Genomic DNA, 71,508 nt, shown 5'->3' with positions numbered 1-71,508 from the left:
GATAATTGTCAAATTATTTATCGATAATTATCTATTATTAAATAGTCTTTTTCGAAGGTTTTCATTATTTTTAAAGGCTTATCATGTTATTTTCAAAAATTTTAAAACCTTCATAAAAACTTATTTATCAACAATTGTATATCTTTCGAAAATTCTCTTACAAAACCTTTTAGCACATTTATTGACAAATCTCGGAAGGTTGTTTTTACTAATTCATCTACATGTAGTATCCTGAATTACAAAGTATAAGAATAGAATAGAAAAAATAGACAATGACATGGATGGAAGTAAACTTATATGTCATAAAAGTACACCAAAAGACTATCAAAATTCTATAACAACAAACTACAATTGATCAACTAGAAACAAATTTTTTACGCATCTCGGCCATCATTTTTTGAAATCTATCCTCAAAACGATTTTCAAATTCGCTTATCTGATGCCTAAGTGATTCTACCTCAACCTCTCTTTGTTGTTCAAATTCTTTTCTTTGTCATTCAGATTCTTAAAGTCATTGTTCGAACTCATTAAGACGACACTCAAGATCACGTATAGTAGATGATGATCCAAACAACTCAGAAGGAGTAAGACCTACTCCATAACCACGAACACGTCCGTGTTTCTCCAATCCAAATACTCGTATGAAAATCTCATCCTCGTTCATGTCAAGTGTACCATCAATCACTTGAGAAGCATATGATTTAAGTTTCGACTACAAATACAAATTCACATATTATAATTCAAAACTAACACATATAAATTCAAATGTTTACAACAAACAAACACATGTCTTTGTTGGAACCATAATATTTGATAGATTGAAATCTATACAACAAATAAACACATGTCTTTGAAACCCATTTTCAGATTCACCAAACTCTAGGAATTCCATTTTCATTTCTTTCCTTTTATTGATCCAAATTGCATCGGAAATCTACTTGTTTAAAGGTATGTGCTCAATGGTTCACTGGTTATTGTTTCACACAAGTCATTGTTTGAGACATCCTTGAAACAAAGGAGACACAATCCATCATAAACCAATCACATGACATGGAACAAAACTTCAATCAAGGATGTATATCACCTAAATGAATTAATACACAACGATGAAATTATACAAAGACTTACACAAGTTTAAGACTTGTAACTCCAGTAAGTTCTCTCGAGATTGGTCCATTTAATCGGTTATCATTAAGCCGCCTGCAAAATAGAATAAGAGTTCAGACAAAAAATTGTGAAAAGAAATGGTCAAAGGAGAAAGCATTCATTCAGATTTTACTTCCATCAAGAAACAAAAAGATGATAGCCATTGGTTTCACAATCCTAACATGTCACACCCCGCCCCATCATTTAGTTCCTGCATCTATCACTTAACTCCAGCGGCCCATCGTGTAGCTTAATCTTTTAGTAAACGATTTCGCTCTTAACGATCTCGCGCATAGCCTATCGTTTAGCTACCGCGCCCATCGTTTGGCGCTGACGCCTTATTGTCTAACGCATTCGCCTATCGCTTAACGTCATCGCCCAGCGCCTGCGTCTATCGCCCAATGCCCATCGCTTAGTATTCCGCCTATCGTGTAGCGCGTCTGCTCATCGTTTAGCGCAGCACGGCTATCGTCTAGCACTATCATCCAACTTCTACGCTTATCGTCTAGCGCTTTCACTGATCGTGCAGTACTTTGCCTATCAATCATCCAGCGCTCGCCAACACGATCGCCTACCTCATCGTGTTGCGTCGTTCACTTACTAGACGATCGTCTACCTCATCGTGTAGCTCTGCTCATTTTTACACGATCGTCTGCCTAGCGTCTTGCGCTCAACATTTCTCTCTCTGCTCTTGCTCACGCATACCCAACGCATGAGCAACTCTTGGAACCACCTCTTGCCAATACTTCGACCAATCATGCGTCCAATCTTACAAACGCATAGTTGCCTTCACATCTTATGGTTGCCTTCTCACCTTAAAAACACATGCATCCAACATTACGTCTACTAAAATAAAAATCTCATAAACTAAACATGAGATTTCAAACGTCTAAGCATTTGTATTTGAGAATATAAACCTTTCATAAACTAGATGTGATTTAGACATGAATAAAACTAAGAATGGTTAATAATGTAAGAGCTGCTTGCGAACCTGAAAATGATGGAATGGCTCGGCGGAGCTGGAACAGAGTAAACGAAACGAAGCTTAGTAGCGAAATGAACAGCGTGAAGATGAAGAAGAAACACGAAATCAAAACAGAAAGATGAACGAAACGAAACGAAAACGAAATCAAAACAGCAAGATGAATGAAACGAAACGAAAATGAAATCAAAATAGTGTGAAGATGAACGAAACAAAAACAATGAAGCATAACTGTAAACATAAGATGAAGAAGAACCACGAAATCAAAACAACAAGATGAGCAAAACGAAACAAAAACGAAATCAAAACAGCGCGAAGATGAACGAAACGAAATAAGAAAAAACAATGAAGCAGAACTGTAAACACAAAATGAAGAAGAACCACGAAATCAAAACAGCAAGATGAAGTACGGATCTGAATGGCGACAAGCAAGATGAAGAAGAACCATGAAATAAAAACCCTAGAGGCTTTTTTTTTTGTTTTGTTTTCTTTTCTAAATTATTACAAATGCATATTTTTCTCAAAGGCTTCTACTAACCTTTGATAAAAGTAAGTATTTCCAAAGGTATTTTAACGTCATCGCCCAATGCCTGCGTCTATCGCCCAACGCCCATCACTTAGTATTTCGCCTATCGTGTAGCACGTCTACTTATCGTTTAGTGCAGCGTGGCTATCGTCTAGCTCTATCGTCCAACTTCTACGCTTATCGTCCAGCGCTTTCACTGATTGTGCAGTACTTTACCTATCATATAGTCCGATCGTCTAGTGCGTCACTCCTCATCTTTTAACGCCGCACGCATCTTCACGATCGTCTAATGCATCCGCCTATCGCTTTACGTCATCGTCCAGCGCCTGCGTCTATCGCCCAACGCCCATGGATTAGTATTTCGCCTATCGTGTAGCGCGTCTGCTCATCGTTTAGCGCAGCACAACTATCCTCTAGCGCTATCGTCCAGCTTCTACGCTTATCATCTAGCGATTTCACTAATCGTGCAATACTTTGCCTATCGTGTAGTCCGATTGTCTAGCGCGTCATTCCTCATCGTTTAACGTCATGCGCATCTTCACGGTCGTCTAACGCATCCGTCTATCGCTTAATGTCATCACCCAGCGTCTGCATCTATCGCCCAACACCCATCGCTTAGTATTCCACCTATCGTGTAGCATGTTTGCTCATCGTTTAGCGCAGCGCGTCTACTTATTACAAATGCATATTTTTCTCAAAGGTTTCTACTAACCTTTGATAAAAGTAAGTATTTCCAAAAGTATTTTAACGACCTTTGATAAATGTTAATATTTTTTTTTATTAAAATAAATCTCATCTTTAATAATTTTATTAAGAATAAATTTTTTCAAAGGTTTTCTGAAATCCTTTGATAAATTTGATAACATTGTTATATTTCTCAAAGTGTTTTTATTAACCTTCAATAAAAAGTACATATTTCTCAAAGGTTTTTCCAATACCTTCAATAAATGTATATCTTTCTCAAAGGTTTTTATTAACCTTCAATAAAAGATGCATATTTTTCAAAGGACTTATCAAAGCCTTCGATAAATGTATGTCTTTCTCAAAGGTTTTTATTACCTTTCGATGAAAACTACATATTTCTCAAAGGTTTTTTCAAAACCTTCAATAAATATATATCTTTTTCAAAGGTTTTTATTAACCTTTGATAAAAATCATATATTTCTCAAAGGTTTTTCCAATACCTTCAATAAATGTATATTTTTATTAACCTTCAATAAAAGGTGCACATTTTTCAAAAGACTTATCAAAGCCTCCGATAAATGTATGTCTTTCTCAAAGATTTTTATTATTTTTCGATAAAAACTACATATTTCTCAAAGGTTTTTTCAAAACCTCCAATAAATATATATTTTTTTCAACGGTTTTTATTAATCTTCAATAAAAAGTACATATTTCTCAAAGGTTTTTCTATTCAATAAATGTATATCTTTCTCAAAGATTTTTATTAACTTTCAATAAAAGGTGCATATTTTTCAAAGGACTTATCAAAGCCTCCGATAAATGTATGTCTTTCTCAAAGGTTTTTATTACCCTTTGATAAAAACTACATATTTCTCAAAGGTTTTTTCAAAACCTCCAATAAATATATATCTTTTTCAAAGGTTTTTATTAACCTTCAATAAAAAGTACATATTTCTCAAAGGTTTTTCCAATACCTTCAATAAATGTATATCTTTCTCAAAGGGTTTTTATATCCTCCGATAAAAGATTGTCGAAATAGCTCAATTTTCTTGTAGTGGGTGTTCTATACAAAAGGGTTTGTATAAGATCGAACTACGAAATGAATAGTCTCATTATATAACGCCCTTAATAATAGAGACTTACATTTCACCAAGATAACCATAGGTGACATGATCTAAAACCTTGAGTAAGTTATGAACGAGCCTATGAAGGCGATCCTTTTGATTTGCATGGGTGAGAATTGTCAGATCGCCAACTCAATATGCCTACCATTTTAGGGATTCGTCTGACTGGGGAGCTGGAAACACAGCTACACAAGATGGAATTCACTTATTCTCTAATGTCGGGGTAGATAGATGAATTGCTCCCTTAAGAGTTAATTCTGGAGCTTGAACATTATAGCGCTACACTCTCTCTTGGCCTAAGAAGGGTGTGGTCATAGTTGAACTATGATTTATTGTTCATTAGAGGGATCAGTGGTACTTAAGGAGTTAGATGTAACTACATTGGCAAAACGGTAATTTTAGTGCAAAGGGTCATTGTACTATTGACTGGTTATATCCAATGGACACAGAAATATATCGTTCAAAGGGTGCAGTTGTCCGTCTTTAGTAAAGACTGACAGTTAATGGAAGTTGATCAATATAATTAAAGGGGTTTAAATAATTGATCAAGTACCATTGGAACTTCAATCTATAGGTCCATAAGATCTCTTTGGTAGCTCAATTGGGATCATTGAGAATCAAATTAATTTTGGGTTAATTTGAATTGTTCAAATTAATTAAAGGAATTAATTATATATGATATAATTGATTTAAATTTTATTATATATGATATAATTAATATATTGTATTTGATACATTATAATATAAAGTTTATTTGAGAAAAAATAATTATTTGAATATGATTCAAATATTAATTATATGAATTGGATTCATATAATTAATTTTTTTATATAAATTTGATTTATATTAAATAATGTAATTACTGAGAGACAATAAATTATAGATTATTTTATATGTGATACTATATAATCTTTAGGTTATATATGTTATATTTTGATATAATATAAGATTAGTTATGTATATATTAATTGTTAATATATATTTTTTTATATAAATATATTTTTATTAAAATAGGCAAGGAGTTATGTAACTCCCTCTACAAATCTCTCTAATGATTTTTGACATGGGATGGGAATTGGAAGTTTCTACTTCTTCTTCTCTCAAAATGTGTTTTTTTTTTTTTTCACTCTCTCTTGGATCCCAAGTTTTTACAGTAAAAAATTTGCTTCTCAAAAGATTACTCTCTCCCATTCTTAGTTTCATTTTCGAATGTTAAAATCAGAATTTAAGGTGGATGCATTAGATTTGTATAATGGATGTGTTGGGGTTGATGCCCTAAATCTCATAAGATCCTATAGTTTGTAAATGATTTATACAAACTCATTGTTTTTTTAAAATAAAATATATAATATTTTATTACATTAACTACAAACCAATAAACTAACATCCAAGGTTAACTTGTAACTTAAACATGTATGTAGAGACATATGGGTGGGTCATGTTTAAGTGATAACCTAAATGGTCTGTAGTAGATGGATAAGACTGGGTACTTTATCCTTGTGACACTACGAGTATGGCTTGCTTTGTAGTAAAGTATTACAAATGATCTGATCCTGATCATTCATGTATAGACGTGTGAGTGAGGATATTCTATACAAAGAAGTTTGTATAGGACTGGACCATGAAATGTTTAGTCTCATTATATGACGTTGTTCATAATAGAGACTTACATTTCACTAGACAATAAGTAATATGACCTGAATCTTGAATGAGTTGTGAACTCCTGCCTATGAGGACAGTCCTTTGATTTGTATGGGTGAGGGTGGCCAGATCGCCAGCTCAATAAGCTTACCAGATTGGGGATTCGTCTGATTGAGGAATTGGGAATACAACTACACAAGAAGGAATTCACTCCTTCCCCGAGGTCAGGGTAAGTAGATAAATACTCCCTTAGGGCTGATTCTGGGGCTTGAACAATGTGGCGTCACACCCTCTTCTGACCTGAAAAGGGTTTAGTCATAGTTGGACTATGATCTATTGTTCATTAGAGGGATCAATGGAAATTAAGAAGTTAGATGTAACTATAGGGGCAAAACGATAATTTTGGCCCAGCTGTACTTATGAGCAATTTGTGAAGGGTCATCGTATTGTTTATTGGTTATATCCAATGGACACAGAAATATATATGTGGTGCGAAGAGTGCAGTTGTCGATCTTTAGTTGAGTGCTCGACAGTTAACAGACGGTGAATAATTTAATTAAAGAGTTTGATTAATTATTCATGTACCGTTGGAGCTTCAAACTACAGGTCCATAAGGTCCCCTTGGTAGCTTGATATGATTAAATGAGAATAAATTTTTGGATTAATTTGAATTATTCAAATTAATTGAGGGATTTAATTATATATGATATAATTAAGTTATTTTAATTATATATGATATAATTATTGTAATGTATTTGATACATTTTAGCATTTGAGAGAGGAAATAAATATTTGAATAAGATTTAAATATTAATTATATGAATTGGATTCATAATTGTTAAATTTAATATAAATATAATTTATATTAAATGTCATATGAGAGAGAAAACGAACTATAGGTTATATTGTATGGGATACAAAATTAAAACTATAAGTTATAAGTTATATTTGATATAACATGTAGTTTAATATATATACTATGATAAGTTAGTTATCATATATATATTATGATAAGTTAGTTATCATATATATATATAAATTAATTATCTTTTTTTATATATTAAAATTAATTTATTTGAATTAGAGAGGGAATTACAACTTCCTCCCTTCTTTTTTCTCTCCACCCACGTAAGTGGGTGGTTGGTGATTTTTGGCTTTTGAAAGGAGAGTGTCTTCTTCTTCACTAAGATAGACAGAAACGTTCTGAGAAAGAGTTGTTCTCCGAGATCAATCACAATTCCTCATCCTCCTCTCCCTCTCAATTCATTCCCTCATTCCAAAATAGTTAGAGCCAACCATTCCTGGGTTCTCTACCTGAGAATACCAAGGTCGCCATCGTGGTAGTGCCCATTTCTAGTTCGAGGGATTCTTGAAGATCTATCTACAAAGGTAAGGGTTTCTAAAACCTTATTTTTTAAAGCATGCTATAATTTATGTAAATGCATAATTTGTTCTTTCTTTTCTGTAAAAAAAAAAAAAAAAAAAAAAAAAAATCATTTTATGAAAAAAAGGAATTGGGACGATTCCGCTTCTGCTCAAGGTTCTCTTCAATGAGATCCTTCGAGATGTATGTTCTATGGTTTGCAATATGGATATTTCGAGATTGGCATATTAGATTGTTTACTGCTTTAAATTACTCTGTTTGTAAAGGCCCATTGTAATTTGTGGACATTTAATATTGAAATCAAGTTTGTGTTCATGTCCATGTTGATCAGGTTCTGGTTTCGACTTCAATTTGGAGGCTTTTGGAGCAAAATCGGATGAACACAGAATTAGGCAGTAGCATTCTGTCCTAGAGTGCAGCGGTGCCCTTGCGCAAAGTCGTGGCTCTTGGGGAAAAAACATGTAGAACGTCGCAACACTGCATGGTCTTCTACCGAGCACGCCTGTGCTTCAACAAATGGGACCAGAGTGCAGATAGTTGTCTGAGTGGGGAGCTGGGAACACAGCTACACAAGATGAAACTCACTCCTTCCTATCTTTAGGAGAAGTAGATAAATTTCTCCCTTAATAGTTAATTCTGGACTTTGAACATTGAGGCCTCAACCTCTCACTGGCCCGAGAGGTATTAGTTTATAGTTGGACTATAAACTATTTATTCATTAGAGGGATCAATGGTACTTAAGGAGTTAGATGTAACTACAGGGGGAAACTGGTAATTTGACTCAGTTGTGGTTATATGAGCGATTTGTGAAGGATTCACTCACTGTTGATTAGTTATATCTGTGGATATAGAAATATATCTACAGTGCAAAGAATGTAGCCATTGGTCTTTAGTGAAGTGTCCGATAGTTAATGAATATTGATTAATTTAACTAAAGAGTTTAATAAATTGATCTCATATCATTGAAGCTTCTAATCTATAGATCCATTAGGTCCTCTTGTTAGCTCACTAAAGAAAAAGATGAATGATTTGAATTGTTCAAATCAATTTATGGAATAACATATCAATGGGATTAATATGATATGGTTAATTATATATTTGATCTATAATTAAAAGAGAAATATTTGAATAGGATTCAAGTATTAAATTCTTATGAATTTGATTCATAAAGAATTAATTAATTAATTTTGAGAAGTGAAGACAAATAAACATATTATGTTTATTAATTAATTAGATATATATTAAATTGGATTTAATATGATTATTTAATTGATGGACTAATTAATTAAATAATGGTTATTTAGTTAAATTAGCCCAATGATAATTTTAGAAAGCTATGGAGAAAGTCTCCATATAAATTCATCATTTTGCCCAAATTAGGGCAAGAGAATTCATTTGGTGAAATGAAATTCTAGCCTCCAAAATTATTCTCCTCTCAAAATTTCTCTTCTCCATATTCTCTATTCTTCTTCCTCAACCAAGGTGTGAGAGACTACTCTTCTCCCCTTGGTTCCTAGAGAATAACAAGGTTTCACTTATGGTGGTGTCTATTGTTCGTTGGAGAATTATTTCAGAGAAGACGACGAGGAAATCGTGAAAAGTTCGGGAATCGACGAAGGTATGTGATATTCTTCTTCCACTTTTCTTTTTTACTCTTCAAATAACATGTTGGTTTATTGAATGTTTATCCCTGTTTGATTCTATTTTTGCGCTAATTTTGTTTCATTTAAACTGAAAGAATGAAATGCAAGGCGTTCACACGCTTCCGATCGAGATTCAATCCCTTCAATATGTTATATATGATATAACATATAATTTTATTAATATATAATAAGGTTGGTTATTATATATTTTATTTTTATTTAAAATTCAAAATTTTATTTATTAAATTTAATTTTGTTTTTTAATAATTAGGAAGGAAGTTATTTTGATAACTTTCCTCCATTAATCTCTCAACAAATAAAAAAGTGAAAGGGTTCATATTGAATAGATGATTGGAGATCATCTTCTTCCTCCTAGTTAATCTCTTAAAAAAAAAAAAAGTTCTCTGAGATTTTTCTTTGGTGTGAATTATCTCACAACTCTACTCCCTCTTTCCTGAAAATTAACCAAAGCGAGCCCACAACTCCGCTTTAGTTTTCGTCCTTGAAAATAACGAGGAAGCCCTATGGTGGTGTCCGATTTCTTTGTTCGTGATATCAAATGAAGAGTCCGTTTTGTTGGAGACATTGCAGTAGATCGGAGAGGAAGCAAGAAGACTTGTATCTACAAAGGCACATTCCATCAAATTTCTTTATGTTTTACTGTGCAATGCATGCTAGTAGTTTAATTGTTCGTCGTTTAGTTTTTTGTATGGTTATGTAGAATGAAATGGAGACACGATTGCTATTATTGCTTCCACTTTGATATTCAAAACCTTCAATTAGGATAGGTATACATTTTTTTTCAACTCTGAATTTTTGAAAGAATCGAGATTGTCCCCTTTATCTTACTAATTATATTGCTTTCCTTATCCATTGATTTCTTGCAGGTGGCAATGTACATAAAAAAGGTCTTATACCCCAAGAATGTAAGCTTAATGCATTGAGATACACTTCTTATTGACTTTGTTACAAAATTCTTGAGTTTGTTCAATATTCATTGAAGAAGAATAGTGGACATGTTGTGGGATGGCTCTGCTCAATCTGATAGGTTGAAACAAATGCTAAACATGGCACCTTGTGGATCCTTGTTTCTATTCAATGCTTATTTTATGTGGAGTCTCTACTTTTTTTACTTTTCTGCAGTAGAAATGAGGTTGAAGCCTTTTGTTTTAGTATACTTTTGCTCTTTTTACGTTGAGAAGAAGACAACTTGCTATTGCATAAAGACGGTTGATTATAAAAATCACGTGTGATGACAAGGTTCAAATAAGTAACAAACTATTAAGTTATGTTTAATATTGTAATGCAAAAGTGTCATAAATATGAAATTATGTGACAATAAAAATGTGTTGTGATAGAACATTTGTTGACATGACAATAAAGTGTCATATTTCAAATATTTTTTTAAAAGAAAAAAAATGTCATTTTATATTTATTTTTTTACATTTTATAACTGTCGTCAATACACATAACGTTCAAAAATAAGCAAATTTGGATTCAATTGATGACAATGATAATATGTCATAGTAAATTTGACGATGACAGTTTATGATAGTCAATAATTATTCATTGTTTATATTTACTTATTGTCATGAGAAGACCAATTATGATTTTTTAAAAAAAAAAACTGTTATTAATGTTCATACTTTTATAGGACAATATAATGACCGAAAATAACTGTCACGAATTTTAAATCTGATAACTTTTAAATGTCATGAAATCCTAATTTTGTTGTAGTGATTGAACGACTTATTAAATATAAAATTGAAAGTTCAGAAATATATGAGACACTTTAAAAAAAAAAACAAAGATTTAAAATTTTCAAAATTTCATAATAAATATTGTGAAGTCGGCCTATTAAAAGGTGCGTAATAAAAATCAATATATTACATTTTAAATGATAGTTTAAAGACTTTACCCTTCAAAAATTATTGTGAAGTAAAAAATGAAAATTTTTAATTATTAAATTTAAAATTTAAAATTTAAGAAAAAAGAAAAAAGAAAATAGTTATAAAAAATAATTTTTTATTTTATAATATTATAGGAACATTCTAACATCTTTCTAACGATTGTTTCGCTTAAGAAAGATTTATATTATTATATGATGAAAAGATTAATTTTTATTTTCTTTATCATTATTATTATTATTATGAGTTCGATGGATAAATGAAGTTCAAGAAAAAAAAATTAAAATTAGTTTATTCTCTTTAATTTTAGTTAGTGGAATTCATCGTGCTTAATTATTTCCCACTTTATTTTTTCGTTGAAAATCTTCTACTAATAACACTTTAAAATAATATTCCCCATTTTGCATTATACTTATTTAAAAAAAATTGTATTATTATTATTGTTTTTATATTAAGAATTGTTTTCAAATAAAAAAATGAAATTAACTTCTTTATAAATATAGCAATATGTTACTGTCTATTAGTGATAGACATCTATCAATATCTAATACATATCTATTACAGTCTATCTATCATTGATAGATAGTGATATTTTGCTATATTTAAAACTATTTTCAATAGTCTTACTATTTAAAATAATTATATTTATTTTAAATTATAAATATTCTTTTTATTGGACGATAAAATTAGGAATACTGTTAATATCTAGATGTCACTTGCTTTAACTTAGGCCTATTTTATTTGGCTTGTCGCATGTGTGGCCGCAGACTCAACCAAATTAGTCTTCCTCTGTTTATGGGCACACGTGTATTCATGTCATTTCATGATGTCATAAATTATTTGTCTTATAAATTATACAATTCATAGAATAAAATCGAGAAGACAAAATGTTTTTTTTTTAATTAAGAGAATCTAAATTTGTTTTTCACACGTCAGAGATAATGTTTTAACCTATAGAATAATAAGATGACTACAAATAAATAGTAAAGGAGATAGAACATAGATTGGTAACCCAAGTTCGGTGAAATATCTCTTATATCTAAAATATGGTGAGTTCAATGAAAAGAAATTTCACTAATGAAAAGTTCAACAATTACAACATAATACTTAAGAGATTCTCTATCGTGGCTCACAAAAAGTCAAATCTTTTAGTTTGAATTTAGACTCCCCTAAGTTTGAGGTTCTCTCGATACATCTACAAATGTCATTCACTTGGGCAAATGTTTGAGATCCCCTAGTTTACTTAGGCTCCTTCTAAGTATGAGCTCCTCACGACTTCTCTCAAACAATAACGAGAAAAACGACACAACTTAGGTCCCCTAAGTATAGACAAACATAAGAACACTACTACATGAAATAGTCCATACAAAAACCTTATAGCTTAGTGTGGATGACCATAGGCTAAAAGCTCTTATTACCATAGGTTTAACAATGTAGCTACACGCTCACGAAGAACAAAGCACCTTCACCAAAGATATTTTATCCATAATTACACCAACACGATATACGCAAAGTGGGTTAGCCCTAAACAAAAAGCAACAAAACACAATATATAGTAGCGCTTCGAAAATAATCTCAAAATAGAAAGAATCCTTTGTGAAAGCAATAAGGAATGTCACAAATCTATACTAAATAAGGAAAGATATTTTCAAACGAAAACAGCATAATATAGAACATCTTACCTGACACACGATAGGACAATTTGTGATAAAAAAAGATAGCCAAAAACTATAGTAACATTTTTTATAATCCAACAATATTTCAAAATATATTGATTGTATCCTAAAAAAAGTATAAAGGTTAGTCTATACTAATTATGAAAAACACAAATAATTTAAAATAATATTTTAATTATAAAGATGGAAAATATATAGTTTAATCATACAATTATTTGGATGGATAAAGAAACTCTTTAGATTTGAATACTATAAGTTGCCACTCCAATATAATTAAATTTGGTACGATTCTTAGAATAGTGAAACATATATTATTATAGCTATTAAATATATATTTTGTTTATACTTATTACGAGGTTGTATCATATTTAAATAAATAATTTTAAAATATATTAATTTTCATTTTTAAATTAGAGAACACATTTAAAATTATTTTGATCCAACTGTTCATTGTAAATCACGCATGAAGTCGCCTAATTAGACTCTAGGAGACTACTTGAATTTGCCAAAATAAGTTTAATTCTCTTTTGTCACATTACGTCAACAAAAAATATGTTATATTTTTTATGGTAAGCTGTGGAAGAAGAAACATATTTGTCCTTAATTTTCAAAGTACTAAAATTATTTTGAGAAAAAAAAAATTGAAGTATTTATCTGTCATTCAAAATAATTTTTGAAATGTATTTTTAACATTTTTTTTTTTTGTTAAAAGTGTTTAAATAAAAATGAGTTTTTTGAAATACATTTTTTTCTCGAGTAAATCCAAACGGCCTATACTATTTAATTTTGAGTTTAATTTCAACTTAATTCCTAGGTTTCAAAATATTACCATTTTACCTTTTGTTTGAGTTTTATTTCAATTTGGTCTTAGAGTTTCAAAACTAACACTTTTAATCCTGGTTTTTGAAATTAAAGCAAAATTCAAAGCTCAAAGATAAAATTGTAACATTTTGAAATTATTAAATTGAAACCAAAATCAAAATTTAATGACATAAGACCCTGTTTGGATTAACTTGAGAAAAAATATTTTTCAAAAAAGTCATTTTATTAAATTATTTTAATAACATTTGTTTAAAATTCACTTTGTCAAACATTTCAATGTTTTCTAAAATGACTTTTTTTATAAAAAAAAATAAACACTTGAAAATTTAAACCAAAAACCTTAAAAGCATAACATTTTAAAAAATAAGGATCAAAATTTAAAACTCAAAGTTCTAATTTTTAAAAACTAAGGATTAAATATAAATTAGATTCAAAACTTAGAAATTAAAAAAATAAAAAAAAATAAAAAAACAAAAAAAAGTATTTATTTTCTTTGATCCATATATTTATATATTGGAAAAAGAAGTCCTTTTAAATATAGACATGTGTGCTATATTTTGATATTCTCAAAATTTCCAAGGAAGAAGCTTCTTTCCTTGACTTGACCCTCACATATGAACGTCCAATGCCATCGTGCCACGTCATCCAAAGATTCTGCTATTGGATATTTCCAATTTTTCCAGCTAATAATGTTGCAAATGGTTGATGCTTCTGTTTCCACACAGTGAATAAGATATTTTTGTTCCTTTTTTCTTCACTAGTCCCCACCTCGCATAATTATTGTACACTTTGTTTGAGAGCGTGGAATGTAATAGGTCGTAATTCTAAGTCCACATTTAGATGGAGGGTTTTCGATCCGATTTGTAATTCTTATTACATTCTCTTTTCACAGTTTTCAATTCAACGATCTTTTTCACTGTTTTTTACGTTTCACAATCTCATTTCAATACTTGTTTTAACATTTCATTGTAATCCTTATCACATTCCAACCTCTTTAACAGACCATTTGGTTGAATCAATGTTTGCTTACTATAAATTGTTTTTGTCATCTTTGTGTATATATTTATGTTTTCGTCATGGTAAAGAAAGAATGAGAAGTGAACACGGTCGAGCATAGTTTAACTAACATGAACTTGTATTATCCATGAGGTTTAAGGTTCGATCCTTTCACATATTGTCAAAAAAAAGAGAGAGAATAGATAGATTTCCTTTTTCTTTTTTCTTTTTTTTTTTTTTTTGTTTTTTGTTTTTTGTTTGTGTCTAGGTCAAACACTCACTTGAGGAGTTCGAACACAGAGTTTTGATATCATGCTAAATCAATATTTTAACAATCCTACATGTATCTTTAATTACATGTGTTACTATAAATTTAAGATTCAAAATATTATTTTGGTCCTTATTACCTTATACATCGGATTTCATTTCATCTTAGTCTATGTACCGTCAAATATCCAACTTTATTCTTTATAATTCTAATTCATCTATCTTAAATTTAGTCCTTATACTTTTAATAAATCTTAAATTTTAGCTTTTTAAAGTTATTTTTCTTTAGAAAAAATCAAATTTGATTAAATAATAGCAATAATTTTCCTATCACATTATTGTGATTCCATTTCCATGATTTATAGATTTAAAATTTACCAAAGTATTAAAATTGAATAAAATATATTAATCTATTTTCCACTATGAATTAGAAAAAGGATAAATCTACTAATTAAATTTTGTTGGGGGAAGAAAATCATGAAAGTAAGAATAAGAAAGAGGGTTGGTATTGGCTTCTTGTGTGTCTAAAGAGGATTGTAAAGTACAATAAATGGTTCCATCTCATTGGAAGCTCCATGCTTTTTACAGATTCAACTTGCATTTGCCTCTGCCAAAAGACCTCAAAATTCAACTCTTTTTTTTTTCTTTTTTAATTATTAACATTCAATGTAACATGGATAATAATGAAATATCTTTTCTCCTTTTTTAAAAAAAAAATAATAATAATAATAGTGTGAATGCTTTTTCTTGTTTTTTCTATTTTTGCTAACTAGACCTGTGACTTAATTTACATCCATTTGTAAGCGCTTCCATCATTTTCTTAAATTTAAATATGTATAATGTGAAGCTGGTCCAACTCCTATATGCATATATATATATATATATTAGAGATTTCACACTAAGATCCTTAATTTATGCCCTATTCCTTTTATTAAGCTTACCAAATATCCCAATTGTGGAGAGGATAATCAATCATAGATCATATTTTATCTAATAAATCCATCATCCATTTCTAGTCATACAATTTAAACAAATTATTCAAGAAAATCATAACATTTTGTGTATATATATATATAGGAAGAAGAAAAGAAGCCGCCTTCAATTTTAAGGCTATTTTAGTGCATATTTGAGAGTGTTTTTGAAAATCTTAAAATCACTTTTTTGTTATCTTCAAAATCACTTGGAAACATGTTTTTTTATCTCAATTCTACATCCTTAAAAATATGTGTCAAAGTGATTTTGAAAATATCAAAAGTGATTTTAACCATGTCAGAATCACTTTCAAACATGTCTTTAGTATTCTTGTCGAGTGGGTTATGAACCTATTTTTTTTTATATTAAAAATGTTGAAATATTGTTTCTATATATAGTAATTAATTTAGTATAATTCAATTGACATAAATTTTGTACTATTGACTTTGAATTCTTTCACTTTTTTCTAATGTTTCCAAACTTTCTTCTTGTAGCTAAAACTTATTATATTTTTTTAAATAAAAACTAAAATGGTATAGATTATCCAACAAAACTTGCATTTTTCAAAACATAATTTTATAAGTCCAATGAAAATAATAGTTGGTTATCAACAACTACCTGTAATAATCTATGGATGGTTAAATAATTAATTCTATTTTCAATAAAAATATATAGTTGCATCCTAAGTTGCATTTATGTATGTTTATTTCATCCAATTATTCAATCATAATTTAACGCATGACAATTCTTTATCTAATCATAATTTATTGCATGGTCATTCTTCTTGCCTCTTTTTTATTTTTATTATTATTATTTTTTTTTTTGTGATAGAGTTGGATGCATAAAAATGAGTGATATTAGGGTGGCCAAACATAGCTCACTTTCCATTACCGAAAGGTCAAATTTAACCCCCCATCCCCCACTTCCATTGTTGACCGAAGAAGATGATTAAAGAAAGATTATCAAATAAAATAAATTTGATAAATTTGTTTTAAGTCTACAGTGCTATACATATACATAAGTTAGTATTTAAATTTAAAAAAATATTTAGGTACATCTCGAGGAGCACTTATCTTTGTACATCACACCAAATTTTTCTATCATAATATGACATGTGGTAAACTATTCTTATTTATTTTTTGGTGTAAGTGATGAGAGGAAAAAGCATAAAGATTGATGCATCTTATGATACAACTAAGTATTACTCTTTAAATTTACGAGATCTAGGTTTATTCATGAGAGTGTCCTATTTAAATATAGGATGCCATGTGGATGAAACAACAAAGAAACCTCGAGAGAAAATTATAATTCAAATTTGTAGTTTTTTAAAAGTTTGAATAAAGACTAAACTTGTATTTTAATCAAAAGTTAATAAGGCTTGTTTTTATTCATTACTACTCATTACTTTGTAATCTTAAAGCTCATATGTCATTCCCACTTTGAGCAAACGTTTGTGTGGAATATCGAAAACTCTATCACTTTGTCTCAAATTGTTCTTCAAGAAATTGTAAACATAATCAATCAAAACCCTCTTCCAAATATTGGATCCTTCCTTAGCAACAATTTCACTTTCTCCAACCAAATGAACCACACCATTTTCCCAAGCTTTATCAACTTCCTCAATGTTTTTCTCCAATTCCATTTCTCTAATCTTTTGTTTCTCTTCCTCAATTACACCATTCTCATGATCTCCCTCCTCCTGCATTTTGGTTGTAACCCTAACATCATCCCTTAAAAACTCTTTCATTCTCTCTACCAAAATCCTCTCGAACAACTGATCTGGCTCGTTGCGATCGTCTGTGTAACCATATCTCACAACGCAGCGAAAGATATTAAGCTCTCTTGGCTCAACTCTACGAAAGAGAAACCGCTCGTCTGATGGGACCTTGCTTATAGGCAACGACTTGATCGAGACAAAGACGAGGACGCGATGAAGGACGGGAATGTTGGCCATGTAAAGGTTGAAAATGGGAGGGATGCCTTGTACAAGCTCAGAGTAGAAAATGGCAAGGCCTTGAACTCTACAATGATTTGCATTTGATACAATGTCCTTTAGTTGATGAGAAGAGATCTTGTTATGAAGCTCATAATAGTATTTTCTTCTATAGACAGTGTTCCAAGTGTACATTATGGCCATAAGTGCAAAGGCAAAAGCAAGTGGAAGGTAACCTCCTTGATCAAATTTGTAAAGGACTGAACTCAAATAAAGAAGCTCCACTGAACCAATGACAAGAATGTAAATGATTATCAAAATCATGTGGGTTTTCCATATCATGATCATGATTAATACTAAGAATGAGGATGTGAGAGTCATCACAAACACAACAGCTATGCCTGCACAGAAGAAGAAGATATAATATAAAACTACTGTACATTAAGTATTGTCCTAAACTTTACATTAAGTATTATCTGAGTTAAATCACTACTAAACTCAAAAGCGTAAAGTGAGATAGAGGGAAAGTAAAATGTGTTACCATAAGCATTTCCAATCTGTTCAGTGTTCTTGAAGGCAAGAGTGACAGCCAAACAAGCAAGCATGAGAAGAAAGTTAACTTCAGGGATATAAACTTGGCCTTCATACTTGGAAGAAGTATGAACAATTTTAACTCTTGGGAAACACCCAAGTGAAAGGGATTGTTGAATGACAGAAAATGTTCCTGAAATCATAGCTTGGCTTGCAATAATGGCTGATAATACAGCCACCACAAACATTGGCCAGTATAAAGGTTCTGCATCAATCATCATCATCACACCAAATTAATTAGCTCTTCTAAGAATTATGCCTCTTCTAATTATGTAACAAATTTAAGATTACTTTTTTGTTAGACATATCATATTTTTCTTTTCCTGTCCTTTTTCTTTTGATTGTAATTATAGTTGCAAGATTTTTAAATTTAAATATTTTATTATCTGTTTGATCACGTTTATGTTTCTTGTTTTTCGTTTTTAAGAAATAAGATATACGATTTTTCATAAGTATTGGAAACAACAACAGCTAAACAAGTGTAAGGGTTTCTAATTTTTTCCAAAACATAATTAAAAGTATTGTTTTTATCAATTTTTTTACTTCTAAAAACGCGTAATAAATATCTAACCATGAATATTACATAATTTTAAAATGTTTTACTTTGGTTCATTTTTATCCCTGTACTTTTAAAATGCTCATTTTGGTTCTCTTACCTTTTAACTTTAATAAAGGGCTAAGAGCTCATGGGTTCGATACATAGTGGTCACCTATTTAAAATTTAATATCCTATAAGTTTGTTTTGGACACCTAAATATTGTGGAGTCAAACGGGTTGTCGTGTGAGTTTAGTCGAGGTGCGCCTAAGCTACAAAATGAACCAAATTTGAAAGCGTAGGAACACTATCGAAAGTATATGGATTAAATTCAAAAGTGCATGAAGACCAAATTAAAAGTAAAAAGGATCAAAAGTAGTGTTTAAATAAAAAAGAATGGATGAGTTTTGGGTTGGACCTGGAATGGATTTGAAGAAGGTGTCTCCAACTTCATTAATGTGAGTATGAAGGTAAGAGGCTTGTCCTGTGTAAGCAAGCAATAAAGCTGGATAGGTAACAACACACATGCTTATTTGAATTGATCTCACACTAAAATGCCCAACATCAGCAAATAATGCTTCTGTCCCTACATTTTTAACCATATATAACACAATAAATATATGTTATCCAAACCCCATCAAAATTTTCATATATATATACTATATGTATTTCTCTTAATCGGGTATCGTAAATGACAATTATACGATCGACGGTTCTAATCGATGAAAATTACATGTATCTTTGATTATTTGAGTCTATTTGATTTTTGAAGTTTCAATTACAGATTATCTATCTTTGGCTATAATAATTTAGTAATGGTCAATCAATAACGTTATTGACCAAATGTTGACATGATACGTTTATTAATTTATTCTATTATTTGTCAAAACCTGTCAATTTAGACTCTTAGTTATGATTTTATTTGAAAATTATGGTCGATGCATCAATTTTAATTGTCCATTTTGTTATTTCGATATATTTGAAGAAGTGTTAATAACGTGTAAGAATTAATGCATTGACAATTTTTAAAAAATAGTCTTAATAAATGGTTTAAATTGATTCACTTAGTACAATTTAAGAGTTTAATAGAAACAATGAGAAATCCCACACATTATTTTCCAAAAGAAATCTGAAAGAGGGTGTAAATTGATACTATCATTAGTTTAGGGTTATAATTGGTACAAGCCCCTAAAGTTTAGTGATATGAATAGATATTTTTTCCAAAAAAAAAAAAAAAAAAAAAGTGGTCTCATTAAATTAGGTTTCTTTCAAAGCAATCAAAATCTCAATATAAGAAGAGAAGGAAAAAAAAACATAATTTAAAATTTAAAGTTAGGAAGCATTTAATTTTGAAAATTTAAAGTTTATAAACACTACTCTACAAATAAGTATTTTTATTTTGTTATACACATTTCACTAATGGTTTCCAAAATTAGTAGTTTTGAAAAACTTGTTTTGTTTTTAGAATTTGACTAAGAATTCAAGTATTACTTCAAAAAATATATGAACACCATAATATAGAATTTAAAATAAAACAAGCATAAATTTCAAAACATTGAAAATTAGAAACAAAATCGTAAGACTCATGTGCCCTGGACGAAGAGGTTAATGGAGGGAAGGAATATAATTGAAATACCTGTTATGGAGAGAACAATGCCACCAAGGGAAATCCAAGCTTGGGCTTTGTTCCTTGTAAAATACTCAATGATATATTTAGGGTTTAAAGCTCTAATGACTGAAGGATCAAACTTGACAAAATTGTAGAAGCCAATGGCAGCTATGAAACTGAACCAAATGCATATAATTGGTGCAAATGTGTACCCAACTTTGTCTGTTCCAAATCTTTGAGCCATAAAAATGCACACCAATATACCAGCTGATATCCCCACTATTGTATCTGTTCATTATGTATATTCATCATTTTCAAATCCAATAATTACCCATCCAAATAAATTTTCATTAATTACTACTAAATAATTTAATCCATTTACATTTGCTGCAATCATTCAAAATTTTAAAATCTCATTTTTAAATATGCTCACCTAAATCTAAAAAAAAAATTCAATAATGCTTTTCTTTGAGTATAATTTTCAAAGTATTTGTTTGGGGAAAAAAAAAATTTGGTACTTTGGTTCTAGATTTCGTTTCGTCTCTTGATTTCTAAATCTTAAACATAAAGATCTTAGATTTTGAATTTTGTTTGGATTTAGTTCCTTGATCTCAAAATTTACTCTTATAATTTTGATTTTTTCATTAAATACTCACTTTTGGTTAGCGACATTTCGTTAATGTTTATTAATTAATTTAAAATAATTATGAAGTGAAATTTTTAACTCAATTTTAATAGTGATGAAAAATAGTGAAACTTAATTAACATTAATTAATAAATATTAATATTAAAGATAGAAAGTACGTAATTAGTGAAAATGGGATTAAAAATCATGTAAATTTTGAAACTTATGGACCAAATTCAAATTTTAAGGGTAAAAATATAACACTTTGAAATTATGAAGACTAAATTGAAATTAACCTAAAAAATTATGGATTAAATATGTAACCTATTTTAAAATTTAATAACTAAATTAAAACTAAATCCAAAAACAGTGGGACAAAAAATTGTAATTTTTTTTTTTACATGGAATATTATTAATAATATGGTTGGATGTATGCATTTAATAGGGAAAAAAGAACCAAAGGAATAAAATGGGACCCATTGTTTACTAGGATTAATCAAATCATTAATTGATTTGATATTTTTGTTGTATTACATGAACTTTTCCCTAAAAAAATCATCACTTTTTAGGAGAATCCTTTAAAGTCTAGTTAAGATTAGACTTAACTTTACTTTGGTCTTCAAATCAAAGAAAATTTTGTTTTATTTTATTGTTTAAAATTTATTTGACCTCCTGATCAATATTTTATTATTCTGAATTCTATTTAACTTTTTTTTAAATATATTTTAACACTTTAATAATTACATAAAGAAATTGAAAGATTTAACAAACTAATATTATAATTTGAAAATATTTATTAGAGTATTTATTCTAACACTTTACACCTTTTCTTTCTTTCTTGGATTATATATACGTGTGTGGGTTTCCACTTTAGATTTTTTTTATTTCTTTATAATCGAAGACCGTTTTCAAATATAGTAAAATAAATCAAAATATTTATAGATATAACAAAATATCACGGTCTATTAATGTTATTAGATGTTGATAAATTATGACATTTTTATATATTTTCAATAATTATTCTGAGGATGATAACGAAGGTTTTCGTAATATTAAAATGGAAATAATTGCATACCTTGTGTTATTGAAGATCTAGCTCTCTTAATGCCTCCAACAGCTGACAAAACTGCAATAATTACAAATACAAGGATTTAACTGCAAAATCCAAAAATAATAATAATAATAATAAATAAATAGAGAGACCAAAATGAAACACAACTCTTCCATATTTACACTTATTGCCATCCTCATTTACATCTTCTTTTTGGTCAAAATTTGCTGTAAAATAATTCCAAAGATGAAATTGACTAACTAATGATTTTGACTGCTAACCCAACTCCCAGAAAAAAGGACAAAATGGCTTTTGTAACTATGAGCAAAAGTCCATGAGAACTTTAATATCTTTGCAAATTGCACCCTCTAATTTGCAAAATTTGCAAATTATATCCCTCTATTTCTAAAAAAAATGATTATATTCAATGTTGTTTTATGTGTAATACCAAAAACAAAACAAAAAAATTGATTAATGATATGAATTAGGAGTGTTCGAAAAACTCGATAACCTTAAAAAACCAATCAACCCAATTCAATCCAACCCGTGCAATTTGGATTGGATTATCTACTCATTTGGATTGTGTTGGGTTCAAATAAATGAAAATTTTATGGATTAGGTTGTTTCATGGGTTCACTTAATATAACCCAAACCAACTCAAATCAATCTGATTTTATTATTAACTTTAAAATATATTATTTTTGTTACTTATAACACAATTATTTATACATATATTGATTTAAATTTTATTTAATTCTAAGATTTTTTTGAATAATTTATACTTCAACCACTCTTAAAAGTAGTTTCTTTGCATTTTAGAAAGAAAATTTCCACTATATAAATTGATATTGTATTGTTAATCTTAATTCAATATATAAAAATAATTAAATTAGATTTTTACGTATTTACGTTTTGCTTCTTATTAGAACAAAATTTTAAATAAGTGACCCAATTAACCCGAACTAACCAAACTCAAACCCAAATATTTTATGGTTGGGTTGGATTGAATTCATTTTTAATAACTGAATTAAAGAAATTTATAACTCAAATAATTGGGTGATGTCTAAAAAGTCTTTTAACCCAATTTAACCCATTCTACCTCTAATATGAATTACTCAGAAGGTTTTTTTTCTTCCTTTTTTTAAAGCAAAAGGTTCTTTTAAAATATGTTGGGACTTGGGAAGCAATATTTGGTTTTTATTAATTAAATTTCTAAAGTATCCCATATATATTATTATTTTTAAATAGTTCATTATAACCTTTCCCAAGAAAAAAAAAAAAAAAAAAACTATTGATCAAAGTATCACAATAGCTAGTTTTGAAATATAGAAGAAATGTATAAAATAGTGAAAAAAAAATGATTTTTAATTTTACTAGGGTAGAGATGCTATTATTTGGGCTAATATATATTATTCTATATCCTCCAAATTTTTTATCAATCTATGTTCATTGACAAAAAAAAATAAAGAATAAAGAATAAATTAAAATCATGGATAAAACTCAAAAAGCTAATTAAATTGAAAAATACTCAAGCATTAGAGACGAAAATATATATTGTCATATGCATATATATAATTACCAGAAATGCAAGGAGTTAGAACCCCGTCGCCGATGACCATGGAGGTGCCAAGCATGGTGGCAAAGAGCAAAAAAAGCTTGGCGGAGCGGTGGTTCTCGAGCTGTGACTTCAGCCACGATGCCCGCCGCACACGGTTGTTGGGAATGTCCAAACGGTAATTAGAAACCTCCCCATCCTCAGCTTGTTGGCTAGGTATTAACCCTATTTTTGCATATCGACAAAGTAGAGAATACAATGCAAATGTCCCTCCTATATATTTCAACACCCCGAAATGAACCAAATTAAACACAAGTTAGAATTATGTATTAGAATAATATTAAATCATAAGTCGAGTGAAACCATTTAAATCTACCATATCTATCAAAACAATCGAACATAATTCAACTGATATATATTTTGAACCTATTTGTAAAAATATATCTAAATATTTAAAGTTCAACCAATCCATCATGTTAAAAGCTTTAATTATAAACATAATCCAATAGTCTTTATATACTTTAAAAACCTCTAATTAGATATATATTCTTTTTCTTTTTTTAATCTAATAAATTATTCGAAAGTGCATCTTTTCCACTTATGTTTTTATGTGTATTTCCTTTAACTAAAAAATAATACATTTCATTGAATACTTAATTAAATGATTGAGTAAAATAATAAATTTAACAAACTATGCAAGAAAATATAAAAGAAGTCTTTTTTTTTTCTTTTTTAATTTTGACAACTCATATTTTCTTTTCCAAACTTTATTTATAAAGATTGAAAATACATGTTGCATGCACGCCATGTGGATGGCTTTCATAACCTACACTCTAGATAAGATTAGGGTTGGTAACGAGGTCAAGACGGGACGGGACGGGACGGGGATTCTCCATCCCCATCCCTACGGGGTATTTCCACCCATCCTCGCTGGGGAAACGGATCCCCGCCGGATATAAATAAATATATATATATATATATTCATTTATTTATTTATTTATTTATTTAAAATATATATATATTCAAGAAATAAAAAATTTAATTGGGGACGGGGACGGGACGGAGATACCATCCCCGTCCCTGACCGAGGACCCGGTTAGGATCCCCGATTTGACCCCCATCCCCAGTCAAACTGGGGATTCCCGTCCCGATCGGAATGGAGACCCGACACCCCACGGGGATTTCTGTCAACCCTAGACGAGACTAGTGACTTGCTAATAAGTCTTTTTCTTTTCCCTTTTTACCCCTGTTACCTAGTTAATTGATTTATCTTATTTATTATTTGGAGGATTTTCAAAAATAGAATAATAAAGAAAAATATTTACACAAATAACAAAATTTAATTATACTTGTGATTGACATTGTTATCAATATCTATCTCAGATAAATGTTGATAGAAGTCTATCAGTGTCTATCAGTAATAGAAATTGATTGAAGTCTATCATTAATATAAGTTGATAGAAGTCTACCAGTGTCTATCTGAGATAGAAACTGATAGAAGTCTACCATTTATATTATCAATAATGGAAACTGATACAAGTCTATTATTAATAGAGGTTGTGAATAGAAGTTTATCAGTGTTTTTTTTTTTTTTTTTGTTATTTCTGTAAACAGTTTAGCATTTTCTATCTGTGAAAATTTCTTTATTATTTAAGATATACACATATTTTTCTTAAGAAAATATTAATAATTAAGTGTCATGTTAACATTCATTAAAAATGATACAGAGTCCAACACCAAATAATTAATTAGGTTGTGTTTTTAAATAAAAGAAAAATGAGCCAACTTATTTACAAATAGAGCAAAATGTCAATATCTATCAGCAATAGACTGCGATAGACCGTGGTAGATTTCTTTAACTATCTATGAGTGTCAATGATAGAAGTCAATCACAATCTATTATTGATAAACAGTAATATTTTACTATACTTGAAAATATTTTCTTAATAATTTTACTTAAAAACAATTACCCTAATTAAATTTACTCCAAAGTTATAAAAAGAAACTAATTCACTAAAAAATCAAATAATTAATGGTAAAAACAATTCCTAATATAAACATAAAGAATGTATAGAAACTACATAATTAATACAATTTCTTTCATTTTTGTCTTATAAATTTAGTCTGCCTCTATTTTATCTCAAATATGTAACATTGCAATTTTTCGTTGTTGGTGTGCTTTAACTTTTATGTTTGGATTCAAATTCCGCAAAAACTAAATAAAAAATATACTTTTTTATCTATGAATATTAAAAAATAAGGTGTGTTTGACCCCTAATATTTCAAATTAGCCACGTTAGATCCTCATAATAAAATTGGCTTTAAAATGTCCATCTACTAAAATAAACATTAAATTTACAATTGTGGAGGATTTTTTTTATTAGAGTACCTTTTAAACCTATTTCGAGAAATTTTTAAAGGAAAAAACATTATGAATTATTATTATTAGTTTTTTTTTTTTTTTTTTTTTGAGAAAGTATACATTATGAATTATTGACTTCAAATACAAATGTTAAAAAGTTGATTTCATTTTTTCTTAAAGTTTGATTTTATTTAATGATATTTTGTATTAAAAAAATACTCTTTAAAAGATAACTATACTCATTAATTAGTGAAAAAAATTATACTAAAAACATTTTAATAAGGTTATTAGATTGACAGTGAAGTAATGCATCTATTTTATATATAAAAAAAAATGAGATCCTTGATTTTTCTAACGTAGGATGCTCACCAAAAGATAGGGAAAATTGTATTCTGGTAAAAATTACAAAAATGATTATTTAATACTCGACTAAGAGTTTAAGATTTTCAAACAACAATAAAAATAAAAAGTCAATAAAAATATTTGATTTTGAGTCAACAAAAGTACTGTTTAGTAATACATGCACTCGTCTAAGAGATTAGATCTACAATTTATAAAAGAAAAATCTCTTATAATTCAAAGAAAATTACAAATTTTGACTTAATTAGACGAGTAATTTTCATTAATTTACATAAACTTCTTATAAATATCTCGTTGAAGGTTTTATTGTGTAATATAGAGTTTATAGTAGTAAGTAATTATTGTTCTAAAAGCTCATCTCAAAAGCTTTCCTAGATTTACAAAACTAAAAGTATGTTGTTTAAAAGAACCCATGACTCGAAGAATTGAATTAATCCATCTCAATCTAATTAATAGGCATTATTGTCGATCTATTTTAAGTTGAGTTAAGTTCGAATCAATAAAATTATTGGAATAAATTATATATATATATATATATATATAACTTTATAATTCTTTTTGTTACTTATTCTTCGATCATTCTTAAAAATTATATTTTTAAGATTTTAGAATCAAAATGTTCATAAGTACACGTAAATGATGAGTTCATTATTTGAAAATAAATAAATAATATATCTTACAATTTATCATTTTATTTTCTCTTATAAAAAAATTTTAAATTAATGACCTCGGATTCAATGGGTCGCGTTTATAATCTAATAAGAATGGTTGGCTGAAAAAATTTATAATTCAAACAAAAATAGAAATAAAACTTTGAACAATGTTTGAAGTCTAAATATTAACATCAAATCATTTATTCAAAGTTTAAATAGCGATTAAAAAACTAAAATAAAACTTTGAGCAATATTTGAACACATTTTAAGATGCATACATTTTTTGCATATCACTCTAATCATTACTCTATAAAAATAAACATTATTCTAAGAAAGCAATAAGAATTTTTTTACATAACCAACTATGAGCTAACAATAAAGTGAAATGTACAAAATAGGCGCAACTTTGTACAAAAGAAAAATATTTAGATGGTTGCACCCAGTTTTACGTAACTCAATTAAGTGCCTAACCATATGTTGTCATGTGGAAAACTTCTTTTTTCTCAATCTTTTTTTTTATATTTTATTCTTTTGTAATCGAATAGAATGAATGGAGATTAATATAATCCAAACTACACCTAAGTATTACTCAGATGTAAATTTCTAAAAATAAGTCATAAGCCTCCCATTAATTAGTTGTCACATAAATATTCTTTTACGAATATATATATATATATATATATATGAACAAAAAGAATATCATTACTATTTCTATAATTTTAGAAATTTTGTCCATGCACTTAAATATTATTTAAAAAAAATAAACTAATTTAAATTTTATAAAAAAAAGTGATAACCAATTTATTTAATGGAGAAGAAAAAAATAAATACCGTCGCCATTGTCATTAGCTTGCAAGACGATGAAGACGTACTTAAACAGAGGAATCAAAGTGAGCGTATAATAAATCAACGATAAAACTCCCAAAACGTCGTCGTTATGTTTTATCCCCGCCGGAAAGGTGCTCTGAAAAACGTACAACGGCGACGTTCCGATGTCTCCGTACACTATTCCGATGCTCTGAAACGCCAATTGCAGAGTCACCCACCACCCGGCAGCGGCGTGATTCCCACGGCGGCCGTTGAGGCTGTTCGATTCAATGTCTAATGAGTCAAAACGGTGTAGTTTCGGCCATGACAGCATTTTCGGACTGTTGTTCACATCGTTTGTTTCTACTTCTCCGGCCATTTTTAAAATTTTTAGAAACAGAAAATTAAGAAAGAGAAGAGAAGTGGTGATAATGTGTATTTTCTTAGGGAAGACAAAAGGGTGTGCTTTTATTTATAGAGACAAAATAATTAGTTTATTTTTCATTTTGGGTTTTTCTTTATCATTTTAATTCATTTATATCAAATAATTTTTTGGTTTTTAATCTATTTTCTTTGTTTACTTTTATTTATACGTTTCATTTTGTGGTTCAAGATCCCTACTCGCAAAAAAAAAATGGTCCTTAAAATTGATTTCTTTATTTGAAAAATTTACATAAATTTAGAAAATGAATCTCAATTTGTACAGCAAAGTTACAAATAGGACCAAAGCAATTTTATTTTGATTTATATATTTTGAAAAACGTTTTATTTTATCAACATAAACTTAATTCAATTGATTCTCTCGAACAAGAGATAGAGGACTCAAAATAAAATTTCATTTTGGTCTCAATCTTTCAAAAATGAATTGATTTGATTCCTCCATTGGAAATTTCTGCAAAATTATTGCAAATAGGACCTAAACAAAATCTTTTTAAATGTAATATAATAAATATAGATAAAAGTTAAAAAGTACGAAAATCAAAATAAGAAAGAAAAAAAAAAAAAAAAAGTTGAAGTGTTACGTTAAGAAGAAATTTCTTTCTGACATTTGAGTAAATGTCTACCGTAGACAAATATCTGAAATTACAATACATTAGCCAATATGAACCTAACTTATAATAAAAGAATATTTGCATTTTTTTTTTTTTATGTTGACAGGTAAAATTCTCACTCTACATTTATTATATTAAAAAGAAAAGGAAAAGTCAAAATAAAAGTGTGAATTTCAAAACACATGCTTAAATTAAGCAACTAGAGTGTTTATACAAAATTGAGATACTAAATGAAATATTGAAATGGTTACTAACTAAAATAGATAAATATAAAAGTTCAGTAATTAAAATAAAATTTGGTTTATAAAAAAATGTAGGAAACAAATTGGAATAAGAGTATGAATATTAAAAGAATATAATATACACTGCAAATTACACCGAATGAAAGAGAGAAAAGTCGTGGAATTAACTAATATAAGTAATAATCCAACCAGTTTAATTTTATATAGATATGGCGGAAAGCCTTGTTTAATTTCAAAATTTTAGGTCGGATAATTATTTGGTTTTTTATTTTTTTATTTTTAAAAAATTAAGTATATAAACACTACTTTTACCTCCAAATTTCTTTTTTTTTATCTATTTTTTATCAATAGTTTAAAAAATCAATCCACATTTTTAACACTAGAAAAAACGTAGCTTTTAAAAATTTGTTTTTGTTTTTGTTTTTTAAATTTGACTAAGAATTCAACTATTGTACTAAAGAAAGATACAAATCATTCTAAGAAATGTGGAGGAAATAGACTTAATTTTTAAAAATTAAAAACAAAAAAACCAAAATTATTACCAAACGAAGCTTAAGAATGTGTATTATTTTAAATACAATTAGGTGTAGGAAGTTTGAGCCACAAACTATGTGGTTATTAACACACTCGTATATCAGTTAAATTATACTCACTTTGGCTTTAAAAATATGTTTTTTTTCCGATAAATACAAACATATATATATATATATATAACATAAAACATAAACCATTCGAACTTTTAACTCTTGAATGGATAAAATATACACTTTGGTAGTGAGTTAATGATATAATAATAGTTAAAATACCATTTTCGCATTATATTTGGAGCTTGTTTTAGAGGTTGGGCTAATTTTAGTTTTTAGTTTAGGTATTTTCAAATGATCAATTTTAGTTAAAAAAATTCTTTGAAATTAGTCTTTAACCTAATTTATTGTTGATTTTTTTATATAAAAAAATTATTATCCAGTAGCCCTTTCTATATAAATTTTGGATAATATTCACATATCATATTTTCTTGTATGAAAATTTCTTAGATAATAATAATAATTTTCATGCAAAGAAATATAATGATGTGTTATTATATTCTAAAATTTATAGTGAAAAAATTAATATATAATAAAAAGTTTTTGAAAAGATCAATCATAAACTATCATTAGTAACTAAATTTAATATTTACTCAAAGCTAGAATTGGACCTATGAACTAAAATTGAAAATTAAAATTTCCAAAGTACAAGACCAAAAAATGGTATTTAAACTTAAAATAATACTATATCTATGTTGTTTATACTATAATTATTTTTTTTATATAAATAGATTTTTGGTTTAAATATTATCTTGGTCATTGTACTTTTAATTTTGGTTCATTTTGGTCCCTATATGTTCACAATATTCATTTTGGTCCCTATACTTTAAACTTTAGTTTATAAGTCTTTGTACTTTTAAAATGTTTATTTTAGTCATCGTGCTTTCAAAAAGTGACCATGTTGTTCCCTTCGTTTTCATCTTTACTTCATTTTTAAGAAATCAAAATGGACACTTTTTTTAACATTCAAGGACCAATATGAACAAAAGTTGAAATTACAAGAACCAAAATGAGTATTGTGAAAGTACATGGATCAATATGAATCCAAGTTAAAAGTATAAGGACTAAAATGAACTAAACTAAAAAATACAGGGACTAAAATAGTATTTGAATTTAATTTTGTAAAAAAAAAATAAATATAATTTGACACATTATGATATGTCGTTGGTGATATGTTTTTTATAATAAATCTAAACATATTATAAAAGTTAAGTAACTCATGCCGTGCAAAAATAATGTCATTGTATTAATCTCTTTAACACTAGGTTACACAAATATATATATATATAGAGGGAGATTTTTAAAAATAAAAAAATATTAAAGAAAAATATATAATATATTGATAGATGCTGAATTTCTATTCGTCTTTATCAATTTCTGTCAAAAATTATTTTACTATATCGTGTAAATAATTCTTTTCTTATTTTTTTATTTTTAAAAATCTCTCAAAAATATATATATATTCTTTAGATGGCAAGTCAACTTAAAAGTTTGACTAATTGTGTGGGGAAGTGATAAATGTGTAATTTTTCCAAGTTACGAGAAAACTGTCATATATGGTCCCCCTTGCATCGTTCACGTTTTAATTTATCCAACAATAGGAAAACAAATGTTAAATAATTAGTGTATTTCTTTAACTTTTAAGTTTGTATAAAATCTCTAAATCTATAAGAATATCTAATACGTCTCTAAAATTTTAATTTTATATTCAATCCATCCTTAAATTTTAAAATTAAACTTTCAATTTTATGTCACATTTAACTTCTTATACTTTAAAAATATTTAATACATTCTTGAATTTTAACCCATTTTTATCAAATAATTTCTTATTTTTTTAAATTTTATATCTAATAGGTCCTTGATGCCCATCCAACACATTTTTTTAATTCACATATCTACTAATTATAAATTTGAAATATTGGATCATACTAGACATAAAATTCAATTTTATATCTGATAGTTAAATTAATTATTTTTTTAAAAAAAAAACCAAATGAATATATCATAGGCTTATTAGATTCAAAATCGAAAGTTTAGAAAATATTATACACAAATTTTTAAGGTTATGGACTTATTAAACAAAAATTGAAAAGTCTAAAGATCGATTATTAGATACTTCTGCTTTTTGAAAGTTTAAGGACCAAAAAACACAAACATGAAAGTTTAGAGATGACATTTGTAATTTACAAAAACAAATGTTAAAGCTTAGTTGATACTTTTTAAAATATTTTCAAAACTACAATGTTTTTTTTTTAAATAATAATAATAATAAATTTTAGAGCAAATATCAATTTATATTCCTAGATTTTGGATTTGTATCCATTAAAATCTTGAATTAATAATGGTATCAATTTCAACTATGAACTTTCGTAAGTGTATCAATTTACGCTCTCCTCCAGATTTTGTTCTACAAATATTGTGTGGAACTCGTGATTTGAGTCAATTAAACTCCTAAATTTTCATAAGTCATACAATTTAGATATTTGAAAATCATCCATGTATTGATTCTCAAAGTCAAACACGTGTATACTTTTTCAAATATCGGTTTTATAAAATAGACGATTAGAGTAAATACATGAGAGATTTTCAAAGAAAATATTGACCAAGAGTCTAAACTGATCCATTTATGAAAAGTTTAGAAGTTGTATTAAATTTCACGTGAGATTTTTCTAAAAAAATATACTAAATGATGTAAATTGGTATACTCACAAAAATTCAAGATTTAAATTGATACAATTATTAATCCATGATTTAAATGGGACATTATTTTCAAGCAATAATACCCGAAACCAAAACCATTCAAAGTTGAGAAAATTTGATAAAAAAAAAAAAAAAAAGTGTTTTGTCCTTTTGGAGTTTGGTTCAAAAGAATGATCAAATTTTGTTTCCTTTTGCTCTTTTTTCAAGAATCTTGACTTTCGAACCTACGTTTGTTTTGTCGTAACCACAAGTGAAAAATAACTAATTAATTATTAATAATATTGATGAAGATAGAAATGAAAGTTAAAATAATCTACCATATTTCCTTTATTAAAAAAAATTATAAGATACTAATATTTAATGTTTGAGCGATTGAATTAGGTTCGAGTTAACAAACTTTCATTTCTTAATAGATAATGATTGAAGATGTTAAAACAGATTTAACTAAAATTCATTAACTCTCACTTATAGGTGTGACCCTTTGAACAGATATTAACCAATTAATTTTATAGAAATGAAAAAAAAATCTCAGAATAGATCTATAAATACATGATTCTAGTCTCCGATATATTGTGTCTCTTTAACCTCATATTCTCCATCTAAGTGTAAAGATTATCTACGCACTAGTTTGAGTTACACAGTTAAGAAAGAGTCAAATCACGTTCGCTCTACAACAAGAGAGTCACACAATTTTTCTCTTAGATTCAAGAATTTTATTTAAATGTTGTTGACTTTGACTTACACCCTTATATTAATCATAACATATTAAAGTTTATTTCTTGGACGTTTCTTTCTAAATTTTCTTCCCAAATCGCAAATTTAAAATTTGATAAAAGGAACTTAAAATTTGCCATTTCATTTTACTATTTTATTATATTATAAAATTTGAAACTTTAAAAATGTGATAAAGATGTTTTATAATGTTAATTAAGAAATAAGAAGATCGTCAGTTTATAAGTCAGCTTCATATATGAAACTTTTTTTAGTGAAATTAAAAGTAATGTTTTGAGGATTTGTATCTATAATGAACAATATCATATCTTCGAAGAATAAGGGTAAGAAAATGATTTTTTAATTAAAAAAAAAAAAAGAAAATAGCTAAAGCATTAGAAAAATAAAATCTCTCAAATTTATTTATTTGTATTATAGATGAAGAAAATGTCATATTTTGAATTTTATAAATCATTGGGGAGAAAAAAGAGGGGAGAGATTGGAAAAAAACCCAATGTTAAAAACTTTGTAAAGAGAATAAAGTCTTAAACTCGCACGTGAGATTGGACATGTTTGATTTGATTTATTTTATTTTATTTTATTGAGAGAAAAGTGCATGCTTGAATGATGTACTTAGGAGTTTGATCAATTTTAATGAGGTACTTTCAATAAATTTTAAATTTATAACGAAAATATTAATAGATAATAAAAAGATTTTGTAAAAAAAACAATAATAAACTAGCAAAAGGGACTAATTTTAATATCATTGAAATTACAAAGATAAAAATTAGACATTTGAAAATATAGATATGCCAATTCTTCTTAAAGTATTGTCTACCGTAATATATCAACTTAAGTTTTATGTGTTGATAATATGAACATTATGCCAGTTGAGCTACACTCTTGTTGGCTATGTATTCTGACTTTTGTAATGTCATTCCATCACTAATTATAACCCCATTCCCTTCCTGGCTCCCGACTCCTGAGAACTAATGAGGTGTACAATAAACAATTCTAATACAACATGATTGTTAACATAGTTTCAAATGTCATATTTTTAGTAAGGCCATGGTTATTAATCTGTAGTGAAAATTGATGTAATTGTAATGGGATTACATTGACAGGTCAATCGTAATGGATCACAATCACAAACATAACTAGATTGTCTTTATCATGTTTTATCGAGAATTATGAATCCGTCACATTTACTGCTACTGTTACCATTTAAGGTCAAATGATAACGATAATAGTAAAGGTAACAATAAATGTGACATATTCATACGTCTCATCCTATAAAAGTAACAATAACCATAACTGTAATGGTAACCGTAAGGATATCGGTTAGTAAGTCTCACGTAATTTTGAAACACAGTCAGATTGAGCTCGACTGGATTGCGTTCTTTGATTACAGACTAAGAAGTGGTCCCACATTTTATTACGATTACAAAACACAGGTAAACAACAACAAACGTAATTAAATGGGACTCATTTTTTAGATTACTATTGATTTATTACGTTTTCTCTAGAGTAAATGTGGCCTAAAGTAAATAATCAGCTAACCCAATCTCTTGGAATCATTTTATATTCACTACACTTTTCTTTTACTCCTATTAGTTTAAGAAGTTGCAATGTTACCCTTAAATTTCTGAAACATTTCTATTATAAGTACATTTTTTATTTTGAAATTATAAAGTTTAAGTTTAATATTAAATATTAAAAGAACAAAAGTATTTTTTTAATGAAGGGAAAAATTCAAGAGTATTTTTTTAATTAAAAAGTTATAAAAGAATAATGGTATCTTCTTTTAAATTTGTGTTTATTTGATCTTTAAATTTTAAAAATGTTTAATAAATTACTAAACTTAAATGGAATTTAGAAGGATTTTATTATCGAATGAAGAATAGTCTCTCAAGAATATTTATTTAGCCATCAAAATGTAGTTATTAAACCTAAATGAGAATACAAAAGAGACAGTGTTTCAAGTGACTAAATCAAATTTGTCAAAAATTTGGACAAGAAATCTTCATCATAATGAGCAACAAATCAAAATGGTTCATTTATGGTTTTCAATAGGACAAGTGTCCTATTTTTAATACACAAGAATTTCTTTCATTCTTCATCCTTGACAAACCTAAATTATTGGCATCCTTTTTCCATTAAATATATATATATATATATATATATATATAGTTTGAATCATTTATCTCATTGCCATTTTTAACACAAACAAAGAAAGTTGAATCAGTCTCTTTAGAATCAATATAAGTGCTTCTATAGTAATCAAATTAAACAATTTTGAGGAAATTGTATAGAAGGGAAAAAAATTAAAGAAACCATCCTTTTGATTTGCATTATTTCCTCTTTGATTTGGTAATCATAGAGAAAAACCAGCAAAAGTTTCTGAGTGTTGCATAGACTTGTCTCTTTATTTTTTTTACTAGCTTTGGTTCATTTGTTGATTTATTCCTTTTGGTTAGGTAAGAATGTATGGTTTGTTTGGGAATGATATGATTCTCAATCACACAAGTATTTATTGAGGCATATTCGATAATATCCTAATTGAATGTTCTTTACTTTTATGATTTCCTAAACCTTCCATGTTCGACATATTATAATCTTAATATATAAAGGATCGATTAGAATCTTTAATTGTGCAACTAAAGTAACAGAAAGTTTAAAATTAACATCTCATCTAATAACTATTTGATTGAAGGTGCGTTTATCCATCCGTAATATAAATTGGTGTAATTGGAATGGGATTTCATTGATGGATAAATCGTAATAGGCCTAAATCGCAAATATAATTAGATTGTTTTTTATCGCATTTACTTAGAATTATAAATTTGTCACATTTTACTGCTACTGTTATCGTTACCGTTATTGAATGACCCTAACGGTAAGATAACAATAAATGTAGCAAGTTCATAATTATCATATTATTACAATAACAATATCTATAACAATAAAGGTAAATGTAGTGAATCTCATGTAATTTTCAAACATAATCAGATTGAGCACCTCCCATTCTTCAATTAAATTGCGTGTTTTAATCACAAATTTGGAGGCGAGCCCTCCTACAATTTATTATAATTACGGAATACATATAAACAATAACAAACGTAATCGACTGAGACCCACTTTTTACTTTACCATTGATGTATTACATTTCAATTGGGGTAAACGTGGTCCAATTTCTTTGTTATGTTATCTACTTCAAAATCTAATCCAAATTCTGATATCTATAAAAATAGTTTTTGAAAACTAGTGTATGGGCAAATTCAAAAACTAGATTTTAATTTTAATAACTATTTAAAATGTGTTCAATAATATATTTATAAATCATAAAACTAATTGTAACTACCCATTAAAAATTAAGTTGAATATGAATTATTAATTACTAATTTATGAGCATGTTTAATGCTGAAAATTTCATATAAATATTATTTTGTAATTTCATATACTATGTAATACATTATATGATACATATTTTAATTTTTTTTAAAAAACAATTGAATATATGATATGATATGAAATACTATATTTATAAACACTTATCTTTTCTTAGATAATTCGACATTTTGAAATTTCAAATTCAAAATTTGAATACACTAAAACATAAAAATGTTATCAAAATTTGTACTAGTTAGATCACATAATATGAAAATAGTTGTAAAAACATAATCTAGATTGTCTACCAAATTCATACTCACTAGACTTGAAAACATTATAATAAAATCAGAATTGTCTACCAATCATACTTTCACTAGACTTTGAATCATAAAATATAATCAAGATTGACTACTACCAAAGGGGCCTGTTTCCTAAAGATAATAGGAAAACTATGGTAAAACAAAATGGTGAAAAAACAAACATAATTTTCAAAAATTAAATGAATATCAAAGGAGGCTTAAGATGTCAAATATTTGAGAACGAAAGAGCTTTCCTTAACTTGCATTTACGAGTTTATAATACATGATAGAGAATTTACAAAACTTGCACCATGCTATAGGCAAAATTTGGTGCATGAACTTTAGGAAAGTAGATAACGAAATCTTACAAAATATCAAGCTGATATAAAGGGATTGCACAAGCAAAGCCCATCTATGAAAATGGTGGAACAATAAGAAGACGCCATGGTTGAAGTTGTCCTATGATTATTTATGATTTCTGACCTTATCAAATATCGGGTTCTCAAGAACTTCCCTTGCCGAAGGACGCCGTGTCGGGTCGGGATCCACCATAGCCTGTTAAAGTTATCAATCAATCAGAAAAAACAGCTAAGAAATTGCAAGGTCCTGAGCATCTATCATGAAGTAAATAGTGAACATTTCCTTATCGTCTTACAAAGTCGATCTAAAAGTCCATGTTTTTATCAGAGAAAAGTTGCTTCTATAATTTATCTTCCTAATGGTATATGAGACATCAAATTCCCTTCTGCTTCATCCTGGATTTCATCCACTCAAAAGCTAGTTGAGATTTTAAATTATTAAATCTATCATTAAAAGACTTGAAGGAGTGTTGAGAATCCCACATTAAAAATGAAGATATCTTATACTTTAATAAAATAGATGAATTACTTCTCTCATTACCAATTGGTTTCATGATGAAGAGATCTTACACTTTTAATAAGATAGATGGGTTACTTCCCTGGTTACCAATTAGTTTTGAGATGAAACTCATGTTTATCTAAGATGTTATCAGATCGACATTCGATCCAAAAAAAAAATCCAATTAAAAATGATAAACTCAAAGAGGCATTGAGACGACATATTGAGGACCCTACACTGAAAATGAAGAGACCTCAAACTCCTTATAAAGTGGGTAGATTGCTCATCTCATTGTCAGTTGGTTTTGGGATGAACCTATGCTTATCAAATAAAGAGAAACTTGCAAAATACATCTTGGGGATTTTTGTTTTGATGAATTATGTTGCTGGAAAGCTAAAATCAGGCTTCTCAGACAACATTTCTACCCATAAAAGAATGTACGCAAGCAATCAGCTCAAACTATACAAATGTAGCATAGATACCTAAGAGAATATCTAAAATTAGTTTGTTCTCAAAAGGATATGTCTGGTTTTATTTATCTCATTCATCTTTCTAAAAGACATTTTGTATTCAGAAGGTTCAAACAAACAAAATCAAATATTCCTTTTGGCAAACATAAGTTAACATAATTTGGAGAACCTTCTAACTTCTAAGGGGAAAAAATAAATGCAGCTTCCTTTTGTATTTTGGAAGGTAGGGATGCAACTTTGTTCAGTTTTACTTTAGGTGGCCTAAGTTTTGACCTTTTGACAATGACAACTTTTCACATTTTTAGTGGAAAGTAAAATTAGTGGGAAGAAAAGCAAACATAGGTAAGTATATAATGACCAGATTCCACCACAAGGTTCACCAGAGGATGAGTCCAGGCCAAAAGGCATAGTCAGTAGAAATGAAGAGAAACCACCAAAATACGACATTAGTAATCAATACCTTGATTAAGTTTTGGAATTGCAATGAATGACCAGGAAGGAGTGGCAATTTTCCCTCCTTAAGGTTCATGAAATGCATTTCTGGTAATGTGGATCCTCGGACAATCTCATAAATAGCAGCTCCCAAGGAGAAAATATCAACTTTGTCAAGATAATCATATCTTTCATTCAGAATTTCTTGAGGCATATAGCGCGCATCACCCTCCTCAATCGGTAGGCTCTTATCAAGAAGGGTAACACATCCAAAATCACCAAGTTTAAAGACACCATCTTTGACATAAATATTGTCAGGTTTCACGTCTAAATGAGCTACTCCTTTCTCGTGCACAAAGAGCAATGCCTTTGCAATCTGTTTGTAGTTTCATTGTCAGCAGAGAAGCCATGAATTTCAAGAGTTACCAGTTCTAGAACTTAAAATTTGGAATGGATAAAGCTAACATATTAAATATTTTAAGGCTACATAAGAATTGGAATGTATAAAGATAAAACATTAGTACATAATTTATAACATTCTGGATCATTATTTTTCAGAAGAGGCATTTCCTGTTCAAATTAACGTATTGAATGAAGTGCAGAAATAAAAAATTTAATCTTCCAAGTAACAAATTAGAATTAAGCTTTCATTAATGTCATCATGTGTTAACAAAAGAAACATTTTTGGAATGAAATGTCATATGCAGAGAATGTAATGTTTCACAACTCAACGGAACTAAACCTCACCTGATACAAGGCTCTCAGTGCATCTACCTCAAAGAATGGGTGAGAATACCTGCCAATTGATAAACTACAATCACAGAGCTCCATTTGAATATAGAGTTGTTCATTTTCAAACCATGAAGAGTAGTATCCAACAATGTTTTCATGAGATCCTACACGTTCAATAGAGGATAACAATCAAGAAAAAATAAAAAATTGCACCAGAGAAGAAAAAGAGAACAATGACAACAGATAAATACAATAAAATGGAAAACCATATCTAGATAAATCTACTAACCTAAAGCTGCCAAAGCTTGAACTTCCATCAAAGCTCTCCTCCTACAAAGGGAAGGAAAAATCTCAATTACACATTTGCTAGTGTTTAGAGGTTAAACATATACAGACACGCACCAAAAGAAGTAACCTTTCTATGTCTTGATTCAACGGTCTTGTGCTTTGTTTGACAGCATATAAGCAGCCATCAATCCTCTTCAATACCTTGAAGACACGGCTAAAATTTCCTGTCCCTATTTGCTGAAAATAGACTGAAGTTAATGCAAAATTTGATAGCCTGAATTGAATATGAATAGAAAATATCCCAATCTCTATCAGCAGAAGCTTGCAGACACTAAGTAGATGTTTCTGGATACCTTTATCTCATGAAAATCAGTGTGATATCTTGAAAGACCATCTCCACTAAACAGCGCAGGAAAAAATCCTACACAAAATTGAAAAACACGAAACTAATTCATTTCCTAGAAAAATCTATCATACTGCAAAAGACAATTTCAAAAAAAATGTTTTTTGTAAGGAAACAAGACCTTTCATTGATATAACGAAAAGAATCTAATGCTCAAACTTACAAGAAACGATATTAAAGGAAAATACAACAATGGATAAAACAGAGAAGAAGCGATTTCAAAAAAATGTTTTATTATTTTTTATGTCATTAAGAACTAAGTGAACTGTACCTGCACATTTTGTTCTTTGATTACCAAATGGGTCTACGCCTACATCTGAAGCATCTTTCAAGTACGGGTTCTTCATGCAAGGAGGAGGCATAACTCGACAGCGTAGAGCAACTGCAGATTGAGAAACATAGTTTTGTTTCTTCGGCATTGCCATTGTCTCTTTCTCCATATCCACATCATCTGATCCAAACGTGTCATTTCCAAGTTCCACAACTTGTTCACAGCCAGACAAACTCGGACTCAAAGGATGTACTAAAACACTTTCTGTGCCAAAATGAATATTAAATGAAGAAAACTATTACATTACAACATTCGAACAACTTAAATCACTAATTTCAGAAACGAACACAAGGCTGTCAGATTTCAAAAATATTCCAGATCAATGTCCCCATATTGATCAATGACTCCAACACTAATTCTCTTTAGTTGCAAGTGATTAACCATTTACCATTATTGATTTGGAAAGTTCAGCTTAATATGATTACAATTAAGCGTATATCATTTGCACGTGATCATCTGATTTCTTATATCAATCCCACTCAATACAGTTAATTAACTGAGATAAAAGTTCAAGATCGTCAACTTACCATGTATTTTTCTCTTAGTTTTAACAGTATTAATCTTCTCTGGAGATTTGGGGCAAGGAATGCATTCCTGCCAAGACAAGGACAGCCAGAAAAATGAGAGAAACAGCTTTTTCTTCTGAAAAAGAAAAACACCCTGGGTTTGGCCTGGTTAGCTTTCTCCATTAACTTCTCACCTGGTTGCTATCCACACCATTCAACAAATTTTGATTGTCCGGGGTGATATAGTCAGGGGTACTGCAATAAACAACCCAAGAATTATCTGGTCAGTTACAGAGCAGCCTTAAGTCTCACCAACCATCATTAAGCATCCATGAATACCAATCTCAATATTGACAAGCAAAAGTAATTTCTAAAAGTATTCAATAACTAGTAAATCATAATACATTATTCTATCTATTTAAGTTAATGTCACAGGAACTGACATCCATTTTGTAACTAATAAGCAACTTAAACAGCAGCTCAAACCAACTCACAAATGGTAAAAAGGGAAAAGGAAGGAACAAATGAAACAAAACTCACCAGAAGAAGTCTTGGCTAAGAATGAAATCTCTGTCCTCAAAGTTAGGAGAGGGGGAAGGGAGAGCATCGGAAGCGTTGACCGTCGGCGGTGCTTCAGATTCAGGCAAGTCCTGGAAGCAAGCGGCGGTGGAAGCAGCGGCGGAAGAAGAGGAGCGGTGGAGGTGGAGAGGAGCAAGTGAAACTTGCCCTAACTGAACCTGCAAGTGCCTCGTCAATGTGCCTTTCATCTTCTTCCTCCTCGTCGTCATCGTCGTTCTTAGGGTTCTGGATTTTCTCCTCATCAATATGCTGAAGCCTTTCCTTCCCACGCTCTCCTCTTCCACTGAAACGCCGCAGAATATATATATTTAATAAAAATTGATTTTTTTTTTTTCTGGCGGCTTTTTTTTGTTTTTTATTTTTGCCGTTGTTAATTCAAATTGCGCGGGGAGAGTAGGGATTGTCTGTGGTCGGGACTAGAGTAAGGTGGTTGAGAATGGGAATGGACTCCATTGATTGGATGCCTGACGATTAAGATCTACGGTTTGGATTGCTTGATGGGATTGATTTGATTGGCGTGCCTTGAAAGCTAGAGGGAAAAAATGGTAAGATTATTCTTATAACTTTAAATAAATCTAATACAAACGTAAGCTTTCACTTTCTTGTTTGATGGCTCTAACTTTTTAAAGTTGATCGGATGTATTAGACACGAATTTACAGGTTATATTTTGAGAAATAAAATTTCATCTTGTGTTTGATAGATTTGTTGAATTTAAAAATGGTAGATATGTTGCATTTAATTGGAAGTTAACAATTCATTGAGAACCTCTTGAGGTAAGTTGATATTAAGATTGTGATAACTAATAGTCAATATGTTATAAATGCATATAGAATAAAAATTATTAAATATTGACTATTGCTTTTGGTACATAGAATGATGATGTTAATTCGTCAACTAATTGAAATTGAGCAATATTATTTTTGGGAAAGTATTGAATTGGATTCTATACTTTTTAACATTGAATTGGATTCTACACGTAATTAAGTGTTGCAATTGTTATCTTTGGTTAAATTTTCATTAATTCGTCCATTAATTTTTGTAAATAACTGTTGGAACAACTACCTCTGGTGGACAAAAGACAATTGCGATTGAACGGCGTTGGATGTCGGAATTTCACCTGCAAAATAGAAAATTTTGCATTACCGCATTACATTTTAGTTTTAGAAGTTTTTATCACCGCATCCTCTTTGATTACCGCAATCATTCGACATAGATGAATTTAGTAAGTTACCGCATAATGTCTCTTTGCCAAGTATGATTTCAATGATGAAAAATATGCTTCTGTTTCTTTCATATATACTAAAGTCAACTTAACTTTAAGATAGTCACCTCATGAAATATTGCTAGAAGTTAGGGGTTTTGCTAGCTTTCTTTCAAACTCTCTTTACAAAACTTTCTAAGAACATCGCATGACTTATTTTAATCTTTTGGCAATAAGGACATTGCCGCATTTTAAATTTGGAAGTGAGGTATTTATTTTTGACCTTGCTTTTCTAAAAAAAAAAAAAAAGAGAGAGGGAGGGGAAAATTTTGAGAATAACAACTCCACTGTCAATGCAATAGGAAACCCATGTTGATAAGAGTTAAGTTGTGAAAGGCACTTACCCATAGTTGGATGTCCGCATGACACACGTGGAGGCAAGCCAAAACGAAAGTAAGTCACAAGGATCAACACATAAATAAATGATCACATCTCCATTGCCAAGTAGACATGAGTTTAGTCTGAGAAAGAGCACATTGCTCGTAGTTGGATGTCTGCATGACACATGTGGGGGCAAGCCAAAACGAAGGCAAGACACTCGGATCAGTGCAAGGTCAGAAAAAAAAAATAACAATGACAAGAAATATACAAGGGTAAAATCATTTGACACCCTGGTGATTTTTTTTTGTTTCTTTTTGAAATAAATCATGCGATGTTCCAGAAGTTAGTAAAGTCTTTTTGAAGGTTAAGCTTGCGGTCCCTAGGTCTTAGAAAAAATTTGAGAGAAGACTTGAATAAGACTTAAGAAAATTTTGGTATATAGGATTTGAACGAAGTATCTTTGAGAAATCTAGGAAAAGAACATTGCGATTGACTTGCTAAAGAAATCTTTAGCTTATGCTTGAGGACAAGCATTGTTTAAATTTGGGGGTGTGATAACGGGCAGAAATGCACGTTATCATAGTGCTAAGTTCTTAGACAATATTAGATTGCGTTGATGAAATATGTTAATTTTCATCCATTAAGCATCAATTTCATAATATTGCGATCGCATGTGTTCATCGTATTAGAACAGTTGATTTTTGTATTTTTGTGCAGAATATGCGATGATGCAATGCAAAAATTGCGATCATAGGAAATCATTGGTCGAGCGCAACTTCACCGCAAGGCTTTGTGATGATTATGTTCGCAAATATTCGTCCGAGAAGGATCACCACAACTTGGTCAGCGCAACATGGTGGGCGCATCTGGGTGAAAGGTTAATTAATCGTGATGGGACAGAAAGCTGATGACAGTCAAATCCGAATTAAGTTAACAGCCGTTAATGATCACAAGTACATTCAGTTTTTCGGTGACAAATATTCAGTGCATCAATAAGGAATTAAAGCCGTCCCATCTATACAATCATGAGAGAGAAGCCGCTGTTCACCTTGGATGTCTATAAATACTAAGGGTAGCTTTCAGAAAAGGGGTTCACCAATTGATTAGTTCACCATTCTTTAGTTCGAAGTTCATACACACGTCCTTATTCATAGTTTCCTTTCATTTTAAGGCGGACGCGAGGGACGAGGTTGTGCTAGCAGATCGTTCCGGTAAGCTTGGGAGAGCGCCGAAAGCTTACAGAGAGAGAGCCGACGCCTGTGGAAGCGGGAACATCTCTAGAACCGAATAGAGATTGCAAGTAAAAGCCTCGGTCAGCAAAGAATTGCTACTAGGCTCTCTACCTTTAACTTCCATTGATATTTTGTGCTCAAACTCATTTATAAAAATTGAATTTCCTTCTCTATAATTGTTCACTCTCTGCTATTTACGCATGAGTAGCTAAATCAGTTGAGTGGGTTTAGAAGCATTTAGCTAGCACAACTAGGGAATCTTTATTCTTGCGATTATCTTGTATTATGAATGCTTCATTCGTCCATTAGAGATACTCGGGAGGGTAGTCTAAGGACAGGATCTAGACTTGGGAAGGTCAGGTTAGAATCTAGGCTCGGAAGAGCCATGTTAGAATGCATAATCAAGAGATAGGAGCTTAGGAATGAGCACTATTTGTTATTAACGCATCGTATACATCCTAGAGATAGGATATGATTGTATGAGGTCACCTTGCTTTTATGCATTTTGTATCATCGCATAGGACAAGAGTAGAGACTTAGGGATAAGCTCTATGGACATTTTTGCATTCAACACATGCGTCCCAAACTTAGGAGCATCACATTTGCATTGGAAAATGGCTTACTGTACATGGTTGTAACATGATCGCATAGTCTGATGCATTCCCAAGTAACGCTAGCTAAAGATCTTCTCAACCCGTTCATCGCATACTCATTGCATCTCTCACATAACTGACTTTTCTCAAATCCGCCGCATTTGTTTATTTTCTCATCAACGCAATCAACAACAAACCAACAAATTATTTACTCGGTTATCGCAAAGTTTTCATAAAAATTATCAACGCAATCTGTTTTCACAAGTTCTTGTGTTCGACCCTGGACTTACCAGGAAACTCAGAGGAATTTACACTTGAATTCCGCTAGGGAAACTTGAGTGCACAATGTAATTTCATCAATGCATAGCATCCACATTTCCACTTCATAAAATCAAGCATCAACCACCCTTTGGGTTTTCACTCCGAGAATACCCGGGGCTCTTTAGTGGTGGTGTCGTCCCCACGGCGTTCGTGTTCGTGCGTTGTTCATGCTACTGTTGTCGATGCTACTGCTGGGTGTTGGTAGATCACGTGGAGGTTTCCACTGCATTGGAATTTCGAAGTGCGAAGACTATTTTCAACTGGTATGAAACTCTCTCCCTTGTTATTTATCTTGTTCTTAGCATGTCAATAATTAGTTTTTGTTTGCATAACTGTATGTTGAATGTATATTGTTGTATTTCGGTCACTGTGAAATTGAAGCGATCCAAACGCGCTCATGGAACTCTTCAGTAAGAGATCCTTAACCCTCACCTATGCAAATCTAAGGGCAATCCCGAATAAACAGGAGTTCATAGTTAGCTCAGGATTAAGATCGAGCTACCTAGGTTATCTAGGTGAAATAGCCAGTCTTATACAATAAACATCGTTATAAAGTAAGAGTGATTTATTTCTTAGTCCTGATCTTATGCAAACTCATTGCATAGGATGCCCTCACTCCTCATGTCATAACATGTACGAATTAGGATCACATCGCATGTAGCACTTTACAACTTTATGTAACAACTACAGAGTAGGCCACATCCAATGGTGTTACCAGAATAAGGTACCCAACCTTATTCATGTACCATAGATCATTTTGACTATTTACTCGAACCTGATCCACTCTTATGTCTCCACATAAAGTTCAAGTACTCATACAATAGTCATGGGTCTTAGTTTATTGGATTTAAACTTTCATACAATTTATGAAATCAATAACAAGTATATCGATTATAGAAAATGTTTATCATTTTACAAACTGCGAGTTTTAGGACATAAAACCCAACACAATTAAATACATAAGATTCAAATTATAACTTTATGGAGAATTGATTTCTTTAAATGTGATTCAAATAATTAATTATTTATTTGAATGAAATCCATATAAATAAATTATTTAATTTGAATAAGATTCAAATTAAATAGATATTGGGAGGATTAATTTATTTGAATATGATTCAATTAAAATTAATTAATTTAATTGAGATTCAAATTAAAGAGAATTTGCATAAGATAGATATTTAAATATGATTTAAATATTTTAAACCTTTTAATATGAGATATTAAATAGGAAGATATTTTTTATTAGATATTATTGAATATTTATTTTAAAATATATGTGAGGGATTCTCTTAATAGGAGTGACCGAGTAGAGATTTATAAACAGGGCCCTAGGGAGCCCTCATGGCACTCCCTAACACTCTACATCATAATCTCTACAACCATTCTGCAAAGATTTCTCTCCTATGAAAATTCTTCCAAATTTTGGAAAAGGGTTCTCTAAATTTTTTCCCCTATTCCCTTAGATCCTTACCAGAGTCGTAGCAAGGAAGATCTCGTGGAATAGGAAGATATCAAGGAGAAATTTTTCGGTTTGAGGATAAGATTTTGTTGTTGTTGTTTATTGGCAAAGATATGATGCTTAACCTTTTCTTCTAGTTTTTGTATTTTTAATTCTTTCAAGAAATCAAAGAACACGATCAGACGTTTCCATTAGGATTCAAATCCCTTTACGTCGAACCTTGTTAGTTGGAGGTTAAGGATCGCATGTTGGTTGTTGAGATCTTCACCGGCTATGGTTGTTCGTGATTATCATTAGCTAATCGAGGGCTTCGTCGGAGTCATCCGTTTGAGTCTTTGTTATTAGAATCGTTGCTCGTAGAAGGTTAGATCTCCGTTGGAGTCACACCACATGTGTTTTGGAGATAAGCTTCTAGCTATCGTGGTTTGCATAGTTTGTTGTCAGATTGCTGCTCGTGTGGATTGCAAGAATCATACGCGTCACCGCAACTCATCATTTATCGTTGCTATCATCGGAACTCATCGTTGTCATTGTTAAGAGACCACTTGAAGCCGCCATCGCTGCTTGTCATTGCCAATTGGGGTTGCTTATCGTTGCTGCTTGAAGCCATCACCGTTGTCGTTGGTAGCCATTTGCGGCCACCTATGCTTCTTACAATATTTTTCTAATCTTGAATTTCTTCTTCTTGAATTAGATATATGTGGATCTAATTTGCCCATGGTTTTTTTTTTTTTTGGTCACAGAGATCTAATTCACCCACGACTTCCGCCTTTAAAATTTATTCTTTAACATGATTGTGGGAACTGGGAAGTAAGCTATCGTGCCTTTATTTTCTTTATTTTGCAAAGATTTCCTTTTTGTATCGGTAGATCACTCCTTCCAAAGATGATGCCAATTGTTGATGTCAATTCTTGGCCAAGGAAAATGCACCGACAACAACAATAAATTTATAATTTAGGGAAGAGATGACCTACAAAACAAACAAAAAGGACTCTAATGCCTAATTCAAGAAAAGAATTGTAGAATAGAGAAGAAGTTGGAAGTTTTTAGTTATAGGAAATTTGATATAGGATGTATCTTAAATCTACTGGGATTAGAATATGAGACTTTCCTAATCTTAAACAATATTTAATCTTATTCTATTTTATTTTCTTATTTTACATTATCTCACATTATCTTGATTTACCTTATATTATATTCATTTTTAGCTTTATTCCGACATACCAAAATTCACTCATCAACAATAATCAATAATTTTGTTTATTTAAAAATACTTTTTTTTTGGCAATATTTTATCGTAGCGTAGGCATTTTTTTAATAGAACAGCTGTAGGGAATGAGAATCGAACCTCTAGGAAAGGAAATCATGCAAATCATCGTTGAATAAAGCTCACTTTGGAGGAGATAATAATCGTTGAATAAAGCTCACTTTGGAGGAGATGATAATAATAATAATAATAATAATAATAATAATAATAATAATAATAATAATAATAATAATAATAATAATAATGTATTGGCTTCTTTTTAATTCTCAAATAAACCTTTAATAACATGAATGGTTTAACTCCGATAAAACTAGATGCACATTATCTAGGATTTCTATTTAGAGGACAATACATGAACATTTCTAAGAATTTCAATGTGAGACATCTCTCGATCTCTAATTAAGACTAAAGAATTTATAAAAAAAAAACTTCACACCTACAACCACTTTTGGTTGTAACTTCGCAGCTACAAATCCAATCTGGCTTTACTAAGAGCTGCATTAAAACATGTCAACCAAAATTCTTCAAATAGTCTTTTGAAGACCATTTCTAAATTAGGAAGGATATAACCAAACCTTGTTTCTCAATTATTTATTAATTAGTTTTTCTACGATAATCAACAAGGAAAACCAAACTATTTTTAAAATAGGCATGTAGAAGGCCTGGTCTATTTTGATGGTACTTTTAGGGTAGTTTCGATAATTTATGGACCACCTCTGTAGGCTACACAATCACCCACATAGTGGCCGTGTCTAGCAAAAGTCAGAAAAGAATTGACGAAGCTGACGACCACCCCTGCAGGCTACACAGTCACCCATATAGGGGACATATCTAGCAGGAGTCAGATCCTTGTTGGCGGAGCTGACGACCACCCCTGCAGGCTACACAGTCACCCACATAGAGTGTCTAGCAGAAGTCAGATCGTTGTTGGCAGAGCTGACGACCACCCATGCAGGCCACAAAGTCACCCACATAGGGGTCGTGTCTAGCAAGAGTAAAATCCTTATTGGCGGAGCTGACGACCACCCCTGCATGCTACACAGTCACCCACATAGGGGCCGTGTCTAGCAGTGTACGCCATTCAGAATAACCCGTACAACAACACATATAATCCGGGTTGGTGGAATCACCCTAACTTCAGTTGGGGAGGTAACAACGACCAAGGAGGCCAGAGGAATTCACAAGGAATGTAGAGCAAACCATCTTTGAAGTCTTTAACCTACGTGAACATAATTCAACTAATTAAGATGCATATCATTGACCAAAAATCTACTTTAAAAATGTAATGGCAAATTACAATAATATTCCTTAATTTCCGAGTGTTTCTAATAGATTCACGAATCTTAAAATATGCATAAAGATTTCTAATCTTTTAATTTTGTCTCTATTAGATTCATGAACTAAGTGTGGAGTTAATTCTCCTCAAGACGGTGCCTATTTTAATTAACCATTCTTGATTCAGATTACAATTTTTTTACGGACTTTTTGGAGTCTAATATCATATTAGATAATATAACTTCCACTTCAAAACTAATTGACGATAGGAGGAGTAACACATCTATCTTATAAATATCGTGAGATACTTTTCCAATGTAGGATCCTCAATGAGATGAAGTTGTTTAGCCCCATAATGTAAGAAATTAATGAGTCATGAGCCACCAATAGATTTAAGAATAAGTCAACACCTAGTAAATATCATTATAATTTTAATTTATGCCCAATAATTTTTTGACATATTTGAAATTTTTTTAAAACCAATCAATCTATGGAAAAGAAATTAATTTTTTTGACGAAATATACTAAACCATAAACTGTGTTTAAGTAGATTGATAAATTTTTAAAAAAATATTAAATATGTCAATAATCTATTGGATATAGAATTAAAATTTGATGCATTAATTAAAAAGCCTATAAAAAAGTCACTACCAAAATTACAAAATCTTAAGTTAGACTAAATTTGTAATTTAATTTTTTATGATAGAAATAACGAATTAGTTTTCCAAAATTGCCCTTCTATAATTAGTCCAAAATCCCAAGCCGACAGGTCGATTTTCTAACTCAAATCGCTTGGGCACAAAGCTAATTACGTCATGTACAACTACGTGTCGTTCACTGGCCGAACAAAAACGGAATAATCAGGCACAACGAAATGACAAAAATACCCCCAAACACCATCTGGAATCACTTCACAATCCCCAAGTCAAATCCGTAACTTCACTCAAACCCCAACCCTTCGAAGCTTGAATTTGTTCTGTTCTTTCTTCTAAAACCATCATCTTTAAGATTCTTCATCTTGGTTTTCATCTGAATCTCAATTCCTTTGATTCTCTCTAATGGAGACCCTCTCCGCTTTCCCTTCCCCTCCATGGCCCAATCCCAACTCTAACCCCAACCCCCCACCCGCCATCGCCGACTCGGAACGCTTCGTTTCCGATTCCGTCTCATCGGCGCCGCCTCAAACGACGGAGCCGACCGGTTTGTCTCCGGCGGTTGAATCGCTTGCTTTGCAGCCTTCTCTGCTGCATCTTTCCTTCAATCAAGACCATGGCTGCTTTGCTGCAGGGACTGACCGGGGGTTTCGGATCTACAATTGCGATCCGTTCCGCGAGATTTTCCGGAGGGATTTTGACCGTGGGGGTGGTGTTGGTGTTGTTGAGATGCTTTTTCGTTGTAATATTTTGGCTCTTGTCGGTGGTGGGCCGGACCCTCAATATCCGCCTAATAAAGTCATGATTTGGGATGATCATCAGAGCCGGTGTATTGGGGAGCTTTCGTTTCGCTCTGCTGTTCGTGGTGTTCGTCTACAGAGAGACCGGATTATTGTTATTTTGGAACAGAAGGTTTTTGTGTATAATTTTGCGGATTTGAAGTTGCTGCATCAGATCGAAACTATTGCGAACCCTAAGGGTCTTTGTGCTGTTTCCCAGTTGAGTACTTCGCTTGTGCTTGTCTGCCCTGGATTGCAGAAGGGGCAGGTTAGGGTTGAGCATTATGCCTCTCGGCGGACAAAGTTTATTATGGCTCACGACTCGAGGATCGCTTGCTTTGCGCTTACGACGAACGGGCAGTTGCTAGCTACAGCTAGCACCAAGGGAACTTTGGTTCGGATATTCAACACATTTGATGGAAATTTGCTTCAAGAGGTGTGTTAGTGTTCTTGAAATTGAAGTTTTTTTTTCTTGGTTTGTTCTGAATTGTTAGAATTTTAGTGTAATGAGGACGTTGAACTCTAGTTTTTGTTGTTTTCCCCATTTAGTTTTGAGATTGTTGGAATGTGCCCATTAACGTGGCAATGAATTTACTTTGTGATATCTGGTTATGATGTACAGGTAAGGAGAGGTGCAGATAGAGCAGAGATATACAGTTTGGCTTTCTCATCGACTGCCCAATGGCTGGCAGTCTCCAGTGACAAGGGCACTGTCCATGTATTCAGCCTTAAAGTCAATTCTGGATCTCTTGGGAATGATATGTCTCATCAGAACGATTCTTCTCTTTCCGTGGCACCATCTGGCTCCTCATTTTCCTTCATCAAAGGTAATAAAACCCCCCTTTTCCATTTCCATTATATTTGGTTATTAATCATTTCATTTCAATTGCTTTATAATCACTTAGTACAACAGCTAGGGAATCCTTAAATTTACTTGCACACTCTAAAAGATAATGCTTAGACTAGAAGGCAACAACAGATTTTAGTGTTGGGCTGATACTGTCCACATTTTATTTGTAATATATGTTTCATTTTTCAGCAATACAACATGAAAGACAGAGATTGGAGATTATCCTTATTATTTTGTAGCATACTAATGTCAAGTAACGTCCAATGTTCTTTTTTGCCTCTGGATATAATGAACACTCTTGCACCTATAGGTGTCTTGCCAAAATATTTCAAGTCAGAGTGGTCTGTTGCTCAGTTTCGCTTGCATGAAGGCTCTCAGTATGTCGTTGCTTTTGGTCACCAGAAGAATACGGTAGTAATCCTTGGAATGGACGGAAGGTACCATGTCTTTGTAGCTCTTTTCTCACTATATTTATTTCACTTGACGATTATTATGCAGAATAGCAATTAAGATGAGGGTTGTTTGGAAAACCTGACTATAAATTTGATATTTTCAGATAAATATATAGTTAATGTGAAACGTTTCTATTTTCATAGTCTGCAAATAGATAATTCTTTTTTCTGCTTTAACTTGAACCATTTGTTAGTTGGTACATTTTCTTTTCTTTAGCACTACCCTAAATTGTGAAAGCGTCCATTCAATCTGGTATTATCAATGACTCCCCTTCGTTAACATCGATAAAATTTACTTTCTTCCATTTCCTCAACTTGTAGAACCATTTTCTTTTACCCCCTCTATTTCCATGTTCTGTTTTGTTGTATTACTGCGGTTTTGGAGTTTTAGAATCTTGATATGCCATTTTTAATTGTATGTAGCTTCTACCGATGCCAATTCGATTCAGTGAATGGAGGAGAGATGACACAGCTTGAATATCACAACTTTCTAATGCCAGAGGAAGCCTTCTAGCTCAATGTTCTCTTTATTTCGGTTATGTCGTATGTATGTTCTTTTCCTGCAACCTCCTAAGCCTGCTGTAAATAGATCTATGTACATGTATAGATTGGCCTATGTCCGTCTTAAGGAAAAGAAAAAGAAGAGAAGAGAATGCTACTGTTGCCACTCATGTTCATATTTAATTTTTCTCGTCTTATTTGCTATTCAAACAAGGAGACAGAAAAAAGAAAAATGAAGAGAAGAAAATATGACTAATGAGATTTCTTTAGATAACTTTGTTGTAATACAATGGGGATTTGAATGACAATGTTGTGATCTTCCTGTATTTACCTGATGAAATCGAGACAAAGGTGTAGCACTAACAAAATATTAACCTAGGAATTTATGCTAAAAAGGAGAAATGCCTTTGCATTAGGGTGCACATTCCTACAAGAAAAGCGTCTAGGTAGAAAAATTGAATTAAATGATCAAGAAACTAGGTAGCTCAAGTAGTCTACATCCATTTTAGAGGAATAGTTTTTGAAACTATAGTCTGTGTTCTGCATCCTCCATTCATCGTCTTTGAGGTATCAAGGACATGTTAACATGTTGGGTGTTTAGGAATAGGCTTATTTACAGTGAACAGAATTAATGTACAGTGGAATATGAGTAAGATAGTTGATGGAGCTAAGAATATTTTCTGGTGATTACAGGTGTAAGACGCCTTTCTTGGTCTGATCAAGTGTAGCATCTGTTTTTATCATGTAGCCATTTTTGCTTGAAATAGGTGTTGGATCGTTATATACTGTGTTTTTGGAGATAGGAACACCTAGATTGAGAATAAGGAGAGTGTTAGAACTTAGAAAATTTGAATACTGCCTGTAAGTATTAGCAGAACTCCGACCAAAGATAACCTCTAGGATAAGTTTTTAATTTTGTAGATTAGTCGAAAGCGAAAAGGTAACATAGATGTCCAGATTTGCCAACAAAGCATAACTTAATTGGCATATAAGTGAGTAACTGTGAGGTTTGATATAGATGCCTAGAGATTTTGTCGGTGTTGGAATGTTAAGAGTGTTGCATTTTGGTGGTTCTGTTAGTTTGCATGTTAGAACATGAGAAGCCTTTTGCAATGGATGATGGGTCAAGAAACTTTTGTACAAGCAACATTTGAACTATAAGATAAGATACACATACACTTGCTTTTGATGGTGGCTATAGTAAAAAATATGATGGGAAGAGACCTCTTGGATGGTATTTGTATGGTTGGAAGTTGTGAAGTAAAACACGCTAGAACTATCCATATTGTGTCTATAACATACTAGGTAATTAATGTTTGTTTAGTCCATTTATTCTAAAATTGATTTCAAGTCAGTCCCTGAAATTTAGAATTGTTTGTAAGATAATCAACATAGGGATTTATTTGACACTTTTGAGACGTGGGGAAAGAACAATTTTAGGTTATACATTGGCTTATTAGATCTAGAAGTTCCTAGAGTCAAGTGAAGGAGGTGTTGTTTAACATTTAACATAGCATTTTTGGATAAAGAAGCTGTAGTTTGAGTGCTGGAATGATGTAGACAAATTATAATTATTAAACAAACCTGGGGCAGTTAGTAGCTTCAGGATTTCGTAATTATGGCTAAAAATATTAGGCCACTCACTTTCTTGGGTTTCTCCGTCTAAGAAATTTATACGTTTATTTTTTGAATCCCATTAAGGGATATTTGACTCACAAATTGTACGGTCCGAAGTTAGGGTTATATTTAGGATAAAATATCCTTCAATTTTAGTTCTTTTACTTTGACTTGTCTAATTTTAGTTTTTTACTTTCGTTGATTTTTTAAAATTTTTTCTTTTATCTATTAGCACTTTTATTATAAAGTTTAAAAACATGTATATATATAATAAATACACATATAAACAACTTCTTTCGGCATGAAAAAATAAGTTCACAAAAAAAATCCAAGATTTTCAGTAATATGTCATCAAGTGAATAATTACAAAAAAAGCTTTGAAAGAAGTCCAAAGCGAAATGTGAAATTTCATTAAGGACCAAACATTGTCAGGATCCTTGTCCAACTCCCTAAACTTATCCTATTGTTTCTTTTCTCAAATGTCCCATAACACACCGACACCTTAACAGACTACAACAAATGGCCTTTCTCTTTGATAAAGATGGATGGAAGAGGAACTCCTCGATCATCGCACGAATATCCCTTTGGCTAGTAATTTGTATGTCAAACTCTTGTAGAAGCAATTCCACATTGATCTTGTAAACTGACAACCCCAAAGAAGGTGATCTAGATTTTCGTCCGCCTTCCAACAGAGAATATAACAACGAGACTGGTTAATGAGATCATCTTCTTGACAAGTCTATTCAAAGTGTTCGCACGACCAAGCAAAACCTAAGAAAAACTTAATTTTCTTTGGTATCTTAATCCTCTAGGTAAAGAACATATATACATACTATATTTCCTTACTTGGAAATTGTCATTATTATTTAATTAACTTTGCTAAAAATTAACTTCGAGAGACTAAATTTAAGATTAATACTAATATTGGGACAAAAACAAGACCATTGAAAGTTGAAAAACTTTATGAGGAACAAAATATTATTTTAACTCTTTATTTATTTTTCTTTTTCTTTTTCTTGAGTGTGTGCATTTCTAATATAGGGCACAAAGTCAAACTTTTAACATTTAAAAAAAAGTTAATGTCTTAATTAATCGAGCAATGGCTTGAAGTTATGAGTTGATCACATATTGATTTGAATACTACATTTTAATCTTCGTATTTATCATATTTATTTTAGTTCTTTTATTTTTAACTTATGTTTATTTTAGTTCATGTATTAAGATTTATTTTTATATTTATATGCAAAAATTTTCAAAAAATTTGAGCACATTTTTTTTTTCACATTGTGGGAACCTTTTAAGCGAATTAAGTGTTGTTAATTTTTGTATAGAAAGAAATGAGATAAAGGAAAATTAAAGGATGAAAATGTTCACTTTTTACATGGACCAGAATTAACAAAAATTGAAAATAAATAATATGCAAACCTCGTGCTTGATATATGAGTTTATTTGTAACACAAACGGTAATTTTAAGTGTTACAAGTTACAAATGGTTTTAAACATTTTGTATAGTAATTTAGTGACAAATCATACTTACTATTATGAAAAGTTTTTTTTACCTTCTTAGTTCTCAGGTTTTGAAGAATTTGTTTGTTTGGTTCCTAAATTTTAAAATATATTTTTTTAGGCATCGAATTTTTAAGAATAAGTGCATCTAGTCTTTGAATTTTTAAAATGTAACTTTTTAGTCTACGATTTTTTAAAAAGGTTGAAGTAATTCTTTTAAACAATTATATGATATTTAAAATTAAAAAAATATTTCTAAAGAATAATGTAAGAGAGAAGAGATAATATTTAAAAATAAATTTTCTAATTTAAAAATGCTATATAGTTGTTTAAAATAATAATAAATAATTATTTGAGGGACATTTTAAACCTATACTTAAAAACGAGGATTGAAAAGGTGCATTTAGAAAATTTAAGAACCAAACGTATCTATTCTTAAAAATTTGAGGACTAAAAAGGTATATTTTAAAAATTTAGTAACTAAAAAACACCAACTCTTTAAAACCTGGAACTAAAAAGTTAATTTTTTCTATTATCAATTAACTTTTTGTTAAATAGTTTATATATTTGAGTTAATATAAAGATTATTCAATGGTTAAGATATCATATCTGGAACATTATCTAATGGTTAAGATATTCTCTTGTTAAGAGGTTATATAATGTATGTCAAATCTTTCTACCTTGCAAGATCGATTACGATTATCAATTTCATTTAAGTTAAAAATTAGATTGACAAACTATATCATTATAATACTAATATATAGTTAAAAACTATTTTTTTAAAAAAAAAAATTGGTTAGGTTCTTTAAAACCCTCTTAAAAAGTAGATAATGTTATAACAGAAAAATCAATAGATGAAAATGATGTTCATAAATTTAATTTTCATAATGGTTATGAAACATAACTGCAATACTAAAAGTTTTAGTACGATAAACTTTACAACAAATTGTTCTTCAAACGTTTGATAAGTGTTCAACACGATTTAAATTTAAATGAAATTGAAGAAAACTTAAAAAGTAAAGTTATTATTTTTTCCCATCTAAAAAACCTTTATTACAAGTGATCCTTTCCTGCCAACCAAATTTAAGAGGCAAAATCATATCTTTCATTTCTTTTCCATTCAAAACCTAATATAATTAGTCAATTAAATTTATACATAAGTAAACTTATCACCTCTCTCTTTCTATGTCTAGTATTGTCAGCTATCATATAAGATTATAAATTATGTATCATTGTTAAAGAGATTAGAGGATTTGAATCTTCCACCTTACATATAATTAAATTAAAAAAATCGTATAAGACTAATTTTTTGAGATAGACCTAATCAATCCATCTGGATTAAAATAAAAAAAAATTAAGCTATTTAAAGATAAAATTGAAACTCAACACAACCATCATAGGTTGGCCTAGTGATAAATAGGGGACATGACCTTAATAAAGGCTAAGAGATTATGGGTTTAATCTATGGTAGCTATCTATCTAGAATTTAATATGCTATGAGTTTTCTTTACACTCAAATTTTATAGGGTTAGTTCGAGATGCGCGTAAGCTGGCCTAGATACTCACAAATATCAATAAAAATTAGTTACCATATGGAGACCTAAAATATCAATTTAACATCTAAAATTTGAATTCTTTTGTAATTTTATTGATGTGTTTTCAAATGTCTAAATTTAGTCTATATATTTTCACCACATAACCACAATATATCTAAATTAGAAAGAAATAATAAATAAGGCTCTGTTTGGTAAAGAATCCTAATTCTCTTATATGTTTTCAAGTTCATTGAGTTTAGCAGATATATGTCTGACAGATGACTCGGATTATATTTTTAAAAACAGTTTTCAAATTCTATGATCTAAATAGTGTAAATTATAAAAACAATATTTTTATGTTTTTATTGTATTAAGATTTTGAATTGGATTAGATTAAGATAAACACATTTATAAATACAATATGTAAAGTTATAAACTCAATTCATTTTTCCTAAAAATGATATATATTATGTAACATATTGTAAAATCATATAATATTACAAAAAATAATTACATATTTTTTTTTTAACATAAATCGTATTTAAAAATAAATTAATAGTAATTTATTGTCAACTAAATATTAGTGGAGGGTAACTACAATTAGTTTTATAATTCTAAATATATAGTATCAAATATATTTTAAATAATTATTTAAATTAAAATTTAATTTCGAAATCGACTAGTGAACCCATATTTAAAAGCATGAAATTTATTTATTTTAAAATTTCAGTTTTTAAATTTCCTACCAAACAGAAGCTGAATACGGTTGATTTTTGAGTCAAGACAAACACATTTTCCACCTTGAGATTTGCTGCCCTATTTTCAATGACACACTATCCCAAGTTTATTGCTTTAACATTTCAGCACAAAACGGGAGAAATTTGGATAGTGTGTCAAAAATAGGATTAATCTTAATACGATTATTCCTATTAAGACAATATGTACTTTATGATCTGTCTCAAAAAATTAATCTTATACGGTTTTGTTTAATTCAACTATATATAGGTTTGAAGATTCAAATTCTTTAATCTCTTGAACGATGATACATATTTTTATGAGTTAGTTTGAGCTTTCTTTACCTTAGCATATAATCTTATATGATATCTGATGCATTCGATGAAATTCATGTTTTTGAGCTTTTATTTGTGTACTTTTACTTGGAAAAATTGATTATTGCATGTGTTTTGTGCACTTTTACTTGGAAAAATCGATTACTGCATATGTTTTCCCTTAAATTTAGTTTAATAAGTTAAAATGTGCTTAGGAGGGTCTTAATGAGCTCAAAAGTTGTAATTGATTAATTTTGAGGTGATTTTGTGGACTTTTGCAAGTGATTTTGGCTAGATTACTAATGTTTGTCTGATGCGGCCGTATTAGTATGCCATAATTTTCTGGATTTCGAACCAATCAATCATGGTTGCATTTTTCACATTTCAATCAGTTGGACAACCTCGATTTCGCCTGGTAAACCCTCAGATTATGAATTTTGGCCATCCTTAACCGATTTGGAGTCTATATAAAGATAAGAAGCTCTTTACTTTGGGATATAACTCTCCACCGCCAAGACCACCACCATTCTTCACTATACCTGTCATTAGATCGACACCTTGGACATTTTCTTGATTTTTCCAAGTCAGTAGCCTTAAGAACGAAAGTTTCTCTGAGGCGTAGCAGTGTAGGTCATCTCATCCCATGAAAGCGAGTGGTGAGAAATGATTCTTCCTTGAAAAAGGAGAATCAACCTAGGGAAAGACTAAGGAATTGAGGACTTGTCCCAAGACCTCTTGAATTGTATTTTCCAACATTGTTCCATTTATTTATTTCTTGTCGTTCCTTTATTTTCATTTATATTAATCGAACTCTATATTGTAGCTATGATTTATGATCTAATAAAGTTTATTATTTTATCATCTATCATGAGCTAAATCTTCCTAGGGGTTCAACAATGTGAATGCCTTAGGATTGTTATGACTTAAGTAACGTAGTTCTTCATACCACTTTGTTTTATACATTCCCTTTATTGAGTTTAAAAATAAAATCGGTAAGTTAAACTGTCCACTTAATTCAATCATCTAGCAAAGCTCTAATGTCGAGAAGGTTAGGGTATAATCAAATGTCACAGAGGGATATGAGACTTCGAGCCTAGAAATAGAATTGTCACATCGCCTTAGAAATAAGGGGCACCATAGGATAAAGAAACTGAACCTGAATTAATCTAAGATCTAGCTAACCATGGAAACATTAGGCATTAGTTGCTTAGACCTTTTAAATGAACTTGACACAATAGATGTGGGTGTCTATTCATTGTAATTCACTGTCATGGTATAATATGGCTAGATCACTTAAGACACAACACTCGAAAGGTTGGAGCATTGCTTGCCACTGTTCAATTACCACTGTTTAATATTTTTAAGCTTTCCCCTCACTACCACAATATAAACTTTTCATTTGTTATCTTGGTTTCATTGATTTATAGTCATAACTAAATTAAAAGTCAATCTAGTTTTGAGGGATTTGACACTTGGAATATTCCAAGTCTATTACTTCATCAATAGTGCATGCTTGAACTAAGACCTTGCTTATTCATACCATTTTATTGCTCATACATATGATCGATCAAGTTTTTGGTGCCATTACCGGGGACTAGCAAAATTTTTAAGTTTGTTGTTGACCATGATTGATCAATGCAATCGCATTGACTCTATTTGAAGAAAAATCTAACTCTTTGTTGTTGTTTGTTTTGCAAGAAGGAGTTGGTGCATGAGAAGAAGGCCTTGCCTTGTTGAGTCAGATCCTGAAATAGAAAGGACCTTTCGTTGAAGAAGCAAGAACAAAGGTGAAAGCGTCGAAAGCAGAAAGAGTTGAGCACACAAGAGAGCCTGGAAGAAGCCACAGTCGTGTGACAGATTCGAATGGACCTTTCTGTAGTCGATCCTCCAAACCCTCCCATGAACGTGGTTGACGCGAGGGAAATATAATCACTTTTGATATGCGTTGATGATCATGCATTAGACTGAAGAGTATGTAATATGTGTTAATCTGTATGCAATGACCATATGTTCCTATCACAAGTTTTCTTGCACTCTCACCAAGTATAACGAGAACGCAAGTTTCTCGGGATGATTCGAGGTTGGCCACAAGGACTTGTAACTAAATGATGTTTGTAAAGTAATGCGTTTAAGGCGGAGAATAAGAATAACAAGAAAGAAGTTAATTGACTATGCGCTACTCCTACTCCTAGCTAAACATTCTAAGCAATGGAAATTTGACTATGAGAATTGGCAGAGATACGACAACTGTTAACGCGTAATAAGATGTATGGAGAAATAAAATTATGGAGTGGATAAATTAATCGTATCATTAAGCTTGGCCACAAGGGTAATCCCAACTCACCACACTAACGCATCACATACCTTTTGATGGTCAGTCACATGCTTATATCTCTATAACGCATGGTTGCGTTGAGCATAAGATTATTCCTATCTCTAGGAACTCTACTTACTTTGCTTAGTGAGTTCCATTACTTACCCTCTCAGGCAGTTGGTTATAGCTACTCAGCTCATAGACAAGCATTGTGATAGCATCGCACTAAGAAAATAGGATTGAATCACTATACTCGTGCAACGTACACCTCTCGGTGGTTTGCTACATGCGTTATATCTCTATAGTATGTAATAACTCTTGCAATCAACACTTAACTCATGTGATGAAAGTAAAAGATGATAAAGAAGAAGAAGATGATGAAAATGGCATTGAAGAAACTAAAGAGATGCATTGATTACAAAATGTATTAATGTTTTAAGCCAAAATGTAATACAATACAGAGGTAAGAGGAGGGGTGGAGGGCTAGATGTAGGTAATCTCTTGCTTCCATCAGATGTACGTCAAGGTTGTCGGTTGTGCCATGGATGGGCGGTGGAGTAGTCTCTCTCAAGCTCTATCTCTAGCGAAGCTCCGGTCGTCACTCGGAAAGGGTTCTGGGATTGAAGAACTTTCAAAGAATGTATTTTTAATGCTCTCATTTGTGATCACAAGAATATGCCCAAGGCAGATACTCAGATGCTTGGAATTTGGGCTCTAAGGCTCTATTTATAGAGCTCAAACGCCAATAACATTGGTAGTCCTGCTTTGATTAGTTGTCATCACTGATGTGGTAGGTGAGAATGTCAGCACTGCATCATGGTCAACGATCAGGAAGCATGTCAGAATATCTAATGTACACTTTCAGGAATCCTGAGGCATGCGTTCATGATTGCTTCTCATGAAGGATCATTTCATTCTACCCACTCTTTGTGATCATACTTCTATCATGGTTATCACTCTGTAGTTGCGACATTCCATGCGATGAACTAGTCTTCACGAAGATCAACGCATTTGATAAACCTTGCGATGGTCTGGGATCACCGCATGCGATCGATTCCTACAATAGCTACAAAAATAGACATTTTGATGCAAAATAACACATGATATAGGGTTAGCAGGGATTTTTAGAGATGATCGATGCAAGTTCACTATTTCACATGAATCTTTAGCAATATTAATGTATACTTGAAGGAAATCAAACATGAGGATTTCCATGAGCAGTGGAAGGGATCGTTCCAAATTCCAATCCGATTGAACATAAACAATTATAGTACAAAAACAAAAACTAACAAATCATGCAAAACTAGAAACTACAACATGCTTTAAGATGATACAAGGGATAGAAGATGCATACCTTTGAAGAAACATTCTTCACGAATCCTTTGATTAATCTGCAAGCATCCAAGAACAGCAACATAGCCCTCGAATGCAACGACCGGTACACAGCACAAACACAATGAACATAATGATCACAACCTCCACGAATCAAATTGAGTCCAACTCGATCCACGAACTGAGTAAGGACACCATCACAATAGTTACCTTGGTATTCTCGGTGTGAGAATCCAGGAGTTGTGGGCTATGTATGATCTTGGCTTGAGGAAGAGACTGGAGGACAACGATCGAGCAAGTGGGAGATAATACATTGTCTATCGTATAGATGATATGCTCAATCGTGTAGTAAATGGCAGCCCATCACATAGACTTACCACTCGATCGTACGATCAAAAGGTCAACGATCGTATCATCAACTCTTAAACGATCATTTAGCTAGATCAGCTGAATGACTATCGTATAGTTAAAGTTGCACTATTGTTTAGTTTTTGAAAGCTATCGCTTAGTGAAGCTTTTTCACTTGATAGCTTATCCGTGAGTTATTTCTGAATGAAGTAAACCTAATTTTAGGAAAATATTTTTCCTTTTATCTCACGGTTACTATAAAACCACCAATAACCTCTCACTTAATTGGTTATTAAAGAAAAAGAATTAATTATCACATAATTAATATATTATAAATAAATATGATAATCAACTTACCATATTATACTTATAACCTATAGTTTTAATATTTCATTTCATGAAACATACAAACTATAGTTCTTTTTCTATTTTATGGTACTTAATGTAAATCATATTTACATTAATCCTCCACTTGATGTATCTCATACATCACACCAATTATATCATATATAATTGAATTTCCCCTTGTTAATTTGAACACTTCAAACTAACCCAAGAACTGATTCTCAACTTGAATCCATTGAGCTACCAAGGGGACCTTATGGACCTGTAGCTTGAAGCTCCAACAGTATGTGAATAACTCTTTAGTCACGGGATCCACCATCCGTTAACTGTTGGGCACTCCACTAAAGACTGATGGCTGCACTCTTCTCACTACAGATATATTTCTGTGTCCATATCAACCAATCAATAGTGCGATAACCCTTCACAGATCGCTCATAAGTACAGCTAGGCCAATTTATCATTTTGCTCCTATAGTTACATCTAACTCTTTAAGTACCACTGATTCCTTTAATGAACAATGAATCATAGTCCTACTATGACTGGGTCCTCTCTTCCAAAAGAGAGGATGTGGCCAATATGTTCAAGACCCAGAATCAGCCCTTAAGGGAGCAATCTACCTATTTACCCCTGCTTCGGTGAAGGAGTGAATTCCGTCTTGTGTAATTGAGTTCCCAACTCCCCAATCAGACAAATCTTCAAAAAGGTAGGCTTGTTGAGTTGGAAATCTGGTCACTCTCACCCATACTAATCAAAGGACCGCCCTCAAAGGTAGGAGTTCCCAAAACATTCAGGATTAAGGTCATGTCACCTATGGTTGTTTAAGTGAGATGTAAGTCTCAAGTATCAACGGTGTTATATAAAGAGATTAATCATCTCGTGGTCTGGTCTTATACAAACTCTTTGTATAGGACACCTCCGCTTGCATGTCTCCATATGAATGGTCAGGATCAAACCATCTGTAGTAGTTCACAAAACTTGTAAACCTCTACAAAGCGGGCCATACTTGTAGTGTCATCAAGATAAGGTATCCCTCATTAATTCGTATACTACAGACCTTTTAGGTTATTACTTAAGGCATGATCCACTTGTATATCTCATATACATGCTTAAGTTTATATAAATAATCACAAATCTTTGTTTATTGGATATGAGTAAATGCAAATAAAATAAATTTTATTTTATTAATAACAATGTGTATAAAGTTTACAAACTACGAGACTCTAGAAGAATTAGAACACCAATCCCAACAATTTCCCACTAGTTCTAATGCCTCGGGAGACTAATGTAAAATACAGAAAAAACAAGTACAATATACAATAAACTAGGACATACTCTATACCCCAGTATCATCTCCCACTTTCCCTAGACAAGTTGCCGTATGTCTCGTATACTAGACTCTCCAGATGACCCTCGAACACTTTAGTCGTGAAGGCCTTTGTAAATGGATTGACAACGTTGTGCTCCAATGCGATCTTCATGACTATCACATCATCGCGATGCACAATCTCCCTGATAAAATGACATTTCCGTTCGATACGCTTGCCTCTACGATGACTCCGAGGTTCCTTTGAATTTTCCACAGTCCTACTGTTATCACAATATAGAGTGATCAGCAAAGACATATTTGGAACAACTTCCAAATCTGTAAGGAACTTCCTAAGCCAAACAATCCCTTTAGCAGCTTCACAAGCAGCTACGTATTTGACTTCCATAGTGGAGTTCGCGATGCATCCTTGCTTGATGTTTCGCCAAACTACAGCCCCTCCATTCAGAGTGAACACTGACCCTGATGTCGATTCACGAGAATCTCTATCAGTTTGAAAGTCAGAGTTTGTGTATCCTATAAGGATCAAATCCTTATCTCTATACATGAGCATGTAGTCCCTCGTTCTCTGAAGATACTTGAGGATCGTTTTGACCACCATCTAGTGATCTAATCCTGGATTGGACTGATAACGATTGACAATCCCTACTGTATAGCAAATGTTGTTGGTTTTTTGGCCCTTAATCTCAAATTAATTAATTCTAATTAATTAATTAATCAATATTTTGATGATAACAAACTAAATTTTTAATTACTGAAAATAGTAGTATTTTAATATGTCCATAGCGTAGAGCTCGGAGTAACGATTCCAACACCTCTTAAATCACTCAAATCGGAGCTAAAACGAAGACGACATGACCAAAACAAGTCTATAGAGAAAATACCGTGGCAGATGACGTGGCATAACCAGACCATTTGCATGTAGACATGTGGCCGCATATTGGTTGAATGGTGGATCATTAAGAGATTAACATATGATGGACTTTTGATTTTTGGATTGATTTAAAATAAAAAAAATTGAAATTAAAAAAAATTTAAAAGGAAAATAAATTTAATATTATTTTATGTTTGTGTCTAACGGCTAGTTTTTTACACATGGTATGTTTTTTATTTTTGGATTGACTTTAAAAAGAATGAATTTAAAAAGAAAATGAATTAAAAGGAAAATGAATTTAATATTATTTTATGTTTGTGTCTAACGGCTAGTTTTTGACACATGGTATGTTTTTTTATTTTTTGGATTAATTTTAAAAAGAAAATGAATTTCAAAAGAAAAGAAATTTAATATTATATATTGTTTATATCTAACGACTAGTTTAGTTTAAAATCTCCACCATTGATTTTTCTTTTCCAAAATCCAATGGTCCAAATTAATGGTGGTTTCTAAAAATTTTTCCATATCTATATAAACCATCTTCCTCTCCAAATTTTAAATTTCATAATCCTCCAAAACTCAAAAGTTCCATTGTTGCTCTCTTTAAGTTCCCAATTTTTTTTTTCTTTTCATCTTATTTTTGAGAGAGTGTTATTGTATTGTGAGGATAAATTTGTTGAGTGCTTAAACTTGTAAATCCACTCTAGTGAGAGTTGTATTGTGTTCTTCAAAAATTCCAACATTTGTAACGATTTGATTCTAAACCGTGGAAAGGATCGGGTTTGCTCTTAAACCCGTAAAAGGAGCGGTGGTGTAACGGTTGGGCTCTAATCCGTAGAAAGAGTCGAAAAGATTTTATTCAAATTTCCAAGAGGTGCTTGGGGAGTGGAGTAGGTCGAGTTTGACTGAACCACTATAAAAATTACGGTGTCTTCTTCTCTAACTCTTTCCTTTTTATTTTTGCAATTAATTTAAGCAATTTATTGTATGTTTTAGTTTGTTCTTATTTATTTGTTAAAAATTTGATAGAGTTAAATTATCACAATTTTTGTCATCTTATTTGTTGTATAAATTGAATTTTTTTTAATTTATAAAAAGAGTATTAATTAGTTTAATTAGGTTATTTTAGAAAAAAAAGTTTAATTAAACCCTATTCACCCCCTCTAGGGTTGCCATATCGATCCAACAATTGGTATCAGAGCGGGTTGCTCTCCTTGAAATATTTATTTCTTGATAAACTTAATTGTTTTTTAGCTATGGCAACTTTAGGTTTTATCCCTTTTACCGATAGTCAATCTATTACAAAGTCTCCTTTCTTTAATGGTACTAATTATAGTTATTGAAAAAATAGAATGAGATTTTTCTTGCTTTCTATTGATTATGATTTATGGGATATTGTTGAGGAAGGTTTTAAAATTCCAACAAAAGATGTTGATGGTGTTAGCACTATAAAACCTAAGGAAGAATGGTCAATAAATGAAAAGAAAACATGCTCTTTAAATGCCAAAGCTATTAATTGCTTATTTCGTGCTTTGAATGAAGTTGAGTATAATAGAGTGTCTATTTGCAAAACCGCTAAAAAGATATGGGATAAATTAGAAATTACTCATGAAGGAACTAGTCAAGTAAAAGAAACAAAGATTGACATGTTAGTTCATCAATATGAAATGTTTAAAATTGATGAAAATGAAGCTATTTCCGATATGTTTATTAGATTTACTAACATTGTCAATGCTTTAGAAGGACTTGGGAAAAAATACTCAAATCTTGAGAAGATAAAGAAGCTATTATGGTCTTTGCCTAAACAATGGGAGCCTAAAGTCACTGCCATTCAAGAGGCAAAGGATCTCAAATCTCTCTTCATTGATGAACTCATGGTCTCGTTATTGATGCATGAGATAAAGATCAAGAAAAACATGGAGGATGAGAAGAAAAAGAAAGAAAAAAGTATAGCTTTAAAGACCATCTCTTTAGAAGTTGACTCCCAAGTTGAAGATGACCTTGATGAAGATGATGTTGCCTATCTTAAGTATAAGAACTTCATCAAGAGAAAGAAGCAATTCAAGAAGCATCTCTCCAACCAAAAAGAGTCAAAAGGTGAAAAGAGCAAAAAGGATGAGGTAATATGCTATGAATGCAAGAAGCCGGGTCATATTAGAACCGTTTGTCCTTTTCTCAAATCATCCAAGAAATCCAAGAAGAAAGTAATGAAAGCTACTTGGGATGATAGCGATGAAAGCGAAAGTGGGAGTGATAATGAAGAAGTGGCCAATTTTTGCTTCATGGCTCATAGTGACAAAGAGGATGAACAAAATGATGCGGTAACTCTAGAACCTCTTTCTTATAATGAATTGTTCGAAGCTTTTGAAAATATGCAAAATGATTTAGAAAAACTTAGTTCTAAGTATGTTGTGCTTAAAAAGAAATACAATATTTTATCTAGTAAAAATAAGTCTTTACTTGAAGAAATTGCTTGCTTAAAAGAGAATGAGCATGATGCTATGCATATTGATGAAATGAATATCTCTTGTGACAAGCATGCTTTTGATTGTGATGAGAAAAATGCCTTGCTTGACAAAGTTAAATTTCTTGAGCATGATAGTTGTGAAAAAGATAATTTGATTAAATTACTCAAAGAAAAGGAATTTAGTGCTTTGCAAGAACTTGATAAGGCTAAAGAATCTATTAAAAAGTTGACAATAGGTGCTCAAAGATTAGACAAGATAATTGAAGTAGGCAAGCCTTTTGGTGATAAAAGAGGTTTAAGCTATATTGATGAATGTTCTACTCCTTCAAGTTCTAAAACTATCTTTGTTAAAGCATCTCATAATATGCCTAAGGTTGTGTCTAAGCATGTTAAATTTAACTTTGTGCCTATATGTCATTATTGTAGTGTTGAAGGTCATATTAGACCTAAGTGTTTTAAATTGAAATATGCTCATACTACTTCTCCAAGAAGAAATTTTTCTCAAAGGGCAAAATTTCATAATGCTCCAAGGAATAATTTCTCCAAGAAAAGTAGAGTGTGTAAATTTGTTGTAAGAGATAAATCTTTGCATAATGTTGTTTGTTTCTCATGTGGCAAGTTTGGACATACAACTTATTCTTGTTACTTGTCTAAATCCAATGCCTTAAATGTCTATGCAAAAATGAAATGGATTCCCAAGTTTGTCAATGCTAACCATCTAGGACCCAAACAAGTGTGGGTACCAAAGAATCAAACTTGAACATTTGTGTTTGTAGGTTTGTTTGAAAGCCTCTAAGAAAAACAAGTGGTACTTGGATAGTGGTTGCTTGAGGCACATGACGGGAGACCCATCCAAATTTGTCTCTCTCTCCAAAAAGGATGGAGGTCTTGTAACCTTTGGTGACAACAAGAAAGGTAAAATAATTGGTAAAGGTAGTATAGGTAATGAATCTTCTATTTTAATTGAAAATTTACTTTTGGTTGATGGTTTGAAGCATGATTTACTTAGTATTAGTCAATTGTGTGATAAAGGCTTTAGAGTTGTGTTTGATAAAAAGAATTGCATCATTGAAAATGCTAGTGATAGAAAAGTTATATTTGTTGGAAATAGAGATGAAAATGTTTATACTATTGATTTGAATGATTGTCCTATTAATGATAAATGTTTATTGGCTTTGTATAATGATTCTTGGTTCTGGCATGGAAGACTAGGACATGCTAGCATGCACTTAATATCAAATATTTCCAAAAATTCTTAGTTAGAGGTCTTCCCAAATTTAAATTTGAAAAAGACAAAGTTTGTGATGCTTGTCAAATGGGTAAGCAAACTAAGTCCTCTTTCAAATCTAAAAATGTAATCTCTACAACTAGACCCCTTCAACTATTACATGGACTTATTTGACCCTTCTAAAATTGTTAGTTTTGGAGGAAACTATTATGCCTTTATGATAGTTGATGATTTTTCAAGATTTACTTGGGTTTTGATGCTAAAACATAAGGATGATGCTTTGAAAAGCTTTTCTAGTTTTGCAAAAAGAGTTCAAAATGAAAAAGATTTTTTGATTTCTAAAATTAGGAGTGATCATGGAGGAGAATTTGATAGCAATGCTTTTGAAACTTTTTGTGAAAAAAATGGTTTTTCTCATAATTTCTCCGCTCCAAGAACTCCTCAACAAAACGATGTAGTTGAAAGGAAAAATCGTACTGCAAGAATTTGCTAGATCAATATTGCATGAGTATGGTTTACCTACATACTTTTGGACGGAATCCGTTAACACTGCTTATTATGTTTTAAATAGAGTTTTAATTAGACCTTCTTTGGATAAAACTCCTTATGAACTTTGGCATAACAAAATTCTAAATATTGGGTATTTCAAAGTTTTTGGTTGCAAATGTTTTATTTTAAATAACAAAGAAAAACTTGGAAAATTTGATTCTAAGACGGATGTTGATATTTTCCTTGGCTATTCCTCTACTAGTAAAGCTTATAGAGTTTTCAATAAAAGAACTTTAGTAATTGAGGAATCTATGCATGTAGTATTTGATGAATCTTGCAATATTATTTCTAATGAGCCTATTTATAGTGATGTTTTAGAAGGAAATTTTGGGGATTTATTGTTAGTGACAAAGGCAAGGAAATTGTTTCAAGTAAGCAAGAGGTGAGCTTAATCGAAAAGAACGAAGTTGTTCTTCATCCATGCCTAAAGAGTGGAGGTATGCTCCTTCCCATCCCAAAGAACTAATTCTTGGTAATCTCGAACAAGGTGTGAAAACTCGTTCCTCTCTTAATATGTTTAATAATCTTGCTTTTGTTTCTCAAATTGAACCAAAAAGTTTTAAAGATGCCGAAAATGATGAATTTTGGATTTTAGCTATGCAAGAAGAATTAAATCAATTTGAAAGGAATAAAGTTTGGGAGTTAGTCCCTAGGCCCTCTCATACTTCTATAATTGGAACTAAATGGGTCTTTAGAAATAAAATGGATGAAAATGGAAATATCATTAGAAATAAAGCTAGACTTGTAGCTCAAGGTTATTGTCGAGAGGAAGGAATAGATTATGAAGAAACTTTTGCACCCGATGCTAGATTAGAAGCTATTAGAATGTTGCTTACTTTTACTTCTTATAAGAATTTCATTTTGTATCAAATGGATGTGAAAAGTGCATTTTTAAATGGTTATATCATGGAGGAAGTTTATGTAGAACAACCTCCGAGGTTTGAAAGTTTTGATTTTTCCAATCATGTCTATAAGTTGAAAAAGGCTCTTTATGGCTTAAAACAAGCTCTAAGAGCTTGGTATGATAGACTTAGTAATTTCTTGCTTGAGAATGGATTTAAAATGGGGAAAATTGATACTACTCTTTTTATTAAGACTAAAGAAAATGATATGCTTTTAGTACAAATATATGTGGATGATATTATTTTTGGTTCTACTAATCCATCTTTGTGTGAAGAATTTTCTAAGTATATGCATAGTGAATTTGAGATGAGTATGACGGAAAAACTTGGCTTCTTCCTTGGACTCCAAATCAAACAACTCAAGGATGGTATTTTCATAAGTCAAGAAAAATACACAAGGGATTTGCTCAAAAGGTTCAAATTCAATGAAGGTAAAATTGCAAAAACTCCTATGAGCACATCCACTAAGCTTGACAAGGATGAAAAAGGTAAGTGTGTGGATATAAAAACTTATAGAGGTGTGATTGGATCTTTACTTTATTTAACCGCTAATAGACTCGATATTATGTTTAGTGTATGTCTTTGTGCTAGATTTCAATCTTGTCCTCAGGAATCACATTTACATGCCGTTAAAAGAATTTTTAAATATTTGCTCGGTACTATTGATTTAGGCTTATGGTATCCTAGAAATGTTGAATTTAATTTGGTAGGATATTCCGATGTGGATTTTGCGGGTAGTTTACTTGACCGTAAGAGTACTAATGGGACTTGTCAATTTCTTGGTAGTTCCTTAGTTTCTTGGTTTAGTAAAAAACAAAATTCGGTTGCCTTATCCACTACTGAAGCAGAATATATTGTAGTTGCTAGTTGTTGTGCTCAAATTCTTTGGATGAAACAAACTCTTTGTGATTTTGGATTAAAGTTTGATAATATGCCTATATTTTGTGATAATACTAGTACTATTAATTTGACTAAAAATTCTATACATCATTCTAGGACTAAGCATATTGATATTAGACATCACTTTATTAGACAGCATGTGCAAAATGATAATATTACTCTTGAATTTGTAGGCTCTAATAATCAATTAGCGGATATTTTTACCAAGCCTTTGAATGAAGAAAACTTTTGCAAAAATAGGCTTGAGCTCGGTATTATTTGTTGTAATGCCTCTTGATTTTATAATTTTACTTGTTAAATCTTTTAGAAGGCATTTTGATAGGGGGAGATATGGAAAGCATGTGTTAATATTCTTAGGGGGAGTTGTGCTAAATTTATGTTCATGTTTTTAAGGGAAACATTTATGTAGTTTTAAATTTTTCTTAATTATTCTTTTTGATGATTCCAAAGGGGGAGAAGTTTAAGAAAAATATGCTATAAATTTGTTATGATTTTGATTGTATTAATTAGGGGGAGAATTTATTTTTTTTGAGTGAATTTCAAGAATGATCTTTATGGTGATATGTTGAATTTTATTATGTGCTACATATGGTTTACATGTATTTGAAGTTAATTTTCTTGAATGGTTTATCATCATAAAAAAGGGGGAGATTGTTGGCTTTTTGGCCCTTAATCTCAAATTAATTAATTTTAATTAATTAATTAATCAATGTTTTGATGATAACAAACTCAATTTTTAATTACTGAAAATCTTAGTGTTTAATATGTCCATAGCGTAGAGCTCAGAACAACGATTCCAACACCTCTTGAATCACTCAAATT

At 30.7% G+C, this 71,508-nt stretch overlaps 3 protein-coding genes across 4 annotated transcripts; 1 reads left to right on the top strand and 2 right to left on the bottom strand.

Annotated features, from left to right (window-relative positions):
* Positions 1-17,125: 17,125 nt before the first annotated feature.
* Positions 17,126-28,314, bottom strand: LOC120069142 (potassium transporter 5-like). 2 transcript variants are annotated; one of them, XM_039020825.2, is made up of 7 exons: positions 27,876-28,314; positions 23,694-23,942; positions 22,139-22,189; positions 20,466-20,726; positions 19,248-19,415; positions 18,245-18,499; positions 17,126-18,104 (listed from the first exon to the last, which is right to left on the bottom strand). In XM_039020825.2, the coding sequence occupies exons 1-7, from the start codon at positions 28,228-28,230 to the stop codon at positions 17,185-17,187; spliced, it is 2,259 nt and encodes a 752-aa protein (XP_038876753.2). In that variant the 5' UTR covers positions 28,231-28,314; the 3' UTR covers positions 17,126-17,184. The 2 variants fall into 2 exon arrangements, with proteins under 2 accessions (XP_038876753.2, XP_090173431.1); XM_090317305.1 differs by having other exon boundaries at positions 19,248-19,313.
* An 8,748-nt stretch (positions 28,315-37,062) lies between these two features.
* Positions 37,063-41,726, bottom strand: WEE1 (WEE1-like kinase). Its single transcript, XM_039020824.2, has 10 exons — positions 41,390-41,726; positions 41,044-41,104; positions 40,871-40,937; positions 40,284-40,547; positions 39,963-40,030; positions 39,737-39,846; positions 39,611-39,651; positions 39,337-39,485; positions 38,618-38,965; positions 37,063-37,384 (listed from the first exon to the last, which is right to left on the bottom strand). Exons 1-10 carry the CDS (start codon positions 41,668-41,670, stop codon positions 37,295-37,297), a joined length of 1,479 nt encoding a protein of 492 aa, XP_038876752.1. The 5' UTR covers positions 41,671-41,726; the 3' UTR covers positions 37,063-37,294.
* An 8,343-nt stretch (positions 41,727-50,069) lies between these two features.
* Positions 50,070-52,722, top strand: LOC120069125 (autophagy-related protein 18a). The gene is made up of 4 exons (XM_039020811.2): positions 50,070-51,029; positions 51,216-51,420; positions 51,754-51,880; positions 52,319-52,722. Exons 1-4 carry the CDS (start codon positions 50,220-50,222, stop codon positions 52,407-52,409), a joined length of 1,233 nt encoding a protein of 410 aa, XP_038876739.1. The 5' UTR covers positions 50,070-50,219; the 3' UTR covers positions 52,410-52,722.
* Positions 52,723-71,508: the final 18,786 nt, after the last annotated feature.

Source organism: Benincasa hispida, chromosome 9 (genome assembly GCF_027475165.1).
Source record: "Benincasa hispida cultivar pf3 chromosome 9, pf3_genome.v1.1, whole genome shotgun sequence".
In the NCBI taxonomy this organism is placed as follows: Eukaryota; Viridiplantae; Streptophyta; class Magnoliopsida; order Cucurbitales; family Cucurbitaceae; genus Benincasa; species Benincasa hispida.
This window is presented reverse-complemented; position numbering and strand designations above follow the sequence as displayed.

What these genes read in the sequence shown, in the direction of transcription:
- LOC120069142 (XM_039020825.2), bottom strand. Translation starts at nt 28,230, where the DNA reads ATGGCCGGAGAAGTAGAAACAAACGATGTGAACAACAGTCCGAAAATG. An exon ending in AGCTAATGACAATGGCGACG is followed by an intron (nt 23,943 to 27,875) that starts GTATTTATTTTT and finishes TGAAATATATAG; the next exon opens with GAGGGACATTTGCATTGTAT. An exon ending in TAGATCTTCAATAACACAAG is followed by an intron (nt 20,727 to 22,138) that starts GTATGCAATTAT and finishes CATAATGAACAG; the next exon opens with ATACAATAGTGGGGATATCA.
- WEE1 (XM_039020824.2), bottom strand. Translation starts at nt 41,670, where the DNA reads ATGAGGAGAAAATCCAGAACCCTAAGAACGACGATGACGACGAGGAGG. An exon ending in AACTAAGAGAAAAATACATG is followed by an intron (nt 40,548 to 40,870) that starts GTAAGTTGACGA and finishes ATTTTGGCACAG; the next exon opens with AAAGTGTTTTAGTACATCCT. An exon ending in TTGAATCAAGACATAGAAAG is followed by an intron (nt 39,652 to 39,736) that starts GTTACTTCTTTT and finishes TTCCCTTTGTAG; the next exon opens with GAGGAGAGCTTTGATGGAAG.
- LOC120069125 (XM_039020811.2), top strand. Translation starts at nt 50,220, where the DNA reads ATGGAGACCCTCTCCGCTTTCCCTTCCCCTCCATGGCCCAATCCCAAC. An exon ending in ATGGAAATTTGCTTCAAGAG is followed by an intron (nt 51,030 to 51,215) that starts GTGTGTTAGTGT and finishes TATGATGTACAG; the next exon opens with GTAAGGAGAGGTGCAGATAG. An exon ending in CTCATTTTCCTTCATCAAAG is followed by an intron (nt 51,421 to 51,753) that starts GTAATAAAACCC and finishes TTGCACCTATAG; the next exon opens with GTGTCTTGCCAAAATATTTC.